This window comes from Heteronotia binoei, chromosome 5 (genome assembly GCF_032191835.1).
Source record: "Heteronotia binoei isolate CCM8104 ecotype False Entrance Well chromosome 5, APGP_CSIRO_Hbin_v1, whole genome shotgun sequence".
In the NCBI taxonomy this organism is placed as follows: Eukaryota; Metazoa; Chordata; class Lepidosauria; order Squamata; family Gekkonidae; genus Heteronotia; species Heteronotia binoei.
This window is the reverse complement of record NC_083227.1, coordinates 41,229,852-41,284,664: the sequence shown is the minus strand read 5'-3', so window position 1 is coordinate 41,284,664 and position 54,813 is coordinate 41,229,852. Positions and strand designations below refer to the sequence as shown.

General features: G+C 45.7%; 3 protein-coding genes and 4 non-coding genes across 7 annotated transcripts in view; 1 reads left to right on the top strand and 6 right to left on the bottom strand.

The window, feature by feature from the left end:
* The first annotated feature begins 5,788 nt into the window (after positions 1–5,788).
* LOC132572350 (uncharacterized) lies at positions 5,789–12,620 on the top strand. Its single transcript, XM_060239271.1, has 3 exons — positions 5,789–7,195; positions 9,351–9,483; positions 10,522–12,620. The coding sequence occupies exons 1-3, from the start codon at positions 6,320–6,322 to the stop codon at positions 12,411–12,413; spliced, it is 2,901 nt and encodes a 966-aa protein (XP_060095254.1). The 5' UTR covers positions 5,789–6,319; the 3' UTR covers positions 12,414–12,620.
* A 5,128-nt stretch (positions 12,621–17,748) lies between these two features.
* On the bottom strand, positions 17,749–17,830 carry TRNAS-GCU (transfer RNA serine (anticodon GCU)). Its single transcript has one exon. It is a non-coding gene; the product is annotated as a tRNA-Ser (tRNA).
* Positions 17,831–17,852: 22 nt separating this feature from the next.
* TRNAN-GUU (transfer RNA asparagine (anticodon GUU)) lies at positions 17,853–17,926 on the bottom strand. The gene has a single exon. It is a non-coding gene; the product is annotated as a tRNA-Asn (tRNA).
* Positions 17,927–22,341: 4,415 nt separating this feature from the next.
* On the bottom strand, positions 22,342–22,423 carry TRNAS-GCU (transfer RNA serine (anticodon GCU)). The gene has a single exon. It is a non-coding gene; the product is annotated as a tRNA-Ser (tRNA).
* Positions 22,424–22,445: 22 nt separating this feature from the next.
* Positions 22,446–22,519, bottom strand: TRNAN-GUU (transfer RNA asparagine (anticodon GUU)). The gene has a single exon. It is a non-coding gene; the product is annotated as a tRNA-Asn (tRNA).
* Positions 22,520–41,661: 19,142 nt separating this feature from the next.
* On the bottom strand, positions 41,662–43,560 carry CHST14 (carbohydrate sulfotransferase 14). The gene has a single exon (XM_060239289.1). It carries the CDS (start codon positions 43,141–43,143, stop codon positions 42,025–42,027), a length of 1,119 nt encoding a protein of 372 aa, XP_060095272.1. The 5' UTR covers positions 43,144–43,560; the 3' UTR covers positions 41,662–42,024.
* Positions 43,561–51,569: 8,009 nt separating this feature from the next.
* The window catches only part of LOC132572369 (CD59 glycoprotein-like), a 4,971-nt gene continuing 1,727 nt past the window's right edge, over positions 51,570–54,813 (bottom strand). The window contains exons 2-3 of the mRNA XM_060239301.1: positions 54,126–54,227; positions 51,570–52,145 (exon numbers count right to left, since the gene is read on the bottom strand). Of these exons, the coding sequence (XP_060095284.1) occupies positions 51,949–52,145; positions 54,126–54,227 (299 nt within the window). The 3' untranslated portion in view covers positions 51,570–51,948. The remainder of the gene's footprint in view (positions 52,146–54,125; positions 54,228–54,813) is intronic.

Below are 54,813 nucleotides of genomic sequence, written 5' to 3'. Positions count from 1 at the left end.
CCGCTCTCATATTTTTGGGGACGTACAGCTTCTCCCCCCTATACCACAACCCATCCTCTTTCTTCTGAATTTCCCCTGGCCGGTCGTCCCCTTCCTTTTCTGTCTCCAAAGCCATCCTTTTGGTCCCCCACCCCTCCAGCTTACATTTGGTCTGGGACCGGGTTGTCACTACAGCAGCTACTTGGGAGGGAGAGACTAGGGAATCTACTACCTCCTCCCTCTGACTGTTGTGCTAAGACAAGCGAGAGAGTGCGTCAGCCAAGAAATTCTTGGTTCCGGGAATATGCTTCAGCACAAAGTCAAACTTGGAGAAAAACCCCACCCACCTGATCTGTTTTTCTCTCAGTTTCCTCCTCCCAGTGAGAGCCTCGAGGTTCTTATGGTCCGTCCATATCTCAAAAGGGATTTTGGCCCCCTCTAACCATGACTGCCAGGTTTTCAAAGCATAAATTACAGCAAACGCCTCTTTATCCCACACCGACCAGTTCCTTTGTTTGGCCGAGAACTTTCTGGAAATATATGCGCAGGGTCTCAGCCTCCCTTTCTCATCTTTCTGCATGAGAATGGCTCCTACGGCCACGTCGGAGGCATTGCATGGCACAATGAAGGGCCGCAACTCATTGGGGTGGCTCAGGACCGGCTCGCTAGTAAACAGCCGTTTGAGTTTGTCGAACACCTCTTGGCATTTCGGTGTCCAATTTAGATGGGCCCCCGGCGCTTTGCCTCAGGCCCCTTCGTTTTTAACAACTCTGTGAGGGGGAGCATAATCTGGGCGAACCACGCAATGAAGTTTCTGTAGAAATTTGCGAACCCGAGGAAAGATTGTAGCTGTCTACATGTCCTCGGGGGGGCCCAATCCAATACGGCTTGTACCTTGGCCAGGTCCATAGCCAGTCCCTGTGCGGACACCTGAAACCCCAGGTAATCTAGCTCGGTCTTATGGAACTCGCACTTGGACAGTTTGGCGTATAACTTATGCTCCAATAAGGTGCTCAATACTTCCCTCACCAATTTTACATGGGACTATTCATCCTGTGAATAAATAATGATGTCAACCACTACCCCATTGAACAAAAATTTTCGTAACACATCATTGATAAAATTCATGAACACCCCTGGCGCGCCCTGTAGTCCAAACGGCATCACTAAATACTCAAATTGTCCCATGGGAGTATTAAAAGCCGTCTTCCATTCATCCCCCTCCTTTATGTGCACTCTAAAGTACGCATCCCTCAAGCCCAGTTTGGTGAAAATCTTACCTTCGAACACCGTGCTCAATAAGTCTTTGATGAGGGGGATGGGATAGGCATTGGAGGTTGAAATCCCGTTAATCCCACGAAAGTCCATACAAAGCCTAAGCGAGCTGTCCTTCTTTTTCCTAAATAAAACTGGGATGGCGTGGGGGGCCGTCGCCAGTCTGATAAAACCCCGTTTCAAGTTCCGGTCTAGAAATTTTTGTAGCTCCACTTTCTCTGCCCACCCCATAGAGTACAGCTTAGCTTTAGGCAGCGACTGCCCTGTTATTAGTTCGATAGCACAGTCGGTGCTCCTGTGAGGGGGAAGTTTGTCCGCTCCCTGCTCACTAAACACCCCATCGTTCCGATATGCCTTAGGAACGGCTGGGACCTCCTGCATTGTCAAACAGACCTTCTCCTTCATGGGAGGGGGCTATGGGCCCCAATCCAGACTCCAAAGATGGGTCTCACACAGCGAGTCAACAAACTTTATGGTTTGATCCCCCCCCCACCGGATGCTTGGTTCCTGTTTAGCCAACCACCCCACTCCCAGGACTACATCATAAGAGCAGGAGGGAGCGATTACAAACGTCTCTTGGTCCCAATGCCCTTCGATCCCCACGGGCACCAACTGAGTCTCCAGCACGCAGGGCTCTCCCCGCATCACTGTCCCGTCCATCTGTTCGAATTGTATGGGAAAGGGTAGGGCCGTGGTGGCCAACCCCAAGGCGTCCACCAACTTGTGGGTGATTAAGTCCCGATTGCATCCTGAATCAATCAGGGCTCTCACCTGCACAAATCTTTTGAGCTTACTGTTCAGCAGTTTCACTGGTACAAAATACAGCAACCCCATTACTCTCACCCTGAGTGGTGCCGGTTCCTCTGCGACCTGCTGGTTGGCACCCTTTAGAGCAGGTTGTCCTCGTTTCCTGACAGCTTGTCCATCCACACCAGCTCACTCAGCTCGTCCGCGATGAGAGTTTCGTCCTCCGGCTCCCCTGTGGTTGCAGCGCTGCCTTTTGCCGCTTCCTTAAAGCGGCCCAGTGTTTTTTTTTGGCACTGGGGTGCCCGGCTTGGGTGCACTCGGGGGTGCCCACATCGAAATCTGGCAATTGCTGGCCAGATGGTTGGGGTCCCCACATCGAAAACACTTTCGGGACCCTGCAGCCTTCCCACCACCGCCTCCTTGGGCTTTCTTCACCTCCGGCTTGGCCCCCGTCTTTGGATCTCGGCTTCCCTTACCGCTCTGCTGCTGGCGTTGCATGGCCACTCATTTCATGTTGGTCTCGACCTCACCTGCCAATTGGATCCATCCCACCAGCGTGGTAGGTCTGGCCTGAGTAAGGGCCCGATCCAGTATGCCCGCATTCAGCCCTCTGATGAAGTGCTCGATCTTCATCAACTCACTCCACCCTCTCACCTTCACGGCGTTGCCCGAAACTCCACAGCGTACTCTCTAATCGACTTTGATCCTTGCTGCATGTCACGCAAGGCCGCTAACGCCTGGGTCTCTTGGAGGGGGTCTTCATATTGGGCCATCAGAGCCTGGAGGAACGTAGCAACATAGTCCAGTTCCGGGCTCACAGCTTCGTACAGGCTCACGTACCATCTCTTGGCGGCCCCCTTCAGTTTCGACCCCAAATAGTCCACTCGACTAAATTCATCGGGGAACGTGTTCCCCCAGTAATGCATGTAGCTGTTAGCCTGGATCGTAAAGTATTCCACTTCCTCCAGGTCCCCATGGCATCCAGCTCCCACCCATGGCCCCCTTCCCTTGGCGCCGGGGGTGCTGCTGATCTAGGTGCCGGCCCCGCAGGTGGTGGAGCAGCCAGTGCCCCCGGGGCTGCCAGCTGCCGGGCCAGAGGGGGTGGTTGAACCCTCTGGGGTCTGGGCAGTCCCAGAGATCAGGTGATCTCTCTGGTGATCTCTCCCGCCATCCGAGTGGTCATCGCCTGCATCTCATCCTGCAGTCCCTTGGCCACGGCCTCCACCTCTTTGTGGACCATCACACGGAACTCATGGGCCACCTCATCTTCCTCTTCCTTCAGGGCCGGGGCCTCCGGATCCCTCTCCCTCAGATCGGGATCTCTGTCTGGCAGGGGAACGACCATGATGGTATCGATCTCCGGCTCCATCAGTCCCGGGTTGCCAGCCCCTTCGTTGGCCATCTTTACCCGGCACATGTGTTGGGTTAGGATGGCTTCTCTCTGCACCGGTGCCTCGTCCATTGTGGTGGTGGAGGTCCGCGGCTGCCACTCCTGGGGTGTGGCCAGGAGCTGTTGGATCTGGAGAGGTGAGCCTGCTGCTCTCCGGGCGTCCAGTACATGCCATGGTACGGGCGCCTCATCTTCAGGATCGGGAAGCTCACCGCCTCCTGGAATCTTTTCAGCCATTCGGTTACAAAGTAGCCAGGGTGGTTAAGCTTCAAAAAGGATTCTTCTCAAAATGGCTCAAGCCGTGGCTTGAGAAGAATGAAACCAATACATCGATACACAGGTTTTAAGATACTTCAAAGGGATTCCTACGGGAGGGGAAGCAGGGGAGCGTTCACACATAGAGTATCAAAACTACATACGTTCCCAGGGCGTTATCAGGCATTCGGCCTTGCACCGCCCAGATGGCTCTCCCTCCCGCGGAAGGATTCATGGGAAGGTGCTGATTGCTTTGTTCCCTCTAATTAACAGTCATAAAACAAAGAGGAGCCAGGAAAAGATAATAAACTAGTAGCATTTGGTTCTCTAGGATCTTACCTAGGCCTGCTTTTGACAAGCCACAAACCCATCGGTTATTGATCAGAATTAGCCATGCTTGACACTATAAACTATTAAAACAATCTTGAATGACTAGAGGAACTGTGATGCTTCTCAACACCATAACCAAAGATCCAAGCTCCACTTTAATTGCCTTTTGCTGACTTTTTGCTTCCTGCTGTCTCCATGGCATTATCCAGCCACCCAAAACATTGTTCACCTTCTGCAAGGCCACAGACACTCATCCAGTGCCTTTTTTTGCCATGCGCAAACCCAAAGTACTTTGCTGAATGCTTTCTCTCATCTCTGACCTTTGCCTTACCCCTTCCCCTCACTTCTATTCAGACTGGATTCAGACCAATCTACCATTCCAAATTACATTACATTCTACTATTTATGTTACATTATTACTATTTACATCACAATTCTAACCTACTATTCCAAATAAGAAATAAAACGAAGAGGATGTATGGCCCTTCTTGGAGATTCATGAGAATATAGATGTATTGACTGAATTATGTTAGCATATATAGTGAGATAAAAACCAATATCCCTGTTAAGTTCTGGGGATTCCATTGTTGTAACAATTTGCAGCTCAGTAATTTCCCTTTCTAGTCTGTTCCTCAAGTTCCTTTGCAATAGAACAGCTACTCTGAGGTCACCTATAGAATGTCCTGGAAGGTTTAAGTGTACTCCTACAAATTTCTCAGTCTTGTGATTCTTGATGTCAGATTTGTGTTCATTTATCCTTTGGCATTCAGTTTGACCTGTTTGACCTCTGTAAAGAACCGAAGGGTACTGTTGGCATTTAATGACATATACAATATTAGAGGATAAGCTGAGTTTCTTCTCTCACTACATATGTTAACCTCATTCAGCCCTGACATCTGTATTCTCACTACTCCTGCAAAAGGGACATAATAGATTAGAATGGTAGGTTGTAATGCAATATAATGAAATTTGGAATGTTAGATTGGAGTGTATTTCTCTGGTCTGAGGACAAAGGTGATAACTCTACACAGCCAATCACCCTGCTTCAAGGAACATACTATAAGGTTGCCTCCATGCTTGAGAGAGGATGGATGGAGTGTAATGGCACGGTCTCTGTTAATTACTCTCAGCATTCCACAATTAAGGATACATCAGCCCATCAATCTCCAATTTTGACATATTTATTTCCTTTACTATGTTTTCCCCTAGAATTAAACCCAAACAAATGGTAATCATATAAACTACAGTTGTTATTCCTGTTTGGTCCTCTGCTCACTGTACTCCATTCCATTGTCTGCTGAAGCATGCATGCATAGGAAAGCTTACATTCTGATTAAATTTTGTTGGTCTTAAAGGTGCTACTGGACTACCTGGTCCAGTAAATGTACTACCTGGTCCTTGCTAAACATCTTTATTATGTTGTATGCTAATTTTCTGCTCTGCCTCTACCTATATGTGTGGACTGGTAATTTCGATTTCACTGTATCTGAAGAACTGCGCGTGCACAGGAAAGCTTACATGTTGAATAAAAGTTCGTTGGTCTTAAAGGTGCCTTTAAACTTTGTTCTGATTATTCAGGTTAGTTTCATTTTCCACTGGAAGCAGATTGGTTGTCTTAATGCTCCCTCTAGAGGGCTTCATGCACCGGAAGACTCAGCTGTTTCCTCTGTCGCCTAAGGCGTCTTGCTAAAAGAAATTACAATGGAGACCGGATCTGCTGGCGTGCCGGCTCCTCTGTAGTCTTCTGATTTGTGCAACAAGGAGGCGGGGCTGGGTAGCGGCTGCCCTAAGAACCGGATTGACTTCATCGCAGCCATTTTCACTGCGATCCGACTGGAGTGAGAACTGCCTTGCAGATTCTGACTTCCTGAATCCACCTGCCGTCGCCAGATTCAGGGTATTCTTTTAACCGTTTGATTGCCGGAGTCCTCTGCCAAGTGACGTCTGGCGGGGGAGGGGGAAGACAGGTCTAGCATTTAACAAGGAAAAGAATAAACCCGACATCGGTTTGGGCTTGGAGGGATCGGAAAGGCTTTCCAAAGGCAGGTGCTGCCTAATCGGGTTGGGCGGACCCTGGAAATAGAACTCGAGGAAAAAATGTTTGCAGACATAACGTGGGTGAGAGGACCATGAAGGGGAAACTTGAGCCTCTTTCCTCTTGTATGATGTTTAAGGATCTCTTCCTGGCTCCCTGAATATCCTGAAGTGCCATTTTGTGGCAGCACCTTCTCTGGATTCTTTTCTCTCACCGCAAGTTACCTGTTCCCCCCATTTTAAAAAAAATATACATATATATATATACACACCTTGATCCCCAGTTCCCTACCCTGATTCTTTTGAAAAATGCCCCTACAGTATGTGAAGAGTAAGAAAGGGCGGGATCAGTTGGTTTATGATGGATACTTGCATACAAAGGAGCGTGTGGTTGGGAACAAAACCTTTTGGAAATGTGCAATCTACTATAAGGACCATTGCCCGGGGAGAGCTCACACATATGATGACCGCGTCATAAAGTACTCAGCACACTGTCACCCTCCAATCAAGGCAGCCAGAGAAGCCAAGAGAATTGAGCGGAGCACAAAGACCACAACCCCTTCTGTTCCACAACTGACGTACAAAGGGGTCCCGCCAACTTCTGATGGGCTGTCGGAAACAGTTCCTGCCAAGAAGCCATGTATCCAAAACCCCAAACAGACAATGGAGCGCTTGAGAGCATGTCTGAGTGCAACTCTGCAAGGGACGTGTCACTCGCAAACATCTGCCACAGTTGCTGAATCGGTTCCTGCAGAGCCATCCTCAGTGGTCTTTGTAACTCCTCCAGACTTGCAGGAATGCTCAGAGAGGTTCAAGGATGGTGGTGCCATGGCCAGTCCCGTGCTCTGTGAGGAGCCCCAAACATCCCATTCAGTCCACCTTCAGGCCAGCCAGGAAGCTGGGAGGCAGAGGTTTCGCTCGGGCGCTGTCCCACCTGGAGCAAATCCCCAGAAGATTCTGTCCTGGATAAGTGAGGCAGCTCGGCAGTGGTTGTGTCCTCGGGAGCACGACAAAGACCAGATTGTGGACATGGTCATCTTGGAACAGTTCCTAGCTGTGCTACCAGTGAGCATGCAGGCTTGGGTGAAAGCCAGGGAGCCAAGAACCAGCATGGAGGCAGTTTGGCTGGCCGAGACCTATTTGGGGGACCAGGAACTGGTCATGGTTGGTCAGGAGCTGGAGAAGGTAAGTGTTTTGAGAGTGTTTAATGGCTCTGCCTGTTGAATGGGTTCTGCAGAACTGCTGTGTATTCTGTGCAATTCACTGCCACAGGAGGTGATGGTGGCTACAAGCATAGACAGCTTCAAGAGGGGATTGGATAAGCATATGGAGCAGAGGTCCACAGCCGTATTGTTGGAACTCTCTGTCTAGGGCAGTGATGCTCTGTATTCTTGGTGCTTGGGGGGACACAGTGGGAGGGCTTCTAGTGTCCTGGCCCCACTGGTGGACCTCCTGATGACACTTGGGTTTTTTGGCCACTGTGTGACACAGAGTGTTGGACTGGATGGGCCATTGGCCTGATCCAACATGGCTTCTCTTATGTCCTGTGTGAAACAAGAACTGCTTACTAGTGGTTGGCGCTGGCCCCTGAGTGCTTTTGAAGTTGAAGCAGGCAATGCAGAGTCATTAACCAGCAACAGCAGCCTCAGATCATTGGAAGGGGGGGTGGGGAGAGGAGAACATTTCTAGGAAACACTTTACAAATGCACGTAATGTCAGAAGGTTTAATGCAAAGGGAATCAGGTACTAGAGATTGTGACACCACGTGCCCAGCCAAAGTGTAGCAGTTTTTTTTCCCCTAATGAGACTCCTGAGCGTTTTTTCTTTCTGAAAGCTGTATGAGAAGCAGACAAAGCTTTTGGAAATGGGCAGCGCTTCGCTTGTTTGTCACGCATCTCTTAGAGGTGCTTCTAGAGGCTTGCCTGAACATGTTTCTTTGCACTGAGTATGGTGCTCTCCCAAGGCTGCTCTGTGCACAGATGCCACACTCTTATTTGTGGTGTTGCCCAAATGGGCCCTTAGCTGGTGCATCCAAAGCCCACTGATGAACATAACTAGTGAGATTCCAGAAGCAGACAGAATTTTATTGCCATAAAGGGGATCTCAGCAGCAAAAACCCAAGAAATCCATTAGAAAAGCATCCAGCACCTGCTTTTTATCTACTATAGTAAACAACTTTTAGACCTGTGCAGATGTCTTTAGATTACAGAGGATATATCTATACAGATTAGATTACAGAGGGGTTTTTTTATACACACGCACACACATTTGCCAAGCATGTATGTCTTTTGCCCTTCTTTTGAACATTCATACTGCTTTTTAATCTTGCAAGATTGCTTTTCTGTTTTTCACCAACTGTCTTGCTTGCCCATGTGCCCCAGAACATCTTACCCACATCCTGTTTTGCATAGATGCTGAAAATAACTTGCCTGTAACTTTTCTTTTTTTTTGTAATTTTTTGTGTGGGACCGCATGTGCACCTGGAAGTCATGGCGACCTCTGGTGACTGACCCCTACTAGTAGCCTGGAGGATATTCAAGCAGGTGGCTGAATAAGGCCTGCCCCTGTCTCCTGGCATTTCAAGGAGGTTTCCCATCCAAGTAATAGCCAGATTCAACTCTGTTTAGCATCTGAGATCTGACAAAATTGGAGGTATGGGCCCTGTTACTTGCTTTTTAAAGCAATACAGAATAACTTGAGTAACAGAATAACAAGAAAATGGCATTAGTTATGCTAACTTGCCTATCAGTGGTCTGCTTGTATCATTAGTCAGAAGGCTGTTCAGTTGCTGTTACTTCCACACCTTTAATATAACATGTATTCACTTTTCTATCCTACCTTTCTGCCAGCGTGGAACTTAACAGAGGTATTTTTTGAGAAGTCTCCAAACATCTGTCCAATCACTTCTTAAAGCTATCTGAGTTAGTGGTCATCATCCGGTCTTGTGGGAATGAGCTCTTCTGTGTTGCTAATAGCAGTGGGATATAATGTCTAGTAGTATTGTCTAGTATTAATGTCTAGATGGCAGTAGAATTAATAGTTTGGAGGTGTTTGTAGATTTCTCTCTTTTAAAATTTGTGCATTTTATATATAGTATCATCCTTCTTTGGGCATAAAAAGGGCCCCCCACTGTTTCAATCTGCCTCCCCAGCGGGTACTATGCAAGGTGGCTTTATTATACCCCCTTCTCAGACTGCAAACTGACACTGAAGGACAGTGGGTTTGCCCAAGACCCTGCAAGTGATCCATCACTGATCTGAGATTTACTTGGCAATCCTGTCTCCAAGTCTATGTAAAAGATGGTCACGTGATTAATATAATTTCCTTCTGGTTGTTTCAGGACCTGGTCACCTTCGAAGATGTATCTCTGCGTTTCTCTGAGGAGGAATGGACTTTGATGGACCAGGAAGAAAAAGCACTGTATTGGAATGTTATGCATCAGAATTACAATAACGTGTCTTGGCTGAGTAAGGGTCCCTCTTGGTTCCTAGAAAATCCTGCTGTGTGGTTAGGGTTCTGTGCAAACAACAAGAAATGCTGTCCCTATCTTTCAGGGCCTATTGAGCCCTTTCAACAACAAGCTGACCAACATGACCACTCCAGAAGATAGGTGCATGGGCAGGTGTGGTAATAGGGTTGCCAACAGGCCTGGGGAAAAGATGTCCTGTATGTATAATGAGGTTTAATGTGAGGAAATGGAAAACCAAAAGTTTTTTTAAAATTGGGACAGAGGTAAATAACATCCCATTAAGCCTCTACTAAAGGGGCAGGACATTTTTCTCCAGTGATTTGGCCACCTTAGGTGTCAGTGTTAATCTCTGTTTTACCAGTGAAGTTTTCTGAGTGGCACAAAGACAGTCACTGTTGCTTGGCCTGACTGTAACTCTGTTTATGGCCTGTACCTGGGTGGAAAATTGCCAGGGTTCCCTCTGCATACCACTTGGAATTCCATGAAAGAAAATCCCTCTCCCCAAGACTTTTTTGTTGTAGCAGGAACTTCTTTGCATATTAGGCCACGCACCCCTGATGTAGCCAGTCCTCCAAGAGCTTAGAGCAGGCCCTGTACTAAGAGCCCTATAAGCTCTTGGAGGATTGACTACATAAGAGGGGTGTGGTCTAATATGCAAAGGAGTTCCTGCTACAAAAAAAGCCCTGCCTCTCCCTAAGCCATGGAGCTCATTGGTTGACCTTTGGCCTATTTATCTTTTGGTTTAGCCTACCTCATAAACTTATTGTGAGGATAAAGTTCAGGAGTATCTACATACCTATAGTAGAATGACAAAAATAAGGTATAATTGCCAATAGAACGAAACACATTCTAAACCTGATGGGTGCTTTTATTCTTATAAACATATTTTCCGTTGCCTGGGGTCCAAGGCATTTCATGATGATACATATACAATGATACATATAACAAATAGTGTTAAATGGTCTTATCAGCAAATGAAGGGCTTTATTGCATTACTGGGGGAATAAGCTGACTTTCCACCTCTTTGCTTCAACAGATGCAGGGACAGGGAGCAAGACAGGAAAGGACCCCTGGCAGGAAGCTTCTGAACCTACAGTGGAGCTGCTGAAAAAATCCAGCAAGGAGATTTCCTGGGATGTTGAGCAAGATTTGATTAGGGAGGCTCATCTGGAAAGGCAGCCAAAGAGCAGTTCAGTGGAAAAAGAAGATGCCATTCTTTTCCTCAGTGATTTGGAGGAAATAACCATAGATGATGAACTAGGTCTGGAGACTGTGAGTGTATGCTGTGGTTGTAGAAAAGGAGAAGACTCATCCGCAATTGTTACTTGTAGGAAAAGCCCCAGAGAGGAAGTTGCTGAACCCGCAGTATTATCTGGGGAGTTGCAGGAGTCCTCAGAGAAGAAAATCCTCCGAGAAGAAAATTCTGCAAATGCAGCGGAAATTAAATCTGCGGTCTCCAGGCTGCACCCCACAATGGCTGACATCCAGAATGCCCTGAGGAACCTCTCTGGCAGCACCAATGATGTTAAGCACCAGATCTCAGATTTGGAGTTCACTTCTCAGAATCCAGAGGAAACTTTAATCAAGGAGGGCCAGAAGGATGTGGAGTCAAACAACCCTAGAGTGGAAGAAAATTCAGTTCCTTTTAGAAAAGCCTTGAGGGACCATCAAGACAGTAGGCCAAGGCAGGAGACTTTCCACATGGCTATTGATAGTGGGGACCAAGATAAATCCTTAACATTTCTCCATGATCAGAATATCACTATGCAGGATGACTTGGAATGTGCAGCCTTACCTGAGGGATCATTGTTTATATCAGAAGAAGAAATTTTCCAAAGTCCTGAGAAAGATTCTAAGCCTGAGTCAGTACACGTTTACTCAGTCAATGAACCAAATGAGGCTTACTCTGAGGAAGGTGTGAATGGGACTGAAGCTTCAATGAATCAGGAGACCATCAGTAGCCATGAGGAGATCAGTAGTCCGGGGACAGAAGGAGGAGAAGCGAAATCTGTTCTTTCTGAAAATGGTTTACCAGAACTGACCGAAGACCAACCTCTCTTACGTTCTCAACTGACATCAGAGCTCCAGCCTGCAGGCCCCAATCCAGAGGAATCTTCAGAACACAACAGTTGTCAGAAAAGCAGCCAAGGAAATGATCTGTGTGAAGGCCCCAGTCATAAGAGACAGTTCATCCAGAGTCTAGCTTCTACTACACAGCCCACCTGCTCTGATTCTGGGGGAAATTCCGGCAGTCTCTCAGTTTTGACAAAACAGAGAAGGTTTGACAAAAAAAGAAAACCTTGTAGTAGGAGAAATATGCCTGTCAGATCTGTCTTGGGGACTCAGTGGAGGATCTCCCCAGGAGGGAGGCTACATAAACATCTGAATTGGAACTGGTGGGCCTCCAGAAGATGGGAAAGCAGGTTTCCTGAGCAGGAAATGGGCCTGAGGAAACACAGTTCTGTAAATATTAATGCCCATTCCCATGAAACTCTTCAGACAGCAACAGAGGAGCACAGAACCACCATAGAGGCAGCTTCCTCCTCAGACATCAGGGAAGCGGAACCTTGGCCAAGAGCTCCTTCCTCTTTCCTTCTAGACAAAATGGCTGCTGAGCCTACTGTGGCACAGCTAATGGCAGTACTGCAGCAGGTAGCTGCAGACACAGCGGAAATTAAATCTCTGGTCTCCAGACTGCACCCCACAGTGGCTGACATCCAGAATGCCCTGAGGAACTTCTCCGGCAGCAATGATGATGTTCAGCACCGGATCTCGGATTTGGAGTTCACTTCCCAGAATACCGAGGCCCAGTTGGTGCAGCATTGCAATGACATTAAGGCTATTGAAGCCAAACTGGTTGGGAAAGCTGTGCAGACCAATGTCATAGCAGGACTGTGGCCATCGCTGGGGGTCAAGAGAGAAATGAGCCCCTGATTCTGCCCCCCAACTTGATTCAGCTGCTAGAGGTTGCTTGGGTTAGATATATGGTTCAGACTGAGGCTCAGGGAACAGGAAGTTTGATGCCAATGAAAGTAGCATTTGTTTTCACCATGTCTGAAAACCTTTGCAAGCATTTGGATCCCTACTTGTTTCAGTAAATCAGAGGTGATCATAGGAAAATTAAAATGGCCTTTGTTATTGTGTGTGTGCTAATTCTGTCAAGGTAGAACTGCTGCTCTTGGGAGTGAGAGTAGCCTACTGAATTTACTTGAAAGGAAGACAACCCTGAATGCAAGATATGTCATTTTAACAAAAAGTATTGTACATAATTGTAACTTGTATGGGAATTAACAACTTCAGAGGAAAAAACTAGTCTTCCTTTCAGGTACATTTTATTTATTACACTCAGGTCTAAAACGAACTAGAGTATCTTTGAGTTATAGTGGACAGTTTGATGAAAATGCCAATTTAGTATGCAGCCACATTGGAAAAAAAGTAGTATGTATTTGGTGGACTGAAAATGGCCAATGTTATACTGTTCCTGCATATATTTATGGTGCAGTCTGGGTTTGCAGTATTGCATAAGATTCTGGTTAGGTCAGAAGAGGTCAATCAAGGTGATGAAGGGATTGGACTGCCTTTTTCATGAAATAAAGCTAAAGAATACAGGGCTTTTCAGTTTTGAAAAAAGCTAAGTGGAAACATGTTGCAGATTTATCTCCAAAAAAGGGTCCAGGCAAATAGGTGTGAAAACCTCAGCTTGAGACCCTGGAGAGCCGCTGCCAGTCTGAGAAGACAATACTGACTTTGATGGACCAAGGGTCTGATTCAGTATAAGGCAGCTTCATATGTTCATATATATATATATGTTCATATTTATGAAATTATACATAGGGTACAGAATGTGGGTAGAGTGAAGATTTTTCTTCCTCTCCCATAATCCAAGAACTTGGAGGATCCCAGTGAAATTGATGGGCAATTGGTTCAGGATGGACAAGAAAAAATGTTTGTGTACTCAATGAGTAATTAAATTGCGAAATTCACTGCCAGGGGACATTATGATGGTCGCAACAAGCACAGAGGGCTTTAAAAGGGGTTGCAGATCCATGGAGGATAGATCCACCCATGATTTCAAACCATGAAAAATAAAGAGACCAGTGTTCCCTCTAAGATTGAGCTGGCTCACAGATTTTTAGCCTCCAGCTCACACATTTTTGTCTTAGCTCAGGAAGGATGACCCCAGAGCACAATATTTTATGCTGTAGCTCACAACTTTAATACCAGTAGCTCACAAAGTAGAATCGTTGCTCACAAGATTCTGCAGCTTAGAGGGAATATTGAAAGAGATACATGCAAATCAAGTAAACTTCTGAAACCTAGTGTTAAAAGGCAGCATCAGGGGGAAGGCTTTGGCCTCTGTGCTGTTTTGGTGGCCTTCCAAGGCACCTACGTTGACCACCGTATAAAACAGAATGCTGGATTAGGTTGTCCACTGATCTCATAGAGGAAAACACTTCTTCTGGTCATGTGAGTGTACTGAGTTCATGCATGCAAGACACATGCTGTTACAGTCACATGTGGAGTAATTGTTCTTGTCACAGGGTAACCACTTTTTCTTGTTTGGATTCTGCCAGGCATTTTCCATTATTCAATGGCCTCACATGGTTCCCTGTAATCCTGTAAAGTCAGGGTTTTTTTCTTGTTGGAGAGATCCACAGAGCCACAAGATTTGGTGAATGTTACTGCTTTCACTATAGTTACTTCAGTAATAATGACTTTTTTATGAATTTCAAAATGCAAATCCACTGATTCAGACGAATGAATGTGTTCTAAATGCAGTTTTTAAACAACATACCCCCCCCACACACAAAAAAAGACCAAAAGTAATTTGCTCCCCTTGTGGTGTGCCTTCGGAAATACAGGAGCAGCTGAGACAAAAACAGGGAATACTCCAAAACAAACTTAATACTCTGAATAGTACCACTTCTGTTGCAAAGATGGTACACTGGTATTAAAAGGTGTACATGACAATACACTAGGAGAAAAGGGTGACAGAGTGGAAACAGGCAGAAAATGGAGACAGCTATCAACATGAAAGACTTCTGTTCTAGATAATTTCCTTTGTTTATGTTTTATGTACTATTTATATATTTCTAGGAGTTGTGATGTAACTAAATGATTAAAAATAAAAATTAGAAATGTGTCTGTACACCCAGGTTACCAGTTACGATCAGCCAAATGTATGACAGTGTCTCATTCAGTTAGGCAAAAAGTACACATGAACACATGAAACTTCCTTATGCTGAATCGGACCATGGGCCCATCAGAGTCAGTACTGTCTACTCAGACTGGCACTGAGTCTCCAGAGTTTCAGGCAGCGGTCTTCTACTGCCTGAGACTCTGGCTCTTTTAACTGGAGAGGTGGGGGACTGAACCTAGGACCTTCTGCATGCCAAGCAGGTGCCCTGTAACAGACCCCCTTGTGTGTACATATCCTTGAGGACCCACAGGTCTGGGCACTGCTCTTTAGCGAAAGGAGTGGTGACTCGGGGATGGATTCTTGATGATGTGTGGGTGTATGAAGCGCCACCAAGTTGCAGCTGACTTATGGTGACCCCAGCAAGGGATTTTCAAGGCAACTGGAAAGCAGAGGTGGTTTGCCAGTACCTTCTTCTGCAGCCCTTCTTGGTGGTCTCTCTTCCATGTACTGACCCTGCCTAGCTTCTGAGATCTGATGAGATCAGGCTGTACTCTGCTGCCTTCTCTCTTGCCATGAAATATACACAGAAATAACATCAGTAAAAGTGACCCCTCCATCCTGAAATAGGCCAGCCCAAGCTAGCTATGCCATGCAGAACAACACACTACCCACCCAGAGCTGAGGAGCTCTGTCAGGCCTCATATATCCCCTAAGTTGCCTTTACAGAGGCCAGGCATGGCTAGGGGATAGAGCACCTCAGGAGTGACACAGGCTTTCAGCTGGCCAGCAGAGTGGCACAGTGGAAGTGTGGTAGGCCCATAACCCAGAGGTCAGTGGATCAAAAACATCCTCTGCTAGGCAAGTGTGCATTTGCTTTTCTGTCCTTACAATTTTTCCTCCCTGCCTTCCCATCACAGGCTTTCCCTAAGGGACATAGGCAGTTTAAAGCAACCAATAGCTGAGTGACAGAGAGCTGGAAAAACGGCCATCCTTTCCCATTGTCAGTTGTTTCCCCTAATGATATAGTCCTCTTTCACTCTGTGTCCTGCCCACAGTCTGGCATGCTGGCCCAGCAAATGCTAGATGTGCCATGTAAGACCACCCTTATATTCTTCTGACAGAACCAGGCAGTCCTCCTCTCCCTCTCTCTGCTGCTTCCCTGAAGAAATGCTTCTAAGGCTCTTTCCAGGAAAGAAACAGCAAGGCAAGAAACCCTCAGTACCTGTGCCAGTGAAGTAGAGGCATCATGTGGGGTTGCCGATCGTGCGACCTGAGTTCAAGTCCTGCTTGCTCCATCTTTGCCTCTTTTGGTGCCTTTGCTAATTCCATTTCCAAAAACCTTTATTGGCATAACAGCCTTTGGCACTTCAAGAGGTGCCAGTGAGAGGCAAAAAGGGCCAATGAAAGTGAGATTCAAACCAATACACGCAGAGCATTGCCTTGACCAGTCAGCCGCCTCATCAAAGGTTTGGCCTATCCACAGACATCCCTGGCTGGGCTGGAACCACTATCCTTCAGGTTAACAGCCAAATGTGCTAACCAGTTGCACCACAGAGACTTGCTTGCTAGGATGATGCAGCTGGGCCTTGCCAAATTTTCAGGAGGTTGATCATGGCTGGGAGACAAAGGGCCAAGACAGGGTAATTAAAGGATGCTGAAGGGGCAATCCATCCCAAAATAAATGCTTTTCAGTCCCATTGATCTGTAATGGGAGATGCATCAACGTATGTTTAACTCATCAGTTTCAATGAGTTTAACACTGCTGTGTGATGCTTTTTTGTCAGTGAACTCAGTAGTTTTCAGTATTGAAAAGGGGTGCAATCATAATGCAAAATGGGAAACAGAAAATAATGAATTCTAAGACAAGTGAGGAAATGAAAGAGGATTAAAGGGCAACTCAGGAACTATCCTTTCTGTTATAGACTAGTGGAGGGACTGGGCCCTGGGCCTTTTAGGAGCACCTGCGCTATGGGGGCTCCTCATACTCAGGCCGGGGATCCCTTGGTATGCAGAAAGCACTACTTTTGTCATTTATGTAAAAAAGGGGGGAAATATTTGCCAATGTTTGGTATACGAAGAAAAATATGTATATTTTGGTATTTATTCCTTTATTAAAGTTTGATTGAATTTTTTTTTAAAGGGGGGGGGGGAATGGCCCAATAAGAATATGCTCCAGGAGTTCTGCAGTGGGGACAGCAGCTTGGAAGAAGGACATAGAAAGATTATGCTGTGCTTAAATTGGACCTATTTACCTCCACCATCACCCCCCCCCCCCCCACAACTCTACCTTGAAGATCCAGGACAAACCTTGGAATATACAAAGAAAAAACAAAGCCATCTGTAACAGACAGAACTTGCAGCCTTCCATGGTGGGCCAGCTCCAGCCAGATGCAACACACAGGACCACCCACAGGCAATCAAGATGCCCCCTGCTCTCATTTTCCTTGGCAGACTGGAGCCTACAGTCCCCGCCCCCCCCCCCCGTGTCTCCCTGAACTATTTCTAAAAAAGAGGTACTTCTAGAGAGCAACGCAGGGCATGGCCAGGATTTTAAAAGTCAGGGAGCTTTTTTAAAAGTCGTGGAGTATCCTTTCCCCCTTTCCCATCCATTGCAGGGCTTGCTGTTTCTCAGAAGCCTTCTGGGCTAGGGCCAAATCCTGACACTCTGAAAGTGGCCAAGGTGAGGCAGCCAACCCTAAAACTATGGAGTCAAGAAGAGACTGCACCTTGCATGCAAGCAGGGGGGTTTCCTTCCACCTTCCTCTCCCCCACCCCAACACTTTGCAGCCAGCAACTCCATCCATCCCCCTCCCCAGCCCATTCCACATGGGTTCCTCCACCTCCCTCCTCTCTGTCTGCTGCTTTTGCTGCTGCTGTACACTGTGTCCTGATGAGCTCTCCTGGCTCAGGCTGCCACTGATGAGAGTCAGGGGGCCCTACTTAGAAGTCAAGGGGCATTGCCCCGCAGGCCTCTCATGGCTACAGGCCTGCACCAGTGATGTAGGGGCATCATGCGAGGCTACCACTCTCTGATTGTGGGTTCAAGTTCCAGTGGGTGCTTCTCTGCCTCCTCTTTTGAAACTATTGCCAGTGAGAGCCAAGGCTGTCTTAGCCTATGGCAAAAATAGCCGACGAGGGTGGGATTCGAACCCACGCGTGCAGAGCACAATGGATTAGCAGTCCATCGCCTTGACCACTCGGCCACCTCGTCTAGGGCGTGGCCAGTCCACAGACGTCCCCAGGTGGGCTCGAACCACCATCCTTCCGGTTAACAGCCGGATGCGCTGACCGATTGCGCCACAGGGACCTGCTTGCTCTGGCTGAGCAACAATGGACAAGGGCTAGAGGACAAAAAGATGCAGGAGCTGTGCCAAAGTGTTTCTGCCACTGATCAGCAACAGAGTAGTGGATGTGTGCTGGGCCAGTCTTACAGAGGTCGATAGATCAGAGTCATTCTCTGCTGACAAAGTTCTTGGATTTTTTCCATCTTGCCTTGGCTCAGAATGAGGAGAAGAAAACAACCAGCAATCTGTCAAGGCCATTCCATTGCTGTTAAAAGCCAATCATAGGCAAATCACAGAGACTGGGGGAAATGGCCATTCTTTCCTGCCAGCGATGTTTTTAAATAAATGTTACAGCTCCACATTCTCTACCCACAACCTCATGTCTGTAAGCAGTCCAGCTCTGTCCAGCTGTGCCACACAGGATAAAACACTACACAGCAAGCAAAAGCGCTCTAGGCTATGTTCCCTCAGCAGACAGAGATCTGCCAGGAACTGGACAATCCCCCTTTTCTCCATCTGCTGGCTTCCTGAAGTAATTTTTCCAAGGCCCTTTCCAAGAAATTTGCCCTTTGGGGTGGGTGGAGAAATACCCTCCACCCTATAGGTTGCATTTATATTTCAGTAACTGGATTTATACTGTATCCACGTTACAAGGGCTCTGCTGCAAGGGTGCCATGGGATGGGTTAGCAGTGCCATGGGATGAGTTAGCAGTGCCCAAACTCATCAGTGCTCAGAATTGTAAATGGCTCTGGCTGAAGTTAGAAAAAAGATTTACCATCTGACACCTCAGCTAAGTCGTCACACCTAAGGGGCAGAGACTGGAAAGCAAGAAGGCTGGGCTGTTATGCTTCCCTTTGGGATGGAAAGATTGAGAATGACCCTAGAGGGCAAGATTATAAATTCTCTGGACAGAAGGAAGGAGCTCTCCCTTTTCTCCTGCCTATGAGTTGCTGGCAAAAACTATGGAAGAAAAAGCCTTCACAAGGAAACTCCATCCTGACCATATGTTGCAGAACAATGGGGAGAAGTCCCAGACCCCAAGAACCAACGTCATGAAGGACTGCAACTTCAAGAGGTACTAGCCTATCCTAATTCAACATTAGAACAAAGCAGAAGACAAGTGCACCTATAAGACCGACTAAATTTTATTCAGAATGCAAGCTTTCGTATGCTCTTAAGCAGACTTCATCAGACAAAATGGGAATGGCAAGCTGCAATTCTTGTTTCAGCCCTGCTTTGTTCTAACACTAACAAACACAGATCCCTATTTGTGATTCTTTTAATCTGCTAAAAACGTTCCCATGATTCCACACTGCCCACTTATATTAAGAACTGCTGCTTGCCATTCCCATTTTGTCTGATGAAGTCTGCTTAAGAGCATACGAAAGCTTACATTCTGAATAAAACTTAATTGGTCTTAAAGGTGCACTTGTCTACTGCTTTGTTCTCTTGCTTCAGACCAACACCACTGCCTATTGGGATCTAATTCAACATTGTTTAGCATAGCATTGATAGAGGGTTAATAGGACTCCAAGTTTTCACCATTTCTTTTAATCCTTGTTTAGCCTGATGCCTGTGTGACCCAGTAGAACTGTAGTTACATAGATCCCTCTCTTAAATTATCCTTTTCCTAATGGGGGGGGGGAGGTTCAAATAAATAAATAACAGCACCTTTTTGGCTTGACAAGTAATTATGAAATTGCTTCAAAAAGAAAGCATTCGAGGTATAAACAGTTTTCAGGGTAACAAACATCATAAACCCAACACCTCTACAGCCACAGGAATAAGTGAATCATAATTGCTAGGAATGGGCTGCCAACCTTCAGGTGGCGCTTGGAGAGCTGGGATTTCAGCTGATCTCCAGACTACAGAGATCAGTTCCCCTGGAGAAAATGGCTGCTTTGGAAGGTGGGGGCTCTGTGGTATTATGCTCTGCTGAGCTACCTCCCCTCCTCAAATCTCACTCTCTTTAGACCCCACCCACAAAATCTCCATGAATTTCCCACCCTAGAAATGGTAACCCAAGCTAAGAACATAGCAACATCTGCAGAGGCAGGATCTTCAGTAAATACCCTCCAGAAAGGGCACTCAGAAGTCAGAACAAAGGCAAGTTCTAACAACTGCAGCCCAGTAACACCAAGAAAGCAGCTGGTCCAAAGTGTTAAAGAAGTGCAGGGCTCCTTCTTTCCCTGTGTGCTCTTCAAGGGTTCCTGCAGCTACTGCTCTTGAAGCTTTTTCTTCTCTGACTTGGGCCTGCAACAAAATCAGCAGTTCCCTCAGTCAAGTCACAGACCTTCTCTCTCCTTCCCAACCCAGAGCTGGCAACCCTAGCAAAGTAGGTAGCACAGAAGCTATGTGGGCCCTTTAAATGGCAGCACAGTAAGGAATCCTAGAGGTATGAATCCTTTTAGCTGGAGGTGGTCTTCCAGATTTTGTTAGTGGCAGTGGTTACAGAGAAGCTGACACTTCTGGAATGGGCGCCTTTCAGGATGGAGATCTGTGACAGTGATGAGACTTCCCAGGCTCCTGGACATGGGACTGGAGCTTTCAAGACTGTATCCTAACAGGGAAAACCCTCAGTACCAATGGTATAAAGGCATTATAGCAGGCTGCCAATCTTGTGACCTGGGTTCAGGTCCCTGTAGGGGGATGACAAGTGTGTGATTGGAACCCAAGCATACAGAGTACAGTAGATTAGCGTTTCATTGCCTTCACCGCTCAGCCACCTCATTATGGCTGTGATCACCCCACAGCCATCCCTGAGTGGACATGAACCGCCATCCTTGTCATGAGCAGCCCTGAATCACATGGGAGGCTGAGTCATCATCAGAGGATCACCTGTTCCTGAGACTCACACTAGCAGACACTCCCTGCAAGATAGGCCCCTATGAAGCAGAACCTCCTCCCAGAAGGGACCCTTCACCAGTATCATCATCAGCCCCTGAGTCAGAAGGGCCCTCGAGCCAGGGAGTGTCAGTATGGCTAGACCCCCTTCCAGATCCTCCACTATCTCCTCCTCAGGAAAGAAGGCGGCAAGGAGCCAGGATGGCAGTCTTGAGTTTAACACTGCTGTGTGATGCTTTTTTGTCAGTGAACTCAGTAGTTTTCAGTATTGAAAAGGGGTGCAATCATAATGCAAAATGGGAAACAGAAAATAATGAATTCTAAGACAAGTGAGGAAATGAAAGAGGATTAAAGGGCAACTCAGGAACTATCCTTTCTGTTATAGACTAGTGGAGGGACTGGGCCCTGGGCCTTTTAGGAGCACCTGCGCTATGGGGGCTCCTCATACTCAGGCCGGGGATCCCTTGGTATGCAGAAAGTACTACTTTTGTCATTTATGTAAAAAAGGGGGGAAATATTTGCCAATGTTTGGTATACGAAGAAAAATATGTATATTTTGGTATTTATTCCTTTATTAAAGTTTGATTGAATTTTTTTTTAAAGGGGGGGGGAATGGCCCAATAAGAATATGCTCCAGGAGTTCTGCAGTGGGGACAGCAGCTTGGAAGAAGGACATAGAAAGATTCTGCTGTGCTTAAATTGGACCTATTTACCTCCACCATCACCCTCCCCCCCCCCCCACAGCTCTACCTTGAAGATCCAGGACAAACCTTGGAATATACAAAGAAAAAACAAAGCCATCTGTAACAGACAGAACTTGCAGCCTTCCATGGTGGGCCAGCTCCAGCCAGATGCAACACACAGGACCACCCACAGGCAATCAAGATGCCCCCTGCTCTCATTTTCCTTGGCAGACTGGAGCCTACAGTCCCCGCCCCCCCCCCCCCGTGTCTCCCTGAACTATTTCTAAAAAAGAGGTACTTCTAGAGAGCAACGCAGGGCATGGCCAGGATTTTAAAAGTCAGGGAGCTTTTTTAAAAGTCGTGGAGTATCCTTTCCCCCTTTCCCATCCATTGCAGGGCTTGCTGTTTCTCAGAAGCCTTCTGGGCTAGGGCCAAATCCTGACACTCTGAAAGTGGCCAAGGTGAGGCAGCCAACCCTAAAACTTTGGAGTCAAGAAGAGACTGCACCTTGCATGCAAGCAGGGGGGTTTCCTTCCACCTTCCTCTCCCCCACCCCAACACTTTGCAGCCAGCAACTCCATCCATCCCCCTCCCCAGCCCATTCCACATGGGTTCCTCCACCTCCCTCCTCTCTGTCTGCTGCTTTTGCTGCTGCTGTACACTGTGTCCTGATGAGCTCTCCTGGCTCAGGCTGCCACTGATGAGAGTCAGGGGGCCCTACTTAGAAGTCAAGGGGCATTGCCCCGCAGGCCTCTCATGGCTACAGGCCTGCACCAGTGATGTAGGGCCATCATGCGAGGCTACCACTCTCTGATTGTGGGTTCAAGTTCCAGTGGGTGCTTCTCTTCCTCCTCTTTTGAAACTATTGCCAGTGAGAGCCAAGGCTGTCTTAGCCTATGGCAAAAATAGCCGACGAGGGTGGGATTTGAACCCACGCGTGCAGAGAACAATGGATTAGCAGTCCATCGCCTTGACCACTCGGCCACCTCGTCTAGGGCGTGGCCAGTCCACAGACGTCCCCGGGTGGGCTCGAACCACCATCCTTCCGGTTAACAGCCGGATGCGCTGACCGATTGTGCCACAGGGACCTGCTTGCTCTGGCTGAGCAATAATGGACAAGGGCTAGAGGACAAAAAGATGCAGGAGCTGTGCCAAAGTGTTTCTGCCACTGATCAGCAACAGAGTAGTGGATGTGTGCTGGGCCAGTCTTACAGAGGTCGATAGATCAGAGTCATTCTCTGCTGACAAAGTTCTTGGATTTTTTCCATCTTGCCTTGGCTCAGAATGAGGAGAAGAAAACAACCAGCAATCTGTCAAGGCCATTCCATTGCTGTTAAAAGCCAATCATAGGCAAATCACAGAGACTGGGGGAAATGGCCATTCTTTCCTGCCAGCGATGTTTTTAAATAAATGTTACAGCTCCACATTCTCTACCCACAACCTCATGTCTGTAAGCAGTCCAGCTCTGTCCAGCTGTGCCACACAGGATAAAACACTACACAGCAAGCAAAAGCGCTCTAGGCTATGTTCCCTCAGCAGACAGAGATCTGCCAGGAACTGGACAATCCCCCTTTTCTCCATCTGCTGGCTTCCTGAAGTAATTTTTCCAAGGCCCTTTCCAAGAAATTTGCCCTTTGGGGTGGGTGGAGAAATACCCTCCACCCTATAGGTTGCATTTATATTTCAGTAACTGGATTTATACTGTATCCACGTTACAAGGGCTCTGCTGCAAGGGTGCCATGGGATGAGTTAGCAGTGCCCAAACTCATCAGTGCTCAGAATTGTAAATGGCTCTGGCTGAAGTTAGAAAAAAGATTTACCATCTGACACCTCAGCTAAGTCGTCACACCTAAGGGGCAGAGACTGGAAAGCAAGAAGGCTGGGCTGTTATGCTTCCCTTTGGGATGGAAAGATTGAGAATGACCCTAGAGGGCAAGCTTATAAATTCTCTGGACAGAAGGAAGGAGCTCTCCCTTTTCTCCTGCCTATGAGTTGCTGGCAAAAACTATGGAAGAAAAAGCCTTCACAAGGAAACTCCATCCTGACCATATGTTGCAGAACAATGGGGAGAAGTCCCAGACCCCAAGAACCAACGTCATGAAGGACTGCAACTTCAAGAGGTACTAGCCTATCCTAATTCAACATTAGAACAAAGCAGAAGACAAGTGCACCTATAAGACCGACTAAATTTTATTCAGAATGCAAGCTTTCGTATGCTCTTAAGCAGACTTCATCAGACAAAATGGGAATGGCAAGCTGCAATTCTTGTTTCAGCCCTGCTTTGTTCTAACACTAACAAACACAGATCCCTATTTGTGATTCTTTTAATCTGCTAAAAACGTTCCCATGATTCCACACTGCCCACTTATATTAAGAACTGCTGCTTGCCATTCCCATTTTGTCTGATGAAGTCTGCTTAAGAGCATACGAAAGCTTACATTCTGAATAAAACTTAATTGGTCTTAAAGGTGCACTTGTCTACTGCTTTGTTCTCTTGCTTCAGACCAACACCACTGCCTATTGGGATCTAATTCAACATTGTTTAGCATAGCATTGATAGAGGGTTAATAGGACTCCAAGTTTTCACCATTTCTTTTAATCCTTGTTTAGCCTGATGCCTGTGTGACCCAGTAGAACTGTAGTTACATAGATCCCTCTCTTAAATTATCCTTTTCCTAATGGGGGGGGGGGAGGTTCAAATAAATAAATAACAGCACCTTTTTGGCTTGACAAGTAATTATGAAATTGCTTCAAAAAGAAAGCATTCGAGGTATAAACAGTTTTCAGGGTAACAAACATCATAAACCCAACACCTCTACAGCCACAGGAATAAGTGAATCATAATTGCTAGGAATGGGCTGCCAACCTTCAGGTGGCGCTTGGAGAGCTGGGATTTCAGCTGATCTCCAGACTACAGAGATCAGTTCCCCTGGAGAAAATGGCTGCTTTGGAAGGTGGGGGCTCTGTGGTATTATGCTCTGCTGAGCTACCTCCCCTCCTCAAATCTCACTCTCTTTAGACCCCACCCACAAAATCTCCATGAATTTCCCACCCTAGAAATGGTAACCCAAGCTAAGAACATAGCAACATCTGCAGAGGCAGGATCTTCAGTAAATACCCTCCAGAAAGGGCACTCAGAACAAAGGCAAGTTCTAACAACTGCAGCCCAGTAACACCAAGAAAGCAGCTGGTCCAAAGTGTTAAAGAAGTGCAGGGCTCCTTCTTTCCCTGTGTGCTCTTCAAGGGTTCCTGCAGCTACTGCTCTTGAAGCTTTTTCTTCTCTGACTTGGGCCTGCAACAAAATCAGCAGTTCCCTCAGTCAAGTCACAGACCTTCTCTCTCCTTCCCAACCCAGAGCTGGCAACCCTAGCAAAGTAGGTAGCACAGAAGCTATGTGGGCCCTTTAAATGGCAGCACAGTAAGGAATCCTAGAGGTATGAATCCTTTTAGCTGGAGGTGGTCTTCCAGATTTTGTTAGTGGCAGTGGTTACAGAGAAGCTGACACTTCTGGAATGGGTGCCTTTCAGGATGCAGATCTGTGACAGTGATGGGACTTCCCAGGCTCCTGGACATGGGACTGGAGCTTTCAAGACTGTATCCTAACAGGGAAAACCCTCAGTACCAATGGTATAAAGGCATTATAGCAGGCTGCCAATCTTGTGACCTGGGTTCAGGTCCCTGTAGGGGGATGACAAGTGTGTGATTGGAACCCAAGCATACAGAGTACAGTAGATTAGCGTTTCATTGCCTTCACCGCTCAGCCACCTCATTATAGCTGTGATCACCCCACAGCCATCCCTGAGTGGACATGAACCGCCATCCTTGTCATGAGCAGCCCTGAATCACATGGGAGGCTGAGTCATCATCAGAGGATCACCTGTTCCTGAGACTCACACTAGCAGACACTCCCTGCAAGATAGGCCCCTATGAAGCAGAACCTCCTCCCAGAAGGGACCCTTCAACAGTATCACCATCAGCCCCTGAGTCAGAAGGGCCCTCGAGCCAGGGAGTGTCAGTATGGCTAGACCCCCTTCCAGATCCTCCACTATCTCCTCCTCAGGAAAGAAGGCGGCAAGGAGCCAGGATGGCAGTCTTGAGCAGGTACAGGACTGCACCCTTGGGAGCTCACAACTTCTCTTCCTTTGTAGAAGCAGAGTGATGAGTTTTTAAATAATCTGGGCATTACTGCTTGTTAAGCGGAAGAAAGAGGACTCAGTTAAGAGCATTGATCCTAATGACTGGTCTGGACCCAGATGCATCTGGAAGGGAAAAACCAGCTACTTAAACTTGCCGCGAGACCTGGTGTAACAACCCAAACTCCCCTCTGGCTCGAGGCAGAGCAAGGCGTTTTCTTTAGAGTGACAGACAAGGCAGCACAACTCAAAGATAAGCAAAAATTAATATTGAGCTGGCAGGTAGTTTAAAACAGACTGGTGCAAGGAAAACAATAACTAAAATATAACTAACTAATAAGACTTATATCACACCATAATCACCAGCCAGGAAGCAGGACGGCTTCTTGCCAAAAAGACAGTGTATATATCAAACGGTTTTGGAAACAGTATAAATCCCCCTCAGCCGGCTAATGACAAACTAAAAACTAAAAATGGGCATTCCAGAAGAACCAATCAAGGAAGCTGAGGGTGACCATTAATTAGAAGGAGATTAGAATAACTCCTTCCAAGGTCACACATAACCAAAACACTACTGGAACAAAAGAAATTGGCAAGCAGCCCAGAAATCAAAACCACCATATATATATGTTTTCATTACACTTGGGAATTGATGTGTTTGCATGTTTGTGATGGAGCTTGCTCTGGAAGTATATCTGTTGCCTGACTTTGGAGTGGAGCTGGCCTTTGCTTATTATATTCATCCTTGACTGTACTGCCTGGTATTAAGTGGGAACTTTTTGCCTGACCTTGGACTGTGTTTTAGACTTTGCATTCTTGGACAGACCATACTGTTGTCAGGGCTGTGGACTGAAGTGGTGGACCTAATCCTGCCCCTGACAGTGGTAAATGTGACAATCCTTCCAGTTAACAGCTGAGCATTCTGAACAATTGAACCACAGACAAATGCCTGTTGGGGCATGACAGAGTTTGAATGCGCAGGAAGGTGTGGTCCCCTGAGTGAGTAGATAGTTGGGTGCACTCCAGAACACTGTGGTAAAAGCACAGACTCCACAACAGCCAGTTAACAGATATATTTTGGGTCAAACGGAAGAGGCAGTCAAAACAGGCAATGGTCATACACAGAATAGCAGTCCTCCAATATGCAGCACCAAATCACAGTCCAATAGAGAAGTCAAAAATCAGTCCAATACATTACATGAATCCAGCAAGTCAGTCAGTAAGTCACTCCTTCCAAGAAACAGTTCAACAGAGTTTCTCCTTCACATATGTTATTCATACAGCATCGCCCAAGGCCAAGGCACGGCATGTAACCAAGGCAAAGTGCTGTGGCTAATGCTACCACAGATATAGTGCAGCCACCCAATCCTAAGCCTGATTGGTAACATGGGCCACACCTGTGCTTCTCGTGACTTCTATCACAGCTGTATAGTTTTAGTTGCATAACCTTGACTCAGCAGTTTAGTTCTTAAAGGAACTCAACACTGACATCCTCCCCTTATGGAACTAAAAACATTCTATACAGGTAACATCAACTATTTACATTCATAGTTCACATACATATCAACAACATGGCAGTAATATTGCAACTTCACTTCAGACCAAGTTTTATACAGTTGTCTTTATGTTTTACTGGTGTCTGAGCCTTTGTGAAAATGTCTGCAATATTGTCACTCGTGGCACAGTATTCCAAAGTGATTAGCCTGTCTGTTAAGCATTGCTTTACATTGTGGAACCTGACGTCTGTGTGCTTGGAACTTGATTTAACTCCAAGATTGGTTGCTAGCTTTAGAGCCGCCTGATTGTCCTCAAACACAGTGATAGGTTCTATGTAAAACAAACCAAGGTCAGCTAGTAGCTGTTTGTACCAGGTTAACTCACTACAGACTGTACTGAGTGCGGAATACTCTGACTCGCATGTCGAGAGAGCCACATGTCGTTGTTTCAGAGATCTCCACCCTACCAGGACACCACCCATGAAAATTGCCAGACCGGTGGTTGACTGCCGGGTGCTCTGATCACTAGCAAAGCTTGCATCTGCGTAAGCATGCACCTTTAGATCCTTAAGAGGTGTTATGTACAAGCTTAACTCTAGAGTATGCTTTAGGTATCTAAGGACATGTTTAGCAGCAATCCAATGGCATTGTCTTGGCTCCTTTACAGCCCTTGCCAATTGGTTAGTTGCCATAGCTATATCAGGTCTTGACCAGTTAGCTATATAAGATAAACTTCCAATCAAAGACTGATAGATGCTTTGGTCAAACAGTGGACTATTGCTATCATTTAAGTCAAAGTTCTGCAGCATAGGAGATTGCACTCCCCTGCATTGGTCCATTTTATAGCTCTTTAGCAACTGAGCTATTTTACCCTTCTGTGAGACACGATACCCACCATTTACAGGTTCAATGTCTAAGCCAACATATTGTCTGATGTTGCCCAGATCCCTCACAGTAAACTGTTCATTCAAAGTTTCAACAATAGATTTCATCATCTTTTCAGTTCTACAAATCAAAGCTAAATCATCCACAAAGACAAGGATTAAACATTGCTGCTCCCCTTTTCCTTTGAGAAATATACAAGGGTCAGCTATGCCTTGCTTGAAACCAAGCTTCTTTAAACATTCAGTTAAGAACTGATTCCATTGATGCCCAGACTGTTTTAAACCATACAGTGATTTTTTAAGTTTCCAGCAAACATTTACATTGTTATTTCCACCAGAAACACCAGGTGGCAACTTCATATACAATGTGTGTTCTAGAGGAGCGTGTAGGTAAGCGGTCTTAACATCTAGATGTTTTACAACACAATTATGCCTGGCTGCATAAGTCAGAGCACAAAAGATTGATGTAGCTTTGAGTGTGGGGGCAAATGTTTCGTCATAATCTTGCATGGACTGCAAGTACCCCTGTGCTACTAGTCTAGCTTTATAACATACGTTTCCGTCTGCCCCAGATTTTAATTTGTAAACCCACCTACAACCCAAGAGTTTATGATTAGGTGGTAGTACAGACTCTTCGTAGACTTGTAGCTCTTTCAACGACTCAAGCTCCGCCTTCATGGCTGCGTTCCATCCAGCCTGTTCGTCTTGCGTGAGATGCTTGATGCTGTCGTAGCAGGAAGGCTCAGCAAGGACGACACACGCCTGACCAGGACTGTAGCGATCTGGAGGACGAGTTGTTCTCGTAGATCGTCTGAGAACAGGTTCTGGTTCCTCATCTGACACTCCATGCTGGCTCACCGGCTGCTGCTGCTGCTGCTGTGACACTCCCGCTCCAGAAGACGCAGGTGTAACAGGTTCCGGCTTGATGGCTCTGCTGCTGGGTGAAGGACTCCGCCTCTCGCCTCCAGTTGGTAGTTGCGAATCAGTGTCCACTGCTGTAGGTAGGGATACTGTAGAGGACGTTCTCTCCCAACCGACAGAGGTTTCCAGGAACTTAGCAGAGCAGGATGTTGTTATCTTCTTGTCACCTACTTGGGAAAATCTATAAGATTGGTGATTGTTGGAATACCCAAGAAATAACAACTTTACAGCCTTATTACTCCCCTTTCGCTGTAGCTGTTTTGGGATGTTTACATAGGCTGGTATCCCAAAGATCTTTATATGGCTAATGGACACTTTCCTGCCGTACCAGACCTCAGCAGGGATCTTTCCAATAGCAGAAGACCAGGAATAGTTCAGCACATGGGAGGCACTCATGATACTTTCCCCCCAATAACTCATGGGAAGGTTACTGTCTCTCAACATAGAGATACACATATTGTAGAGGGTGGCATTCCTCCTCTCAACAAAAGCGTTATGCTGTGGCCTATAAGGTGATGTTCGTTGATGGCTGATGCCATATCTCCTAAATAGAGAAGACATGCGGTCATTACAAAATTCTGTGCCGTTATCAGAAATAATAGCCCTTGGAACTCTCCCAGTTTTCCTGTTGACAAAACGAAGCCAGTTGCTGATGTTTTGGTAAGTCTCAGCCTTGGATTTAAGTAAATAACAAAAACCATAGCGAGAATAGTGATCTTCTATGTGTAAAGCAAACTTAGCTCCGCCCACACTTCTGGTTGGGAATGGTCCAATCAGATCCATGAAAACTAGGTCCAAGATTTCTGCAGACTGGAATTTTGATGGAGACACTGTGGGTGCTGCCTTTGATTTCGTTGCTTTGCAGATCTCACAGTCAACAAAACAATGACAGGCTCTGGGGGTAATTCCTGCAGCTTGCAAGGTTCTCTTGACAGCTTGGAAAGTTATATGCCCCAGCCTCCTGTGCCACATGTGTATGCATTCATCATGAGGGGGTCGGTTCATACTCACATGTTGCACAAGGTTTTCTTTCTCCAGAAAATATAAGTTGTCTCTCCTTTTAGCCACCACTGAAACGCCATCACCACTAATCAAGCAGCTCTCAGCTGTAAAAGACACTTTAAAACTCTGCTCAGTTAAAGTGGAGACAGATAACATGTTGTACTTAATGCTGGGCACGTGAAGCATTTGGAACTTTCTCCTTAGACAAGGAATGTTAACAAGCCCAGTTCCTTCTACATTGGCACAAAGCCCATCAGCTAACATAACACACTGACCTTTAATTGGTGTGTAGGTGTTGAAGAGACTCTTGTCCTTGATAATGTGCACAGTCGCGCCGCTATCAATTAAAAACTGATTGCAGAAGGAAGAATAGTTAACAACAAGGTTCACATGCCTGCCTCCCACCGGAGGTACAGAAGACTGTTTCCTTTTGAAACGTTTACAGCTCCGCTTGAGATGATTAGGGCTGTTACATATAAAGCATCTCCTCACTGAGTAAGTTTTCCCAGCTGCTGCATGACTGTCGGCCCCTTTAAATTCCTCCCGGGCGGGAGACTTGGCTGAATGAGCTGGAGACACACCGAACAAAACTGTGTTCCTTCTCCTCATGTCCTCATTCAACAAACGTTGAGCGATGTTAGACATAGTTATCTCAGCTTTTGGCAAGATATCCAAACAGGATACAAACTGATCATAACTAGCATCCAGGGAGCAAAGGATTATGTAGGCTTTCTGCTGCTCAGAAAAAACCACCTCCTTCTCCTGTAACTGTTGCAAGGTACGTTGCATAAACTCTAGGTGGACATTCATTTCCCCACCAGGCACATATTTTGCACTAAGGAGTTTCTTCATTAAGTATATGTGGGAGCCTACACTCTCACTGACATAGAGAGACTTTAAAGCGTCCCAACAAGACTTTGCACTGCTGGAGGACTTTATGTGGATAAGCTGGCTGTCTTCCAACATTAGACCAATTAGTGCGCAAGCTTTATCCTCATTACTCCTGTGTTTTTCTATAACAGCTGCGTCATCAGCAGCGTCTAACACAGCAATATTGGGTGGACTTGTCACGTACTCCCACAAACCATGATATTTGAGGATCATTGTGACCTTCTCCGACCAGGTGCAGTAATTCTCCCCGTTCAGCCTCTTGATGAGGAATCCGGAGACTTGGATACTGGACTCCATTCTGCCTGTGTAAAAAACAAAAAACTGCCACGCCCAAAAATGGCTGTTACTCACGAGTAGACCTCGAGTAGACCACAGGAACTGATGGCACGTAGCGCTCTTACTCTCCAGGAGACCTACGCACTGGGCCCATAACCGATGACAGAGTTTGAATGCGCAGGAAGGTGTGGTCCCCTGAGTGAGTAGATAGTTGGGTGCACTCCAGAACACTGTGGTAAAAGCACAGACTCCACAACAGCCAGTTAACAGATATATTTTGGGTCAAACGGAAGAGGCAGTCAAAACAGGCAATGGTCATACACAGAATAGCAGTCCTCCAATATGCAGCACCAAATCACAGTCCAATAGAGAAGTCAAAAATCAGTCCAATACATTACATGAATCCAGCAAGTCAGTCAGTAAGTCACTCCTTCCAAGAAACAGTTCAACAGAGTTTCTCCTTCACATATGTTATTCATACAGCATCGCCCAAGGCCAAGGCACGGCATGTAACCAAGGCAAAGTGCTGTGGCTAATGCTACCACAGATATAGTGCAGCCACCCAATCCTAAGCCTGATTGGTAACATGGGCCACACCTGTGCTTCTCGTGACTTCTATCACAGCTGTATAGTTTTAGTTGCATAACCTTGACTCAGCAGTTTAGTTCTTAAAGGAACTCAACACTGACAGGGCACTGATATTTAGCCTTGATGCATGTCCAGGAGACTGGGCATGACTTGGAGGAGGAAAGTGCTTTAGAAGCCATGTCAAAGTTGCTACCAGAGTGCAGAACCTTCCCCTGCTATTGCGGAAGAAATAATCTAGTTGGGCCTGACTGAAGCTGTATTTGAGTAATTTGGGTGTTTTCAGTTTTTGTGTGTGCAAAGCTTTCAAAAAGGCTTTTACAGAGCTCAGCAGCTGGAAAGCAGCAGAAGTGCCGTTGCTGAGGAAGTTGCCTACAAGTACAGATGACTAAACTTAGTTTTTGAGAACTGTGGTTAGTAGTACAGAGAGCTGTGAGCAGCAAAGAAAAAAATGTATTTCTCCAAGCTCTACTTTTAAGATTTTGTGTACATGTCTGAAACTGTGACAAAACCCAGTAAATATGTTGGCCACCTTTGAAGCAGGGAGCAAGGCCCACCTTTGAAGGGGGGTGTAATTGCTTGTTTCTGTGATCACCATTTGCCTGGCAGATAAATCTTTAAGCTTGTTGTCTGGTTGTCTTCCTATCTGATTATCAGAATGTACTGAATTCTACCACAGTATGTACAAGTCTTTTGCTTTTGTTGGATTTGTTTAGGGTTCCCAAGTCCAACCCCCAAAATATCTGGGGACTTTGGGGGTGGAGCCAGGAGACACTGGGGTGGAGCTAGGGGGAGGGGGAAACGGCAAGCCGCCCCGTCTCGGAGCGTGCGACGCCGCTGCGCAGCTGACGCCTCTTCTCTGCTCGCCGTGGCTGCTCCTCCGAGATGGGCTCAGGCTGAGCCCATCTCGGAGGAGCAGCCACGGCGAGCGGAGAAGAGGCTGCCGCGCCGCTGCCGCCTCGCCCGCTCCGCCTCTGGGGTGGAAGCGGAGGGGGGGGGTGGAGGCGGGCCGGGGGCGTGGCGAGCCGCGAGTCCGCGTCCTAGAAGGGCCCGGATTCGCGGCTCACCATGCTCCTGGCCTGCCTCGCGCTCCCCTGCACTGCTGCCACCTCTTGGGTGCTCCTCTGAGATGGGCTCAGCCTGGGCTCATCTCGGAGGAGCAGCTGCAGTGGGAGGGGAGGGGGCAGCAGCGGCGCGGCGGCCTCGCCGGCTCTGGGATGCGGCGGCTGGCCATCCTCCCCGGTGCCGTTTCCACCCCCTCCCCCCGCTTCCGTTTTTTGGGGGAGCGGGGGAAGAGGGTGGAAATCCTGGGGTCCCCCACCAGGACGGAAGGGTTGGGAAGCCTAGACTTGTTCCATATTGCCTTCCTGTCTTAGGCTCTCCCTAAGGCAGCTGGCATAAAGAGCAGCCAACACGGAAGTTGCAGTGGCCTGTGGAAATATTAATTCTTTCCCACTGGCAATATCTCTTCCTAAACACACAGCCTCTCTCTTTGTTCTCTGCTGATGACCTTCCATTCTGAAAGCAAAAGCCAGCTAGTGTCGACAACATCATACAGGATGACTCTCTATACAGCCAGCAAAGGAGCTCTGCACCCTATGGTATCTCAGCAAAGTTTCTGAGCTACCCTCCTTCTGTACTGCCTGTGTGAAATTGGGTTTCAGAGGCCTTTTCTCGGAAAGAGGGGTGACAAATACAGCTGGTACAGGAAGCTATATATGCCTTGTATCAAATATGTTCTTCTTGGGGTTCCATAAGACATGTTGCTTGTATGTTGATCAACCACAGGCTTTTCTCTCCAGTTATGGCTTTTTGGAGTATGTCATCTGCACGGACTTAACATCTACACGGACTTAATATTTGATATGAAGGTTAGGCCTAAGATTAGTGTAGAGATGTTTCCTTAGGCAAGGACTAGAATCAAGTCTGGACATCTCATCTATAAGAGAACAGAGATCCCACAAGGGGCCCCTGCAGAGCACAAACTAAGGTCCAGAGAAGATACTGTGGGCACAGGGCCAAAGGATAGACAAAAAGAGACATTACAGAATCTTCATTTTGGGGTGTGTATTGTAACTGTGTTTTTATGTGTTCAACAGTTGGCTGCTATTACTTTCTTCATCATCCCAGAAGGGTAAGGTATAGCTGCATACCAGCTCCACCTAGCAGCATCTGATGTAATTGAATCTGCAACGCATCCTGTGGGAGATGCAACAACAGCAAGGCCTGAAACATCATTTTCCCATCTCTTCCCCCATTGCTTCCAGACTTATTCATAAAATGTTCATGCTATCTGTCCAGCAAAAACTCAAGGAGGCTCACAGAGCAAAATCCAAAACCCAGCACTGCACGTATAAACAACCATCTCTGACTCCTAAATGCAGAATGTTGCAATCAAGCAGCAATTTTTTTTAGGAAAAAGCAGCCAGATTTCTTCAGAGGGAGTCTGTTTTGCTTTGCTTCTGCTGTTTTGAAAACTGAAGATCAGTGGCAGGGCATAGGTCAGTGGATGAATTTCCATGTATACAGAGACTGGCCATAAAGAACAGCTGTCTTGGCTAGATGCCTCTTTTTTCCCCATATAATGCATGCTATGTGAGCAATGTATTTCATAAATATTTCCACAAAGTGCAACACCCACATGCCTTTTTTTACCCTGAAGCATTTGGTAGGAGTTATCCAGCTGCCATTTCCCCCCAGCAACAGAGAAGCTTTCCATATTGATCAGTGAGGTAGATGCTAGCTAGCAGTTGGAGTATCATAGTAACTGGCTCTTGGGTAAGGAGACTTCCCCTCTGTGATCTGGCAGCATAAATGAAAGGCAGCTATATATTGTACCGGCGTTATGCCGGGATCAAGATAGCCTCACAATAAGGACAATCCTGCCTTCACAAAAGGTGGTCCCCAACCCCTGAAGGACTCTGAAAAGGGGTGCATTGTTTTGTGGGCTTAGTATACAATGGAACCTGCTGTAGCCCCTCTCCCCAAAGGTTGTTGCCAGACCGTTTCGTTTTTTCACACTCACAGACCGTCGTTTTGCTGATACGCAGATAATTGGAGAAGCCCCACTACAAAAAGGGAGACTGTGCGTGAGAGCCAGACCCAGTCTAAGCAGAGTGCGAATGAAAAGAAAGTACCTTTGCTGCATATGGGGAGATATTTCCAGCTCTCTGAACAGGAGACATACCTAGCAAGGGGAATAATCCCTCAGTTTGCTTTTAGGGGATGGAAAGTGCTTACATTGGGGGGGGGGGGAGGGGGTACGCGTTAGTCTCCTGCAAAGGTACGGCTGGAGAGTACCTCTTTGTATGGGCAAATGGTATGCCGCGTGGTCCCTTGGGATGAGAAGGCTCAGCCGGTAGTGTTCCCCCGCCAAGAAGCAGAAGGGACGCTTGGAAAGAAGAGAACTACGACTCCCCGAAAGAACACTACTTTGGCGACCAAGACCAAAGTCACTCTGGAAAGCCAATCAACCCTTCCCGCGTCCCCGCCTTTGGAGCGAATATTTACCGCTACAGTACAAATGGTCCGTATTGCGCGTGCGCATTAAAGCCGGTGCGTCGCCTCTTTCACTGAGAGCTGCTGGGAAAGAGAGTCTGCATTGGAAAGTGAAGGAGAAAATTGGGACAGTGAAGAGAGGGCAGGAGTAGGGTTTAGGGTTGCCAAGTCCAATTCAAGAAATATCTGGGGACTTTCGGGGTGGAGCCAGGAGACTTTGGGGGTGGAGCCAAGATCAAGGCTGTGACAAGCATAATTGAACTCCAAAGGGAGTTCTGGTCATCACATTTAAAGGGACGGCACACCTTTTCAGTGTCTTCCTTCCATAGGAAATAGTGAAGGATATGGGCACCTTCTTTTGGGGCTCACAGAATTGGACCCCCTGGTCCAATCTTTTTGAAACTTGGAGGGGTATTTTGGGGAGAGGCACTAGATGCTATACTGAAAATTTGGTTCCTCTACCCCAAAAAACAGCCCTCCCCCCAGAGCCCTGGATACCTGCAGATCAATTCTCCATGATTTTCTATGGGAATAAATCTCCATAGGGAATAACAGAGTTCCCAGCAGACATTTCCCTCCCCTCCCCCCCCCCCCCGCTTTCTGACGACCCTGAAGCGGGGGGGGGGGTGTCTCCAAACCGGGGGATCCCCTGCCTCCACCTGGGGATTGGCAACCCTAGTAGGGTTGCCATTGCCAACTGTCTGTCGTTACAATATATTAGTAAATGTGCCACTGTAACCTTAGGGTTGTGTTTTTTCTAAGAATCACTAGAGTGACTTCTCTCATTCGTTCAATACCCAGCTGGGGGCAGGAAATCCTCTGGTTTGGACCCCTCCCTCTCTTCAGAATTATCAGAAAGCGGAGGGGAGGGGGGAGAGAAATGTCCGCTGAGCACATGCCGTTATACCCTATTGCAATGTTCCCTTTAAGCCGTAGAGTCTTGTGAGCAAAAATTCTACTTTGTGAGCTACTGGCATTAAAGTTGTGAGCTACTGCATAAATTAGTGTGCTTTAGGGTCATCCTTCCTGAGCCAAGACAAAAATGTGTGAGCTGGAGGCTAAAAATCTGTGAGCTAGTTCACACTAACTCAGCTTAGAGGGAACATTGCCCTATGGGTGGCCAAACTTGCTTGATGTAAGAGACACACAGAACAAATGTCAGACATTTGAGAGCTGCAAGACATGAGCATCAGATGTTTGAGGCCAAGTAGACAGATTGGGGAAAGAAGGAGGGAAAAGAAAGCAACTTTTAAATGCATTCTCCAAGCCACCAGCTGGCTTGGCTTGGAGAAGTGATTTAAATAAAGAAATGCCTTCTCCATGCCAGGGGCTTTGAGAGCCATACAATATGTGTGAAAGAGCCACATATGGCTCCTGAGCCACAATTTGGCCACTGCTGCCCTATGGAGACTGGTTCCCTATAGGGTATAATGGATAATTGATCCATGAATATCTGGGACTTGGGGGGGGCTGTTTTTTGAGGTAGAAGCACCAATATTTTAGCATTGCATCTGGTGCCCCTTCTCACCCCACCGCCACTTCAAAAATATTGGACCAGGAGGTCCAAGTCTATGAGCCTCAAAAGAAAGTGTTCCCATCCTCCATTATTTTCTATGAAGGGAAGGCATTTAAAAGGAGTGCAGTCCCTTTTAAGGTGATGGCCAGAACTTTTGGAGATCAATGGTGCTTGTCAAATCCTTGCTCCTGTCTTCACCCCCAAAGTCCCCAGATATTTCCTGAGCTGGACCTGGCAACCCTAGGCAGGAGCTACATAGAGCATGCACTATATGCGAAAGAGTCCTGCATATTGATAAATGAGGAGCATCTCTTTACAGCAGCCAAGCCCAAATAAAGCCGAGGGAAGAGCTGCGGCTGATTGAAGGAATTATTGCAGCAAAGTCAAAGCTGGCCTTTGTGAGTCTGAAGCAGAGAGAATAGCAGCTTGCCTGTAAGTTTCTGGCAAGATGCAGGAGCTGAACAATTGTCCCAATTGATGCCATCTGATGTTCAGCTTCTTGCTGAATCCTAATTCAGTAGCTTCATGCTTAAAATGTCTTTTGTCGGACAGTGGTGACTGTCAGATCACCAGTAAAGTGTCCTTGAGCTTTCAATGTTCTCCTGCTGATTTCTGAATTATGACAAGTGTTTCATGTTAGATTTGTGTCCATTTATTCCTTTTTCATAGAGACTGACCTGTTTGCTCTCCATGGAGAGTGACATGTATCTCACTGGTGAAAGAGTCCCTAATGTGTAATTTCTGTACTGAGGTACCTGGAGTGTCTTCAATGGGGATAGAGTCTGCCTCTGGGTTTGTTGTGAGGTCTGGGCTGTGTCTATCACCCACGGCTGCTGTTAGGTTCACTGCAATGATCCAGTGGATGTACAACTGCATGCACCTAATAAAGTAAGCTTTGCTTATCCTGGAATAAAGTCTAACCAAATTTAAGTGGCTCCTGGATTCCTCTTTTATTCCACTACTACAATATTCAGCCCAAAAGACGATGCAGCCTAGCTGGGATTAGTAAATCACAGGGTCTGATCCTTTGGGTGGGCTTGCACTGTAAGCAGTGATTTGATTTGTGCTGCTGTTGATAATCTCTGGTGGAAAGCTGAGCCACCCAATGGATCCCTTTCATTCAAGACACACAATTTTGTACTGGTTAGTGGATGATTGTTGTTGAGAAGAAAGAGAGAAGCAAAGTATACAGTAAAACACTCAGTTTGCTTATGCTCCCTCCACCTGTGCTCAGAAAATTACCACAAAGGCCATTGTGGGGAATACTTTTGGAGAGAAGTATTGAAATACTTGATGTGAAATGCTAGATATTAAATTACCAAAGGATCCTAAGGTTATATAAATATATTCAGTTTAAGTATGGGGCATGGTGCAAGAGATGCTGACTGCAACAAGAGTGGTAACAGCAGGTGCACAAAGAGGTTAAATGTTAAAATCTGGTTAGCAGAAGTATGGCAACTAGCAAAACTTGAAATTAATGGAATTAGTTCAGTTGCAGGATGGTCATGTCAAGAAACCTTATCCTGCAGATAGCTGGCAATCATTTTATTGATTTTGGCATAAATAATCACATCTTCCTATAAAAGTATTTATGCATTTTTTATGAATAGCAGTGGAACATGTGTATGTTTAAATTCAAATGATTGAGAATAAACTTTTGAGGTACAAATGAGTTTAATTTATTATTGTAGCAAGTTAGTTACACATGAATTAATATTATGCAGTAGGAGCAATTCAGGAATATATTTAGCTTTACTGAAGATTCTGTATTATGTATTTTATAGTTGGCTTATCTCATTTACTTGTGAGGATATATTTGTTTATTTACAGTTTGTGTATCTTACTGAATATATTACATAAATGCTCTCACAACCAATTTATGGCAACCCCAGCAAAGGGCTATCAAGTGAAGTGTAAAGCAGAGTTGGCTTGCCATTGCCTTTCTCTGAAGAATCTTCTTTAGTTGTCTCCCATCCATGTACCAACCCATTTAGCTTGTGAGATCTGACAAGATTCAGCTACACCACACCACCTTCCCTCCTCTGAATATACCTCAGAATATGTAATGTTGTCTAATTTATGGAGTCTTGTAAATCACATGTAATAGAAAATTAATTTTTGAAAGGCCAATGTTTTGTAGTGGTTAATTTAAGAGACCTGGATTCAAACTTCCACACTGTCATGGAGCTCACTGGGTAACCACATGCCAGGTACCGTGTCTAGGTCTAATTTACCTCATAGGGTGGCTTTGAGGTTAAAATGAAGGAGTACAGAGCACACAGGGGTGGAATTCTACCAGGAGCTCATTTGCATATTAGGCCACACCCCTGTGATGTAGCCAATCCTCCAAGAGCTTACAAGACTCTTTTTTGTAAGCTCTTGGAGGATTGGCTACATCAGTGGGGTGTGGCCTAACATGCAAAGGAGCTCCTGTTAGAATTCCACCCCTGCAGAGAAGTGTACAGTGACCAAAGTTTCTTGGAGGAAGACAGGATAAAAATGTACTGAAGTGAATAAACATTATTTTTCCAATTCAGCATTTCTAATTCCACACAGTTCCAAGGTAATTTCATACAGAAATTTTATTGAAATGCAGACACTATAGAAAAATTGGTGAGCCAGTATGCTCACTTTCACTCATATTTGTTTTAAATTTCATAATAATACTTAAATACAAAGCAAGGAGAATGCCATAAACATGCTGATAATCCAAACTCGGGTTTTCTTTAACAAGAAATAATAAGATAACCCAAACTCAGCTCTTCTTAAACAAATGCCCGGAGAGATTAGGGGTCTCTACCTTTTTAACTACACTGCAGCATTTACCACAGAGGGAATGTTTTGATGTTTGAGATAAGATCAAGAGGATTTTTCAGTTTTAAAACCCTAATGAAGTTTTATATATATAATAAAGTTATCTCCACAAACTACTGCAAACTACTGCACTGAGAAACATACACACCCAAGTATTTGAACTCACTTTATTATTCCAAAGCAATACTGGAAAAAAAACCCTCTAAATGTAAAGGTTATCCAACTGTTTTGTCTCACAGGTCAACTGGATTAATAAAGTTTGGCATGTTTGTATTTTTCCTAGACACTAGCAGTGCAATCCTGTTCATGTCTCTACTCATAAGACTCCTGGTGCATGAGCCTGGAGATCCATTTAATTCAGCATCCTGTTTCATACACCAGCAAACCAGTTACCCTAGAGAGCAAACAAAAACAAAAAAACACCCAGGGGATAGAGGCCACCTCCCCTTGGCATGGTCTCAGTACTGGTATTCAAAAGTTTACTGCCTCTGAATGTGGAGGTTTCTTGTAGTCACCTTGGATCAGAATTAAGTCCCACAATATTCAATGGTACTTATGCCCAAAGTCCCAGGTAAATGGACATAGCATTTCACCCTAAATCCTAAAATACACTGATGTGTGCTGAGTTGCTGCAATTAATTTGGACAAAAAAACAGTGGCGGCACAGTGAGAGTGAGGAAAGAAAAACAACTGTGCCCACAAAAGAGACCTTGTAATTGACTAGGAAAATATTTCTATTAAATAAGCATAACAGCATTTAAAAAAAATTCCTATAGTTTCATAGCAAATTCACAAAGTCCAGTGTCTCTTAAAGCAACAATGAATAAGTTCTTCCTGTGTGACTCCTCATGAAAATTACTTCTCCTTTCCCAAAGTCGTGAAGGCTCCAAAATTCAAGGCACCAGGAGTCAATGTGCAGGATTCGGCTCCAAAGGATAAGTTTCCTTCACGTGGTTGCCAGCTAGAAGATCCACGTTCTGCTATACAAAGCTTTTTCGCAAATCGAATAACAGTGTTCACAAATTGCTCTCCAAGCATCATTTCTATACGGTCAGTTCTCAAAACATTTCAACAGCCTTCTGTTGAAGAAATGTTTTGAGAAGTGGGCATATAGAAATGATGCTTGGAGAGCAATTTGTAAACATTGTTATTCGACTTGTGAAAAAGCTTTGTATAGCGGAACGTGGATCTTCTAGCTGGCAACCACGTGAAGGAAACTTATCCTTTGGAGCCGAATCCTGCACATTGATTCCTCCTGGTGCCTTGAATTTTGGAGCCTTCGCGACTTTGGGAAAGGAGAAGTAATTTTCATGAGGAGTCACACAGGAAGAACTTATTCATTGTTGCTTTAAGAGACACTGGACTTTGTGAATTTGCTATGAAACTATAGGAATGTTTTTAAATGCTGTTGTGCTTATTTAATAGAAATATTTTCCTAGTCAATTACAAGGTCTGTTCTGTGGGCACAGTTGTTTTTCTTTCCTGGCAATTAATTTGGAGGCAAAACAGCATGGAGTAATTCATCAGGGAATAATCCTGCATAGGACTGCACTGCAAATCACTCAAAACAGTGCTTCAGATAAAAGCATATCAGCACTTTTGCCAATCCAGTGGCATTGGCCATAACATTACATCTGCAGTGCCTCACACAACAGGAACACAAATGTTTAGAATCAAAGTGTTATACTTTTTATGGCACAGCATAACGCCCCATAGTGCAGAGTGGTAAAGCTGCAGTACTGCAGTCCTAAGCTCTGCTCACAACCTGAGTTCGATCCCGGTGGAAGCTGGGTTCAGGTAGCTGGCTTGAGGTTAATTCAGCCTTCCATCCTTCCGAGGTCAGTAAAATGAGTATCCAGCTTGCTGGGAGAAAAGTGTAGATGACTAGGGAAGGCAATGTAAAACCACCCCGTAAAAAGTCTGCTGTGAACGTTGTGAAAGCAACATCACCCCAGAGTCGGAAACGACGTGTTTGCACAGGGGACTACCTTTACCTTTATAACGCAAGTAATCTTTGATTTATGCAGTGCAGTCCTATGGAGATTTACTGCAGGCTATGCTAACCAATTCTAATAAGCTTGTATTGGAGTAACTATCTGGGATTATGCTACTAGTAGCTGTGCTAGGAGCAATACAAAAATGAAATCCATGTCTATTACTATGGTTTAATGCTGACTTTATCACTGAAATGAAAGTAATAATACTAATAATTGCTGCCCTTTTGTTATAAGATCTTACTGGCTAGGGACACAAACACACCTCACACACACATGCAGACTGGGGTAAGTGAAGCCCTCTCTGGAAATTTTCCATTGTTGCTATTGCAATTTACTTCCACAATGTAACTGTCCTGCAGTTGATACTAAGTCTTAAAAAAATTGCTTTGTTCCTAAAATATACAAAAACCACTCCCCAAATTCAAAGGAAAATATTGTGCTTAAGTCAGCGGCCTATATACATAGTATATAAAGGTTAAATCTACATAGGAAACATTCTGATGTGGAAAATGTTAGTAAAAGTACAAAAAAATTATGAAATTGCATAGGACACTGAGATGGTTCGGCAGTGGACAAAAGTTCACTGCCTGCAAAATTCACTTGTAATGTTTGGAAGAGGGTAAGCAAACAAAGAGAAATCCAAAATGTACTTTGGCAACAGCTCTTTGACAAGCCCCCTTGGAGTGTTACACAGATAATAATGCAAAGTTTGAGGAGTTACTGGCTTGTACCATGATTGCCTTTCTGGAAAGTGTATAAAGGAGGGTGCTTGAACCCGTTCCAGAACATAATTGGCATCTTCATTCAGTCTTTCATAGGATCCGATGAAATCATACCTCACCGCACAGGGCTGGCACAAGCTGTAGATGGGCATCCAGTGTTCATTCATTTTCTCCACCTCTTCATCTAAGAGGTACCGGAGAAATTCAGAGAAAGTGACATCATCTCCAGTGGTTTTCCCAGGGTTTTTCCTATACCTGTTGACTATTTCCACTCCATATTTCAACTGGTACTCTTTGATCTCTCCAAATTTATTTCTGTAAGCTGATAAAAGTCTCTCCATCGGGTCTCGGACGAAGATGAACTTAAAATAATGCTTTAGCCGGTATCTGATCTCCTCTGGTTTCATCTCACTGAGGAAAACCAAGTCTTTCTTGTGGTCCATTTTCAGCTTCACGTCCACATTCTCCAGCACGCCATCTAAAACTTTCAGAATCCGTTTCCAGTTGGAGCAGGCAACTTTGGGGACGTAGCAATACAAAAAGTGATGTTTGTCGCTAACCAGAATGTGTTTGAGTAATGTCCTCCTCTGGCCAGCGGAGAGGTCCCAGATACTGTGGGGCATGTTCTTTTGCCCACACATGGTACGGATTGTCCTGTTACGGATATCTTGCAGGACATGGTACCCTATGTCCTCTGGCACTGAAGCAGCTCTGGCACTGCCCGCATTCCTCCAGGACAGCTCTCCATGGGAGGGATGGAGAGGTGGGGACTTCACTTCAGCCAAAATGCCCTTCTCAATCATGAGCAGAAGGCCGCTGGAGGCCACGATCACACCAAACATCAGCATGGAGGGCAGCAGCATGGTGCCACTGCTGCCACGCAAGCGGGTCCTGGAAGAGACAGTGGCCCGCCGCACAGAAGTACCCCCCATCTCTGAGCTTCTTGCCACCACTGGGATGAAAGGCTGTGGAAACATGGGCCCAGAGGATGGCTGGAGGGCAGGAAAGGCAGCAGGACCTCCAGGCCCAAAGGGGACGCCACGGCCGTTACCTTTGATGGATGGGATAGTGGGCCTGTCTCTGCAATTCCCGTTTAATCAAACTGGGTCACCTCTACATGCTTCCTCCAGAGAGCGGCGACGGCGCCCGGGGACTCCCCGGCTACTTTTCTTCCACGCAGCATTCAGCCCAAGGGGACTGCGGACTGCCCTTTGCGCTCCTCCTCGCCAACCAACAGGGTCGCTGCTCCGGATGGGGCTGCTAGAAGGCCCGGTATAGGGCAGCTGCAGACAAGGGCCAGACGCACCGCTGTCTCCCGGGAGCCGCCGAGGGGAGGGCAGGCGGCCGGCAGTGACGGCCTGGCTGCGAAGGCGGGTCCCAGGCGGTAGGAGGCCCCCTCGACTCCTCCTCTTCTCCACGAGAGCGGCTTGCATCTCCCTGCAACGCCGAGGGTTTCCTGCATTGCCTCGCTGGCGAACTGGGGAGGGAGAAGGCTGTGTTGTGCACGCGCGTGCGCGCGTTCATTCGCTTTGGGAATTAGAGAAGAGCGGCTTAGGAGGACCTTGGCGCGGATGTGGTATTAGTGCTGGCCTGTCCTAGATGGGGTGTATGTATACATATGTCTTGCCCTTGTGCGGATAGGCTCTCTGACTACTTTTATGGAAGTGCAGGAGAGTACAGTAAAACTAGGGATGCCAGTTCTGAGTTGGGGAATTCCTGAAGTTCACGGGTGGAGTTTGGGGAGGGGTCTCAATGGGGCATAATGCCACAGAGTCCACCCTTCAAAGCTGCCGTTTTCTGCAGGGGAACTGATCGTTGTAGCTTGGCGGTCAGTTGTAATCCCAGGAGGTCTCCAGACCCCACCTGAAGGTTGACAACCCTACTTGCACCGACACTTTGAGGAACCCTCCCCCCCCCCCGCCCCCCCCCCCCCACACACACTCCCGTAGAGTTATAGTGATGTCTATCCACTGCACTGAAACAATCATAGTTACAATCTGCGACCAGGAGGTGCAAATGTAACCCTGACTGCACTAGGGGGCTAGAGTTGTTCCATATAATGTTTTAAAAGACCGGTCTTCCTCTTTGTAGTGATTGGTGGGCCCAAAGCTGAAGCTTTAGGAGGACTACCTTTTCTGTGAAAATAGACATCAGTGCTTTTGGGGCTGCAAGAAACCCCCTGAAAAAGGAAGCGATAACAGACCAAGGCAGAACATTGCTGCAAGTCTGTTCAACTCCAAGGAACTGGCTTGATTAAAGTCAGAAGAGACTGGGAGCCCCCCTTGGTCTGCTTGGGCACAACAGACCTGAATTGTTCCATGTTAATTACTCTATACAGCTTGTCATTTCAGTCCTGCATCTGAAAAAAGGAAAAAGATAGATATCTGGTGTTTGCTGTTACTCTCATCATTAGAAGTATTGCAAGGTGGGGGTCACAGGGTCCAAAAACCAGAACTTCCTGAATTCTGAATTAATTTTTTTTTTTAAATTGAAAACTCTTTTTGAGTTTCAGTTTAACTAGAAGTTAAACAAACACATAGATCTGAGGCATGGACTCTCATTATTTTAACTTGAGGTCCATCAGATCAACTCACACACCACATTGTGCTCCCAGACTGTACCTGAAAAAACAAAGATCCCACACTTCATGGTACTGCTGTGATACAGAAGCTTGTATTCGAGTTTCAGAGGGTAGCCATGTTGGTAGATAAGAAGAAGATGAAGATATTGGATTTATATCCCGCCCTCCACTCCGAAGAGTCTCAGAGCGGCTCACAATCTCCTTTACCTTCCTCCTCCACAACAGACACCCTGTGAGGTGGGTGGGGCTGGAGAGGGCTCTCACAGCAGCTGCCCTTTCAAGGACAACCTCTGCCAGAGCTATGGCTGGCCCAAGGCCATTCTAGCAGGTGCAAGTGGAAGAGTGGGGAATCAAACCCGGTTCTCCCAGATAAGAGTCCGCACACTTAACCACTACACCAAACTGGCTGTTGGTCTGCAGTAGACCAAACTGTTGGTCTGCAGTAGAACAGCTAGACCTGAGCCCAGCAAGAGTTTTAGCACCTTAGAGCTCAGCAAGAGTTTTAGGGTATGAGCTTTTAAGAGTCAAAGCTCACAAGATACGAAGGGAGGTTTGACTCTCAAAAAAAAAAAAAAGCTTATTCTCCAAAAATTGTGTTGGTCTCTAAAGTGTTGCTGGACTTGGAATTAAACTTGTATTAAGCTGTAATTCTAGGATATCTTCAGGTCCCACCTGGAAGCTGGCATCTCTAGCAGGGAATACACATTTGGAAACAGCTGTTTCTGTCAAATGAGGATGCTTGGCTTGGAGGAGGAAACTGGGTTGCTTTTTTCATTTGCAGAAGTTCTCCTTCTAGGTTGCCTTTATATAAGAGTTTTGCTTATTGATTGTTACATCATACAACCAAAACAACCATCTTAATTTGCAGAAGTGTTTTATTTTACTGCTTTGTAATTTTTGAAAAGTACCAGTCTCTCATATGCTGAGCAATCAAATAATTTCCAGATCATCCTTAATGTGAATTTACTTAAACAAAACGAATGAAGTCTCCTGTGAAAGCAACAGTCATTTCTGATTCTGAGGTGTCGTTGTATCATGACATTTTCACAGCAGACTTTTTTTTAACGGGGTGGTTTGCCATTGCCTTCCCCAGTCATTTACACTTCCCCCCAGCAAGCTGGGTACTCATTTTACCGACCTCAGAAGGATGGAAGGCTGAGTCAACCTTGACTCAGCTACCTGATCTCAGCTTCTGCTGAGATCAAACTCAGGTCATCATGAGCAGAGAGCTTGAACTGCAGTATTGCAGCTTTACCACTCTGTGTCATGGAGCTCCTTAACAAAATGAATACAGTGAAGTTATTATTTTTTAAAAAAAATCAACAGACATGAGTATATGGCTTTGCAGGGTTTTTCAGTATTTACAAATCAGGCATTACCTACAGAGTAAGCAAGATCAAATGAATATATTTAGATATTTAGCTAAATATATTTAGGTCTGAGGCCTTCCTATTACACCAGAGAGACGGACTTGCCCAATAGCAATGATTTACAGCAAACTGGCAGAGGCAGAACAAAAAGTAACCATATATAAGGAGAGGTGGGGGAAAGAAAGACCTGCTACTACATTTCTCTGATAACCAGTGGACTAATTTCCATAAAAGTATAAGGAATGTTTCGATGAATGTAACGATAAGAGAAAAAGTTATTAAGGAATGTTTCAGTGAATGTAGCAATAAGAGAAAATGTTATCAAACTCACGTATCAGTGATATTTGACACCAGACAGGTTAAAAGAAATAACAACATCTCCTACATCAAATATATGCTGGAGATATGAAAGGCATGTGGATTCGTTCATTCATATCTGGTTGCAGGGCCCAACTATAAACTTTTTTTTTAATAAGGTACTGAACAAAGCAATCTTAAGGGGGGGGGGGATAGGGACCTGACTGGCCCCTACACATAAGGGCAGTTTATGCTGACATAGGGCAGTAGTGGTGGTGCACTATTGAGAACCACTGGCACAAAAGCACTGCAGCCACATGCTGGTGGAGCAACAGTACAAACCCCGCAGCTGGTGTAGATGCGGGTGTTCCAGGAAATGTGGTAGCAGTTAGGTGGCTTCTAAAGTGTTTTCAGCATGAGAACATTGCCTCCCCCCCCCAAAAAAAAGCAGGCACAAAGGTGCACTGGCAAAAATGGCATCGTAGTCCACTTCAGATTCATTCCCCCAGACACAGCTGCAGCCATGCTCATGGAACCTCAAGCAGCTCAGGATACTGACTAATTGTGCACCCAGTCAGCACACTTCCCACTGCAGCTGCACCCCTTCTCAGGACCCAATCTCACCCCTCCTACAAGTGGTTCCAGGAGGTCACCCCAGAATTCCAGAGGTAAGTTGTGCACCATGGAATGCTGTCTGACAGCTCCCTGCTGTGTGGACTTACAGCAAGAGCATATGCACACTGGAGGCAGGCACAACACAGCCAGGGCACCTAGCTATGCTGGGTGAGCACTTGGAGGTTATATACCCAGGGTAAGCAAAGTCCACACTTTGTGGCTGACATCTCCAAGATTTCGACTTGCACAAATACACCGGGATCCCAAAAGGCAGCTATGTGTGAACAGGTAAGAAATGCTCTCAGTCCCCTACCCCCTTACCTCCCTTGGGCCTACCTTGGTGACACCAAGCTGCACTGGACACGGTCTTTCCCCCTCCTGAACCTGGCAGCCATGGGGGCAAGCAGTGGCCCACCAGACACACATGGATACTGCACACCAGGTGGCTAGGTGTGTTGGGACCCATCCAAGGCAGATGCCGGGGGAGGGGGGCCACTCTGATGGCTGTGGAATAGGCTACTTGTCTAGCTAGATGGCAACACACACATAGGCCAAACCCTACAGCAGCCAGCAAGAACCACTATCCTATGTGCTGGCTGATTCCATGTGATGGCCACACCATTTCCTGTCCAAGAAAAGTATGTCCTGAAGGGGGAAATTTTACTCACCCATCTCCTAAAACTATCACAGTAACTCCTGAAAACACCAGGGCTTTTCTGCACAATTGACTTACTCCTGATCTTCTTGGCAGTTGACCCACAAACACAGGAATCAGTTTGGACACAGTTGGTCCACGCATCTGTCCTTCCTCTTCATTTTCACAATTGTGAAGTCAGTTTATTTTCCTTAGGAAAGTAACCAGGATTTTAAAGGGAAGGTGCTGTTGTCATCGGTGTTGTAATCAGTAGCATCACAGCACTCACTTTTGATTTTTTTACGCACTAAAGTATTACCATGTCACTGTAATGATAGGTCTAGCAGGTTCTCAGAATTCCCAGCTTTCATTTTTTAAAAAGTAAGTCTCTAGTATCCTCCCTTGTAGGGATATAAAGAAAAAGGCATATCTCCACAAGGGAAAGTCATAAGAGATTTATTTTTTCTTAAAATGAAAACTGGGAATTCAGAAAACCTGCTTGACCTATCATTACAATGTTGTGTGGGTGTGTATATACATACACACACACATATATATATATACACATACACACACAGATGTTTTAGTGCCTTTAAAAATGGAAATGAAGCTTCTTGTCTTCAGGGGAAGAGAGAGGGAGTGGTTTGACAATGATGACAGGCCATTCATTAAAAAGTAAGCTGGAGGTGGTTGGGAATGAGCAGGATAAAACTGACAGAAACATACATGAGGAAAAAGGCTACTCAAAATTGGCTTCCAGAAAAAGATCAGGGTTAAAGCAGTCTCAAAATAATGGGGGGGGGGGAGCAAAACAAAACACTAAAGCTAAAGGAACAAAAATGTGTTTGGAAATCAGGAAACAAATGAAAGTAGTATGGATTCAGAACTGACCAAAACAAACCCCATGCAGAAAAATCTTCAATCTAAATAGGGATGCCAGTCTCTGTGTGGGACCTGGGGATCCGCCGGAATTGCAACTCATCTCCAGACTACACCAATCAGTTTCCTCGGAGAAAATGGATGCTTTGGAGGGTGGACTCTACAGCCTTGTTCCCCACTGAGATCTCTGTCCTCCCCAGTCTCCATCCCCAAGTTTTCAGGAGTTTCCCAACCTGGATCTAGTACCCCCACCCCTGCTGGTTGCCGGAAGGGGAGGTGGGGCTTGGGAACCCTAGACAGTGAAGTCGGGGGTGAGCTTTCCCGGAGGCGCACACTAGATTGTGGGGTGCCTCAGGGAGCAGTTCTCTCCCCGATGTTATTTAACATCTACATGCGCCCCCTTGCCCAGATTGCCCGGAGTTTTGGACTGGGTTGTCATCAATATGCGGATGACACCCAGCTCTATCTGCTAATGGATGGCCGGTCTGACTGCGTTCCAGTGAATTTAGACCGGGCACTGCAGGCCGTGGCAACTTGGCTTAGGCTGAGTGGGTTGAAGCTGAACCCGACGAAGACAGAGGTCCTTTGCGTGGGGCGCGGCGCTCTGGGAAGGGAAATACCTCTCCCGGTTTTTGACGGTGCGCCGCTGAAGGCGGCGGGCCGGGTCAAGAGCCTGGGAGTCCTACTGGAGCCTTCACTATCAATGGAGGCCCAGGTAGCGGCCACTGCCAAGTCGGCATTCTTCCACCTGAAGCGGGCAAGGCAGCTGGCTCCTTTCCTGGAGCGCCGGGACCTGGCAACAGTGATCCATGCGACGGTCACCTCAAGACTAGACTACTGCAATGCCCTCTACATGGGGCTGCCTTTGTGTCGAACCCGGAAGCTGCAGCTAGTGCAGAACGCAGCGGCCAGGCTGTTATTGGGACTCCCGAAATGGGAGCATATACAGCCGGGGCTGCGTGAACTGCACTGGCTGCCAGTTACATACCGGGTCCGATACAAAGTGCTGGTTATTACCTTTAAAGCCCTATATGGCCGAGGACCTGCCTACCTGAGGGACCGTCTCTCCCCATATGAGCCCCAAAGAGCACTGAGGTCGGCAGGGAAGAACACGCTGACTATCCCTGGGCCAAAGGAGGCGAAATTACAGAGTACACGGGCACGGGCCTTCTCTGTTATAGCCCCGTGCCTTTGGAATCAACTTCCGGAGGAGGTACGGGCCCTGCGGAATTTGGACCAATTCCGCAGGGCCTGTAAGACCATCCTTTTCAAGCAGGCGTTTGTAGAAGTTGATAGGATGGCTGTTTAATTATCAACGATTTATCTAGTGACCCCTGCCATAATACAAGTGTACAGATAACATCAGGAAGATCACCGCCGTTTAAACTATGGAATGATCCAGACATTTGGAACTGGTTTTAGATTGTTGTTTTAAATCAATGTATAACTTAAATGTTGTTTTAAATTACCTTATATTGTATATTTTATATTGTATAATTTTCGAACTGTTGTCAGCCTCCCTGAGCCTGCCTAGGCGGGGAGGGCGGGATATAAATAAAATTTATTATTATATTATTATTATTATTATTATTATTATTATTATTATTATTATTATGAAGTCCTGAAAAAGGATAGGAAAGTTGTTTTGAGGCTGCAGCCTCCTAGAAACATACTATGCAAGTTCAAACCAATGCTTCAACACAGATTGGCTCTCTCTCCCTGTAATGCAGAATGTTAGAAAGCAGTGAATGTTCTTGATCCCAGGAAGTGAATCTTTCTGCAACGTAGATGACTTTGTGCTCACAAAAACCTTCACCCTTCCTGCATGACTGGCAATCAATTCAAAAATTTGCTATCAGTGCGTTTAAGAGAATTGCCTTTGTTTTCATACATTACAAAAAAATAGCAGGAGAGAAAGTGAAAAGCACTTGATGTGGCCAGCAGTGTGGATTTCAATTTAAGATAAACATGATCTTGAAATATTATTCTGGTTGTAAGATTGCCAAACACTGCCCTCCATGGATATATACATTCTGTGAGTACAAATGCTAGCAAGCAAAGCTGGTTGCTCCATTAGGAGCCATTATACATTCAGTGCAAGGATATTCACATAATATATCTGTGAAATTGCTGCAATAGCAGTAAGGGAGTGATAGTTCTCTAAATGTTGTAAAAGCTGAAAAATTGGCGATTGTACTGTCTATGGAATCACCAAATCTTAACTACAGGCCATCAGATATACCTTCTATAGTACACAGACTGCCATACTGGAAATCCTACTGTTTAGTTAACAACCCTAATATGGACATATGAAACTGCCTTATACTGAATCAGACCCTTGGTCCATCAAAGTCAGTATTGTCTACTCAGACTGGCAGCGGCTCTCCAGGGTCTCAAGCGTATGCCTTAGTAGTCAATAAAATACATCATGCTTTTTACAGCTCTGACTGCAGTCACATAGATTCACTTTATGGATTTCGTTCTTTCTTTCTTGTGCGCATTTATGCGTGTATTCTTGAAAGTCATAAATGACTTCTGGTGACCCCTAGTGGGGGTTTGGACATTACAGAGAGAGGTGGCCCTGGTATTCTTTGGAGGTCTCCCATCCAAGTACCTGCCAGGATCAACCTGCTTAGTTTCCATGATGTGATGAGATCGGGCTTGCCTTGACTATCAAGGTTAGGGCCAAAATTTTCTTTATGGACAAAGCTTTCACAACAAGCTCTAACTTATAGGGGAGGGATGGTGGCTCAGTGGTAGAGCATCTGCTTGGTAAGCAAAAGGTGCCAGGTTCAATCCCTGGCATCTCCAACTAAAAGGGTCCAGGCAAATAGGTGTGAAAAACCTTAGTGTGAGACCCTGGAGAGCCGCTGCCAGTCTGAGTAGACAATACTGACTTTGATGGACCGAGGGTCTGATTCAGTATAAGGCAGCTTCATATGTTCATGTTTATGAAAACAGAAGACAAAACTAACTAGGTTATAAGTACACTTACTCAAAAAGAATCCTTTTGTTGGTTTAAGGGGGAATATAGAATGTATTCATTTATTTACTTCATTTATACCCTGCCTTTCTCCTCAATAGGAACACAAGTAAGCATATCAAATCTCACATAGTAAATGTCTGAGTAACACCTACTGTTTGTGTTCATGGGCTAGAATTCTACAAGTAGCACAATAATTCGGTGACTGTGGCTTTAGGATATAGATGAATTAGGGACAGTGTCAAAAGTCCTTCCCACCTTATCTTGTAAGTTTCAGAAATGGGATTCTTTCTCACACATCTCTTTTCTGGTTAAACCATGTGCCTCTTCTCCAAACAGCTGCTGCCGCAGACATATCCAGGCACGGGGGGATGGGGGATAAAAAAAAGATGTACAGAGTGAAGTTACATTTTAATCCCTGAGTTACTGGGACACCATCCAAAGCACAATCACTGCAGAAATACTGAATGCAGCTGCACTGGCTGCCAGGAGGCTCGGGCTCTTGTTGCAGAGATCCTTGTAGCAGCAAAGGAATCTAAAACTGTCAGCATTAAATTCATCGGCAACTTCTTTTCGGATGCATCGCGATGACTTCCAGCAGCTGTATGTTCTCAGATGCACTGAAAGAAAGAGAAAATTGCATACCCCGAATTAACTCCCTCCTTGAAAACAACACTTTTGAACAATTGTACAATAATCATGCTTTCTGAACACACTAAAATGGAAGATTTCCCAAACCACAGCCTAATTATCCTAGCCTGGATAGCCCACACTGGCCTGATCTTGTCAGATCTCAGAAACTAAGCAGGGTCAGCCCTAGTACTTGAATGAGAGGGCCACCCAGGAATACCCGTGTTGTGATGCAGAGGCAGGCAATGGCAACATCTCTGTTTGCCTTTTGCCTTGAAAACCCTATAGGGTCACCATAGGTAAGCTGCTACTTGATGTACTATCTTTGTTTTTGAAAATTCACAGTTTATTGGTTTTAAATCATAAAACAGTACAATTATAAATAAAACATGAATAAACTGATATTGTCTAGATGTCTGCCAATATATATATACACACACACATTATCATATATATATATACACACACACACACACACATATAACATGTACTTCAAAGGAAGGTATTATAATATAAATAAACAGTGCCCGCATTCTACCATAGATGTAAATCATTAACAATTTTAGGGATTTCTTGTTGAGCAGTTAGATATTCCAGTACAGGAAACCATATAGTATTAAAATTGGAAGATGTTTCACAGCCATCAATTGCATTAAGATTGTCAGTCAATTTTGCCAACATAAAAACTCCTAGATTTTGTTATGCCACTGAGTAAGGGAAGGGGGTGATGTGGTTTTCCAATTCCTAGCAATGCATGTTTTTGCTGCAGACAATAATAAGACTCTGTCAATAGTTGCAAAAATATATTTATGAGAGACCCAACCATTTAAGAAAAGATGTTCTGGGATTGCCAAAATAGCAACACTTGAAATTGAATTAATGTGAGTAATAACTGAGGACCAGAATGGTTTAACACTAGGACACTTTAGCCAACAATGTAAATAATCTCCAATCTGCCCACACTTTTCCCAGCATTTAGGTGAGGAAGAACATTTCATACACGCTAATTTAAGTGGAGTAAGGTACCAAAATGAGGTTATTTTAAAAGATTGAAGTTTCACTTCTGTTATTTTTTAATTGAATGAGGGAGACCACCAAAAAGTGTCCCAGAGTCCCGAAGAAGTAGGAAGGTTGCAAGTTTTCTGCCAAAACTGCTGGTAAGACAAAGGCCACCAAAACATACTAAAATTTTCCAGGTTTGAACAGGCCAGTGCGAGTGTTCCTAGTCAAGAAACTAACAAACACATAAATTTTGTTTACTCTTCCACCACAGTGTTTTTTTTAAATCACGCATTCAATCTTATTATTGATATTAAAGGTAAAGCACCAGTCATTTCTGACTCTGGGGTGACACTGCTTTCACAATGTTTTCATGGTAGACTTTTTTACGGGGTGGATTGCCTTCCTCAGTCTTTTACACTTTACCCCCAGCAAGCTGGGTACTCATTTTACCAACCTCGGAAGAATAGAAGGCTGAATCAACCATGAGCCAGCTACCTGAACCCAGCTTCTGCCGGGATCGATCTCAGGTTGTGAGCAGAGCTTGGACTGCAGTATTGCAGCTTACTACTCTATGCTGTGGGGCTCTATAATTTTTTTAAAACGAGACTTTAATATCAATGGAATCAGTTGAACAAGACTGCTTTACTTTGCTGTTCAAGTGGTTTTGCAGGACATTGTGTGTTTGTAGCTTTGTAGACTGCCTTAAGTCATAAAAGTTTTCTTTTTCGCCATCAAGTCACAGCTGACTTTTGACAACTTTTGACAAGACAAGAGGCATTCAGAGCTGGTTTGACATTGCCTGCCTCTGCATAATGAGCCCAGTATTCCTTGATCCCAACCACATACTAATGAGGGCCAACTATGTTTAGCTTCTGGGATCCAATGAGATCTGGTTAGCCTGGAGAATTGGGGGTCAGGGCACAAGTGCATAAATATAAATAAGTAATAATTTTGCATAGTATACATACAAAACCTGATTTGCAAGCAGACATCTTCTTCGTGGGTACAAGTAACATTGGTCCTGCACACTACAGGACTTTGTTCACAGGTGTAACATCGGAGTGCTTCGCCTAAGAGATAAAGAGAGGTTGTGTTAAATGCTTACATGTTCAAAATGTGCGCTCTCTCTCTCTAAATTACATTTTTAAAATGCTTCAGTCATCCTCTTGCTGCAGGTAGGGAAGGCTCAGTCAAAGAAGGGCTTCCTTAAAGTCATCAAGTGAGTTTATATATATAAAAACATGTTCATTAAGTTCTATGCTAATTTGCTGTTCACCAATGTAGACACACACACACACACACACACATATATCTGTGTGTGTTAACTTCCATTTCAATGTATCTGAGGAAGTGAGTGTGCACACAAAAGCTCATACCTTAAATAAACTTTTGTTGGTTTATTCCAACACAGCTGCCCACCTGGATGGTGATCCAGAGCAGCTTACGGTATATCATCGTTCTATCCACTATTTTATCCTTAGGTTAGGTTGAAGGTGTGTGACTAGCCCAAAATCACCCAGTGAGCTTTCATGGTACAGTACGAATTTGAACCTGGATCTCCCAGGTCTCAGTCTGATGCTGCGACCACTATATTGTACAGGCTCTCAGGGCCGCATCGGGGGGGGGGGGGGGTCAGAAGGGGTGCTTGCCTCAGGG

Coding starts and splice junctions, on each gene's coding strand:
- LOC132572350 (XM_060239271.1), top strand. CDS start 6,320: ATGCCCCTACAGTATGTGAAGAGTAAGAAAGGGCGGGATCAGTTGGTT. Junction 7,196..9,350: donor TTGGTCAGGAGCTGGAGAAG/GTAAGTGTTTTG, acceptor TGGTTGTTTCAG/GACCTGGTCACCTTCGAAGA. Junction 9,484..10,521: donor CGTGTCTTGGCTGAGTAAGG/GTCCCTCTTGGT, acceptor CAACAGATGCAG/GGACAGGGAGCAAGACAGGA.
- CHST14 (XM_060239289.1), bottom strand. CDS start 43,143: ATGTTTCCACAGCCTTTCATCCCAGTGGTGGCAAGAAGCTCAGAGATG.